Source organism: Anoplopoma fimbria, chromosome 19, assembly GCF_027596085.1.
Source record: "Anoplopoma fimbria isolate UVic2021 breed Golden Eagle Sablefish chromosome 19, Afim_UVic_2022, whole genome shotgun sequence".
Classification (NCBI taxonomy): domain Eukaryota; kingdom Metazoa; phylum Chordata; class Actinopteri; order Perciformes; family Anoplopomatidae; genus Anoplopoma; species Anoplopoma fimbria.
Window position 1 is genome coordinate 19,422,746 of NC_072467.1, and position 60,111 is coordinate 19,482,856.

At 43.3% G+C, this 60,111-nt stretch overlaps 3 protein-coding genes across 6 annotated transcripts in view; all 3 read right to left on the bottom strand.

Annotated features, from left to right (window-relative positions):
• Positions 1-1,824: 1,824 nt before the first annotated feature.
• Positions 1,825-24,219, bottom strand: LOC129107782 (filamin-C-like). Of its 2 annotated transcripts, XM_054619325.1 has the most exons (46): positions 23,844-24,219; positions 20,761-21,009; positions 19,062-19,159; positions 17,788-17,938; positions 17,578-17,696; positions 17,404-17,481; positions 17,148-17,310; positions 16,841-17,041; positions 15,814-15,951; positions 15,517-15,643; positions 15,291-15,427; positions 14,992-15,185; positions 14,763-14,876; positions 14,514-14,657; positions 14,235-14,358; positions 13,802-13,962; positions 13,596-13,686; positions 13,277-13,446; positions 13,043-13,160; positions 12,684-12,946; positions 11,954-12,551; positions 11,392-11,565; positions 10,405-10,567; positions 9,995-10,323; positions 9,777-9,900; positions 9,424-9,580; positions 9,153-9,342; positions 9,016-9,043; positions 8,669-8,906; positions 8,462-8,561; positions 8,213-8,353; positions 7,955-8,083; positions 7,660-7,833; positions 7,364-7,528; positions 7,008-7,211; positions 6,756-6,908; positions 6,519-6,641; positions 6,166-6,414; positions 5,735-6,004; positions 5,505-5,642; positions 5,226-5,341; positions 4,194-4,326; positions 3,894-4,070; positions 3,545-3,763; positions 2,981-3,208; positions 1,825-2,383 (listed from the first exon to the last, which is right to left on the bottom strand). In XM_054619325.1, exons 1-46 carry the CDS (start codon positions 24,217-24,219, stop codon positions 2,196-2,198), a joined length of 8,124 nt encoding a protein of 2,707 aa, XP_054475300.1. In that variant the 3' UTR covers positions 1,825-2,195. The 2 variants fall into 2 exon arrangements, with proteins under 2 accessions (XP_054475300.1, XP_054475301.1); XM_054619326.1 differs by lacking the exon at positions 6,166-6,414 and having other exon boundaries at positions 5,735-5,997; positions 6,515-6,641; positions 9,022-9,031.
• A 3,319-nt stretch (positions 24,220-27,538) lies between these two features.
• On the bottom strand, positions 27,539-48,342 carry LOC129108579 (coiled-coil domain-containing protein 136). 2 transcript variants are annotated; one of them, XM_054620443.1, is made up of 9 exons: positions 48,279-48,342; positions 40,750-41,070; positions 37,040-37,114; positions 35,602-35,904; positions 34,384-34,501; positions 32,813-33,089; positions 32,498-32,629; positions 30,668-30,780; positions 27,539-29,812 (listed from the first exon to the last, which is right to left on the bottom strand). In XM_054620443.1, exons 1-9 carry the CDS (start codon positions 48,328-48,330, stop codon positions 29,800-29,802), a joined length of 1,404 nt encoding a protein of 467 aa, XP_054476418.1. In that variant the 5' UTR covers positions 48,331-48,342; the 3' UTR covers positions 27,539-29,799. The 2 variants fall into 2 exon arrangements, with proteins under 2 accessions (XP_054476418.1, XP_054476419.1); XM_054620444.1 differs by lacking the exon at positions 48,279-48,342 and adding an exon at positions 47,865-47,948.
• Positions 48,343-54,958: 6,616 nt separating this feature from the next.
• LOC129108176 (transmembrane and coiled-coil domain protein 3-like) overlaps positions 54,959-60,111 on the bottom strand; it is a 12,404-nt gene continuing 7,251 nt past the window's right edge. For both annotated transcript variants that reach the window (XM_054619873.1, XM_054619874.1), the window contains exons 2-4: positions 57,848-58,818; positions 57,588-57,723; positions 54,959-57,336 (exon numbers count right to left, since the gene is read on the bottom strand). In XM_054619873.1, coding sequence (XP_054475848.1) covers positions 57,034-57,336; positions 57,588-57,723; positions 57,848-58,818 — 1,410 coding nt within the window. In that variant the 3' untranslated portion in view covers positions 54,959-57,033. The remainder of the gene's footprint in view (positions 57,337-57,587; positions 57,724-57,847; positions 58,819-60,111) is intronic.

The following is a 60,111-nucleotide window of genomic DNA, read 5'->3' on the forward strand; positions in this document are numbered from 1 at the left end:
TGTGTGTGTGTGTGTGTGCGAGAGAGACAGAGAGAGAGTGCAGATGAGGATGAGAAAGATGTAAGAGAGACAGAAGCGTCTCCGTGGCCCCCCCATTGATCCTCCTTAGCGCAGAATTAATAAGTCATCACCCATTTCACTAAGTCCAACATTTACGATTGCTTTGAAGGTTAAGCTATACACTGCATTGGCGTGTTCTAAATGAATCTGGAGCAGCAATTGACTCATATGCAGTGTGTGTGTGTGTGTGTGTGTGTGTGTTTGTGTGTGTGTGTGTGTGTGTGTGTGTTTGTGTGTGTGTGTGTGTGTGTGTGTGTGTGTGTGTGTGTGTGTGTGTGTGTGTGTTTTCAAATGTGCTTTTTAGCTTGTTTGGTTCTGTGTTTTTTGTGTGAGTCTGTGTGCCTGTCTGTCTCGCTTTCTTCCATCAGGATTCTTTTAATCCCATTCTCTTCCTCTAATCCATCTTCCTCCCACACTCTCTTTGCCCTCTTCCCCCCTCCCCTATCCTCCCCACTTCTCTATCTCCACCTCTCTCTCTCTCTCTCTCTGCTTACTCGATCGCTGCTGCCTGCAAAGCGAGGAACTGTATCTTCCACGCGGTTGTGATTCACTTGGCAGCCACTTGAGATAAACATGTTGTGGTGGACAGACGCCTGGGTCCCGGTCCGGAGGAGCAGGCTGACGTGGGTGGGCCCTGCCCAGGCCCTTAACGTCAGCACGGGCAGAAGCGCTAGCCACTTGGCCAGATGGTCCGGAGTCAAGCTCTCGCCACTGTTCATCAAATGCACACGCTCGCTCTGTCTTGCCTCACCATGGCCCCCAGCATCATGTCACAGTGGAACCAGAGAAAATTAGCACCTAATTATAGGCTCCTCTCTGTGAAGAATGGTACTGGTGCTGGTGGTGTGTGTGTGTCAGCTTGTGGAGGCTGGCTGGTTGACTCACTGTGGGACTGTGGGGCTTGTAGACCACGCAGAGGACACACAGAACACATGCAGAGGGCATGGAGGAGACACAGGTGATGACACACACTCACACACATATGCACGGGGTAAGGCACACACAAGCAAAGGGCTGAAACTCCCTTCGTTCTGGTTGATTTGTGCCACAGCAGGGCCTCGCTCCACCCCACGATGATGCCACAACAGAAACCGCTTGTGTTCCATCTATCTCTGATCCGACAGGATTAATTACACACACAATGGAAGCTGATGCCTCTGGTTTCCATGCTCCGCAGGCTCCCTTGTGTTAAGGATGAAGTAGTTAATCTTCACTGGGAACAATGGAGATTTTGCTCTGGTGCATTTGGTTGAGACTTAGATGAAGAGGAGAGCTTGACTATACTGCCATCTTGTGATTGCATCTGTTCAAGTACAGGATGTTAATGAGAGGACTGGATGCGTATCCTGGATTGCTTTATCAGTGCACAGCTGAGTAATGTTGAATTGATGTCAAAGGTATTATGTGATCCCCATGACAAATATCAAAAGCCTTGAAACCAACTATCAATTGAATACTGGCCAGATAATCAGTTGACAGACTCCGTGATTAAGCGCCAATGTCCTGATGGCTGCTCAGACGGAACAACCAACAGTGGTCAGAAAATAGCTGCACAATGAAACTGTGAAAATCGAAAGGCGAATAAAACGCCTTCTGCTGAAGTGGCAAAGGGTCTGCCAGCACTGGGAGAAATCAAACAAATTCAATCACTTTTGTCTGGAAAGTTAGCCATTAAATCTTTATTAGGTCTGCAAAGACTTACCAAAAATAGGTTAATATAACAAAAAAAATCTCATTCTTAAACCATACAAAACCATATTGCATCACACTTTAATACTGTTGATTACTCCAGCGTCTCTGAGCATTCATATGATGCCATTCTTTTACAACACAACCGAACAGAGAGAGAATTTTATGGAGCGAGTAAAATATCACTCAAAGACTCGTAAACCACACTGTTCGCCTTTAAATCGCTCTGAATGTGGATGCAAACTTGCAAATGTCATTTCTGGAGTTAATGCAAAACTTTGGCACAATAGATATTTTGTCATCAAGAAAAACTGTAAGCAAATGTCCTGGCAGGTTTTAGTGCATGTTGAGTATTGTAGTCCGCTGAAGAGTGAGGAACAGCGAGGAGAAGGTGGAGGAGAAGGTGGAGGAGAAGGTGGAGGGTCAGTGGAGGGGAAGGTTTGTTTTTAGGGCACGACCACCTTGTAAGGGCTGCCGGGGATGTTGTCGTCGCCCCATTTGACGATGACGGTGTAGTTGCCATTATCCTTGACGGTGTAGGTGACGTTGTAGATCTTTTGGCCCATGTGCTTGACATACACCTCCTCGCAAGGAGTTTGGGGTCCATGCACACCCACCATCAGCATGTTGGTACCTGAAAGGAGAAGGAAGAGGGGGATTTAATGTGCTGTTTAAAAGATGCATAAATGTATTGGCTTTAAATGGCACTAATCTATGTTGTATACAACCAATGTATGAAATGATGAAATATAATAAAAGAGGAGTTCTGCAGTTCTCATCAGCTCTACCTCAGCATTATAGTGTATTTTTTTTATTTGATTTCTTTGGTTTAAGGAGCCACAATTTTTATGTTTTGTTCACTCAATCATCAAACTCGTTTCCAGTAAAAAAAAAAGCAGCTCTCATAAAATGTCTGCTACCTGCCCAGCACCAAATTTAAAGCCAGATATTTCCCTCAGGACTTGGTGTAGGCCAAAGGGAACTATAAGGAGAGTGAGTATTAGATTTGGTCGGGTTGCCAGAGACCAGCTCGAATGAGTGAATGCTAAAAAACTAAATCTATGTCTGCTGCTGGCTGTTGTTTACTAACGCATTCACAATAACTCTAAAAGGTGCTTTTATATCAGTGTTGTGTTTCTTTTGTCAAAAAGTTTCCTCGAATCTTGTGTTTTTACTGTATGAGTAAAAGATCTGTCTGTTTATTTTATCTTTATCCAGGTGATCATCTCACCTGCTTTGCTGCAGTCAACTGTAAAATTGTTTTTCTGTCCGACCGCAGCCTTGGACAGTCCTGTTCCGCGACAAACCACCATGCTGGCATCCGATGTCAGTTTTGTTGAGGTGGTGGAAGAGGACGAGCTGGAGCTGTAGGCGCCGCCCACTTTGGAGGTCTTGGTAACTGTTTCGACCAAGACGGACGAGGTCTCATGGAGGCTGTGTCCCCCTGACAGCCGGGCTCCTGTTGGGAATGCAGAGTGAGAGGTTATCAAAAGACAGTAAAGCCTGAGCTCAAATATGAAAAATATCTAATACCACTTTCAAATAAGGTGAACTTGAAAGTATTTGTATGTCACATTAATTTTAAAAAAGGATACAAAGTATTGACAGCAGGAATAAATTGTTGTAGTGCCAGAGAGGCAGCTTTTATGTAAGATTTACACTGAGCAGTATGAAGGAAGATGACATAACATTTCCCTGACTTCCACACTTTTTTCAGAGGAACATTTGTTTCATAATCGAGACACTTGTCATGTGAGATCCACAGATCAGATGGGAGAGTGACTGTCAAGCAGACCTGTGATTTTAGCTTTGAACGGGCTGCCCACGATGTGCTTCGGTCCTCCGTATTTAATGGTGATGAGATAGTTGCCGGGTGCCATGGGTGTGTAGTTGATCTTGTATCCTTCAGGACACTCCCGACAGTCCATCTTGACCTTGGACGGCCCGTCGATGTTGACCGACAGAGTGGCAGAGCCTGCGTTACATGTGTTGACCACAAACTCTAAGGGTGCGCCTGGAAGAAAGAGGGCAAAGCAGAAAAAAGATGAAAAAAACTAAAATGATTTAAAATAAAAATCACAACAATCCAGGCGGAACAATCTTCAAATATGGTACATATGAGTAGTGGTGGTGGTGACGTCTACCTGTGGTTCCTCCCTGCAGTCCAGGCCCGTGTGCTGTCACCATGCCTGGGTCTCCAACCAGCCCCGGGTCGCCCACTCGCACGTTAAAGGGGCTTCCAGGGATGTGACATCCGTTAAACTTGACATCAATGGAATGAACTCCATTCTCCCGTGGAATGAAGCGGATTGCATTCTTGTCTGAACACGACACACAACACAAGTGGATTTATTACTCCTGAATGATGCTCATAGATTAAAAAACAGCTGAGGTCTCTGTTTTATGGAGTCTACTTAGTGATATAAAGTGAAGTTGGTGCGTACCGCTGTCAAGCTCCGTGACATAGCATTCCTCTGAAGAGCCAGCGGGCGTGTGGACTTTGGCGTCAACAACGCCACGAGCTCCATTACGCTGCACCATGAAGGATGCCTCTTGGTTTACCTTCAAGTCCTTCTCCTACAAAACGACAGGGAAGAATATGATCAGAATATGTGTGCGAGCCCATGTGTGTGTGTGCCCGCACCTCGAGGGACACAAAGTGTGTGACTCATCACGCCTGAACAAGAATAGATTGAGCGCATAGGTGTGAGAGGCAGAAAAGGTCAGAGTTGACAGCGAGGCGTTTAGTGTTTTTTGCCCTACGGGCGGACGAGCGGTCCTACCAGACATAAGAGGCAGTGTAACATTTTAAATGTCGGTCTGATATTGCACTTCACCTGGTTTCTAGCGGTAGAAAAAGCACTGGGGAAGTGGCATTTCAGCCAACAAAAAAAAAATACATGTTTTTTGCATTGTTGGCAATTGTGACGGAAGTGGTGAAAGCAAATAAAAGAAGCATCTGTAAAGTGTGGAGAGCAATATTGTGAGCTGTCACAGGTATCTTTAAAGGAGTCTTTATCTTCTGCTCAATGTTTTCTTGCTTTTGTCCTCTCAGACAGAAACACAATCACACAGACTCGCTGACTGCCCACACATAGCACAGCTTGTGTCGTACAACATTAGCAAGGGACAGTTAATCCGGCCCTTCATCACCGGCCAGCATCACAGTATTAGAGTCGTGGATACGGCTCCAACGCTGGCATTCAATTACACTTCAAGGGCAAAGTGCTATTAGACAAAAATATCTACAGCCACTCAAACATTATCTTACATGCAATCTGTTATTCAACCCTAATATTTTGTGTCTGTGCATGTTTTGTGGAACAAAAAATGAATGTGGCTTTTGTCAACACTGTGTGTGTGTGTGTGTGTGTGTGTGTGTGTGTGTGTGTGTGTGTGTGTGTGTGTGTGTGTGTGTGTGTGTGTGTGTGTGTGTGTGTGTGTGTGTGTGTGTGTGTGTGTGTGTGTGATCTTACCTGAAGGCTTGTGACAGTGAGCCTGCGGGCTTCATCTGACAGTGTAGCAATCGGAACGATGAATGGGCTGTCAGGGATGTGCTCGTTGTTGAACTTGATCGACACCTCGTAGTCACCTGGGGAAGCAGACAGGTTATTTACTTTCACCATCAAATGAACTGGAGGAAGTGTGGAAGAATTACTGAAAAGTTTAGCAATTCAGGGACAAAATACACACACTCTGAGAAAAACATTAAAAATTGAGGGAACTTCTGCACTTGTGGGCGACAAAAGTTTTACCTGGTTCTTTCACTATGTAGGAGACGCCGCAGGAACCGTCCTTCCTGTCCTCAAAGGAGATTTCAGCCTTGCTGGGGCCCTCTACAGCGATAGACAGACCGCCAGCACCTGCCTCTCTTGTCCAGATGCTAAATTCAGCTAGAGTAGGTGAAACAAAGGTTTAAACATTTAGAATCATGTCTTGGAATAGTATTTGGAGACACACATCCACTTCCACAGAGTGAACTTACAAGGTGCTGCAGCCACGCCTCTTTCCAGACCAGGTCCTCCTGCACGGACCTTGTGTGATCCTCCCTCCCCCATGGGCCCCACAGTAAACTGGAAGGGGCTGCCAGGGACGTGTTGGTCTCTGTACTTGACGTTGACGGTGTGGGGTCCCATCTCCTGGGGGATGAAGCGCACGCTGTAGGTGCTGCTCCCTCCGTCCACTATGTCAGCGTCCACTGTTTTCCCACTGGGGCTGGTCACCTGAGCCGTCATGGCCTGAGAGCCACTCTCAACTGGGGTGAGGCGGAGCAGCACAGAGGAGGTTTAGATACAACCAAGACTTTTGCAATTGATATATTACTTTTAAAAGAAACCACAACATATATCCTTAATTGGTAATGTTTAAGCCAAAGCATACACGTTTCAAAAATTGGTTTTAAATTTGGACTCTCACCTTCAGGTCTGGCAGTGATGCCTGCAAAGCTGCTGAGGCTCTCTCTGCCCAAAAAGTCTCCGAAAACATCTCTGAAGGGGCTTCCTCCTCCGCCCATCTGGGTGCTCTCCTCCACTCGTACCTCTCGCTTGGTCTCTCCACCACGGACTTTGCTGATCTCTGTGCGCTCGGTGCGGGTGTAGGTGTGGCTGCTGCGGCTGAACGTCCTGGTCAGCCTCTCCTGAGCTGAAACCATCTGGAACCAGTTTCCTACAGAAGGAAGGGAAACCAGTGAGAATACAAATGTAAGAGCATTTATTTTAAGACAGTTGGCCGCTGCCCTCTAACCATCTCTGACTGGCTCCTGAACTCACCGGGGATCTTGAGGTTAAGTCCACATGTGCTGCCGACTGAGGCGATGGAAGAGGCCTGTCTCTTTCTGGTAATACTCTCCTTCATCCTTCCTTCTCCAGTCACCTTCACTGTGAAAGGACTTCCTGGAGGGCACACAAACATATACACATATACAGTGAACAAAATATCAACAGATTCTATTTCATTTCAGATATTCAGATGTTTTTTGTTATTATTTTTAAGTAAAAAATTCTAACCTGGGATGTGTTTTTCAGCAAACTTGATGTTAACAGTGTAACTCCCAGGTTCTGTTGGACAGTAGGTGACTCTGCACGTCCCGTCCTCCACATCTTCACAGTTGATGTCAACTTTGCTCGGACCTTCGACTGACAATGCTAGACCTCCATAACCTAAAGGAAAACAGAAGTTGAATTAGTATGCGTTGCCTTTATATATTTTTTCCAACAGTGTTTGCCATGAAGGTGAAACAAACCGTCTCTAAATCTTACCTGCGTTCCTCGTATCCACAAAGAATTCAGCCATTTCTAATGTGTGTGCCTCCACCAGGCCTTTACCGAAAGCCTTCACTCTGCTGGCCTCGCCAATCTCTGACTGGCCAACCATGATTTTAAAAGGGCTGTTGGCCACGTGCACCCCATTCTTCCTCACGCTCACTTCATGCTCGCCGACCTCCTTGGGTGTGAAAGAGATACCTGCAAACATTATTTTTAAAAAAAAACAGGGTTAAAAATGAAGACAGAGAAGCAGAAAAATAAATTCTAAATGCATTCAATGAATCAGACAACGTCTTATCTGTGTTCCACTCTTCCTGTTATTTTCTGTATCTGGCATTTGAAAATCTCACCGAGGTGTCTGTTGGGCAGTTTCTTGAGCAGGCAGGGCTCCTCATTGCCTGATGGTGCTCTGATACTGGCAGTCAGAGAGCTCAGATCAGTCTCTGCGATCTTCAAGGACACGTCAGCCGCTGTGCCGACATTCAGCTGTGATGTCCTGGTTATGGCATCATCCCCTTGATATAAAAAATAAAGTGCTTTAGATATTTTTCAACCCCTCAAAACCTGATTTATAACGTAGACATCCACTATAAATATACAAAAACAGCATAAAAAAGACTATGAGAGAAATGATTTATTTCCTCACCAGTGATCTTCGCAGTAAAGGGGCTGCCAGAAATGTGCTTGTTGTCAAACTTGACGATGATGTTGTAGTCTCCAGGAGCTGTGGGCAGGTAGGACACAGTGCAGGTACCGTCTTTGTTGTCCTTACACGTGATCTCGGCCTTAGAGGGACCCTCAACTGCCAGAGACAGTCCACCTGAGAGGGAGCAAATAAAACACCAAGATTTTTACCTTCTTGCCCTTTAGCGAGGGTTAAATTTATGACCACAGATCCACTGTGAAATAGAGAATATCACTGGGGAAGTAAAGTTTATTACCTTCTCCTGCATTCTTGGTGACCACAGTGAAAGTGGCAGCCTTATTGACCATGCCGTAACTCAGACCTGGACCATAAGCAGTCACCACTCCACTGTTCACAGCATCCACAAAGAACTGCAGAGGGCTTCCTGAAGGAATATAATGATTGGCAAACAATGAGAACTGTGAAAGCTATCTAATTCATTTAAATAATAGAGAAAAAAATCCTTAAATAAAACAAGCTGCTTCCAATCGCTCTTATGTGGAGTGTTTCTGACCTGGAATGTGGTTGCCGTCATATTTGATGTCCATCTCATGCAGACCTCTCTCTGTCGGCTGGTATTTTATTGTGATGGTGCCATCCTTATTGTCAGTGATATGCGGGCGGCCAGTCTTGCCTGAAGGCATCCGTACCTCTCCTAGAAATGACAGCAGTTTGGCGAAATGTCAGTGACCTAAAAAAGATGTTATGTGGGTGTGTGTGTGTGGGCAGGATTTTCTTTCTGTTTGAGTGGTGTTTGTCACACCTGTGATTTCCCCTTGCTGTGGCGTGAAGGGGACGAGGAAGTTAACAGGACGGAAGAGAGGATCCACAGTATCGCGGGGAACAACTGGCTCATTTGAGGCCTGTCAATACAGAAAAAAGAAAAATAGTTTTCATACGTACAAAACATCAGAACAAGAGTGCATCTAGCACACTACTGTAGCAGCTGTTTAAATTCTCCCCCACTCACCACCACTTGGAAGGGGCTCTTGGGGATGTTCTGTCCTCCAAATCGGATAGTAATAACATATTTCCCAGGTTCAGGGGCGGTGTAGTAAATGTCAAAGGTCCCATCGCGATTTTCCACCACATCCATGTCCAGCTCCATCCCTTGTGGGGTCTGTACCTTACAGGTCACCTTGCCTTTCCCAGCAGATTTGGCATCCACTGTGATTACCGTATCCTCAGAGGTCTGCAGCTTTTGCAGACTTGCTGTTAAGGACAGACAGGGAATACGAATAAACAGTGAGAGCTGCTGCATAAATAAATGGATTTTCAAGAAATGTGTCACATAAATAAAAAGAAAGCCTCTGCTACTCACACACGCCGTGTCCTCCGATAGAAACTGGAAGAAAAAAACAGATTTTTAATATAAATATATAAATGCTACAACTATAATATATTATTTGTATTCATTGCACATATTTGTATTCAATCCATAGTGTTTTTCTTACCTGTGAGGCGACATTTGCTGGCGTCTCCTGTGGGCAGGGACTGGATGCGGTAAGGGGAGTAAGGGATCTCATCTCCTCCATATTTAATGGTGATGGTGTAAGGGCCTGTGGAGTCTGGTACATAGGAGACAGTGTAGGTGCCGTCTCTGTTATCCTGGATGGTTGCATTCTTTGGCTTGCCCTCTGGGTCCTGTCAATAGACAATGTTAAGTTATTTTAAATGGTGGCTTGTATTTAAAAAAATGATTGTGTTAAAGGGAGTTGAACCCACCAGAATCTGCACAGTGAGCAGTCCCTCTCCAGCATCACGAGCATCGATTGTGAACTCCACTGGCAGGCTAGCAGACACACCTTTTGTGTCCAGACCGGGGCCACTAGCGCGTACCTTACTGGCGTCATGCCCGGGCTGAGACATTACCTTGAATGGACTGTGGAAGAATCAGAGAATAGCAAGTGTAATTACAAAACCCAGACCTCCAAGAGACAGAAATTGGAACAGAAAACTTGCAGAGCTACACTTTTCTTTTTTAAATCCAGCCAGACAGAGCTGAACTTTAATTAACACATATCTGCACATATACTGCCTGGCTTTTTTTTCTTTTTTTTCCCCGACTCATTCTGTACCTGTGTGGGACTTCCTGATCTGCATATTTGACAGCCACAGTATAAGGGCCATCCTGGGCTGGCGTGTAGTGAACTGTGTGGGTGCCGTCGCCGTTGTTCTTCACACCGACTGGCTCCACAGAACCTGGAAATGAAACATTATGGAAATAATCATACACCGCCAACTTGCTGTTATTTGACAGCTTAGAGAAGGCGAGGGGCTTAGAGCATGTCCTCACCTGATGGGCCGTAGAGTTTGACATCCAGTGGAGCCTGTCCGGCCTTGGTACAATCGACTGTGAAAGCCTGAGGAACATGGGCTCTCACTCCACTGCCCAGGCCTGGACCTGAGCACTTGACCTTGCTGGGGTCCACAGGGTCCTTTACTGGAACACGGAACGGACTGCCGGGGATCGGGTGACCTCCGTAGTTGATGTTGACATCATAGTCTCCAGTAGTGTAGGGGATGTACTCCACACTGCAGCTGCCATCTTTATTGTCCTTGCATGATATCTTTGCCTCCGAGGCTCCCTCGATGGTCAGACCCAGGCCTCCCGTACCAGCCCCCCTGAGACAGAAGCATTTTATTTGATTGTTTGTTTGAGATAAAGGCCCACAAATGTGTCCTTTAAATGTGATCCAACTGTACCTGGTCTCCACAGTGAAGCAGTTGGGCTTGTTGGTGATTCCTCCCTCCAGACCTGGTCCAAAGGCACGGACCCGGGTGGGATCACATCCCTCAACCACAGACACTCTGAAGGGACTCTTGGGCACTGGCGCATCATCATACTGCACCTCAATCATATGCATTCCTACACACAAACAGATATGTTAGTTAAGTGTCTGATGTCTCTGCCTGAATGTTCTCCAAGCACGCAAATGTTTTCTGTTATTGCCGCTTGCTTTTAATTATGAGCCAGACAATTTCCCTTTTAGGGAGATAAACATCTGTTTATTTATAAAAGACGCCATCTAGAGCGCAGACGCTCTGGTGAGCGTACAAGGCATTACATCTGTTCCCTATTCAATATTCTGTTACAACATTTTTCTGACAGAGCTCTCTCAGTAGGACTATATGCCAGATTCCCAGCAGCACGGCTATGATATTAGAGCATGTCTGGTGGTGGAGAAGTGCTCTGTGATCTCTTCGCTTTGTGTTATAGGTCTCTATTAATATCTCCTGTCATTCCCTTGCCGTATAGCTGTGTGCAGGGAGCCTTCAGCACACATACCTGCCTTGTTAAGAGCTTCTGTTCCTGAGCACACTATTTATAAAACAGAGTCTGTCTGCTTCTCTGCCTTCTCTGCCCCTCACATCATTGCTCCACTGCATCATTCTGTATTTATACCCCTCTCTTTCTCTTTCTTTCTTTTCTCACTCTCCTGCTTTATTCCCAAATGGCGCCCAACAGAAACACCTGTTAGTGATTTATCCATCTGTCTGTATGCTCTCTCTCTCAGACAGCCTGCCTATGTTAAATCCTCTATCTATCTGCAGCAGGTTAGGTCTGTTAGTGTCTCAAATTTGAGGCAGATATTACTTCCATCTTTGTTGTTCGGTGCCTCTCAACCTTATGATCCTTTAATTGTGTGAATCAACACTGTTTAATGACATTAAATAAAGTTTTTCTCCTACCATCCTCAAAGGCTGTGTACTCCACTCTGTAGGTGCCGTCTCCCTTGTCAGTGATGTAGGTCTCTGTGGTGGTGCCGGAGGGGCTGATAATGTGAACCTTAACATGATTTCCTCCAACCTTGTTGAGAGTGCGAGCATCGACGATGAAGTGGGTTGTCACTTCTCTGAGGACTCCTAGAAAAGGAAAAGCCCTTCAGGTGATTTGTTACAGATGAGAAACAAGACCAAGTGGGCTCAGTCGTTTTAAGACTGAAGACATTGTTTATCTTCATACCAGATTTGTGAGCTGTTTCTGAAGTAGTTGAAATAGTAAATGCTGTAACTAACAAAATGTCCTCATAGCTTGTGTCTTGAGAACCACAGTCCAAAAGTAAAATTGGAATTATAATCATATTCAAACAGAAAAGTAACCTGCCAATGTTGTCAGTTTTTCTCGATAAATTACTTCAATTGCTTTTCAAACGAATAACAAATCAACTATTTGACTAATTATTTCAGCATTGGTACACACCCTTGGTGTATTGCAACCTTGTTATAAGTTTAGGTTCTTGTTTTTTGTTACCTCTGGGCTCCACTCCTGGCCCGTAGACATGCACCCCGCTGGTGTCCACAGAGGGCTCCACCTGCAGGACTTTTGGAAACTGGGGAATCATCTGGCCACCGTACTTGATCGTGATGGTGTGTGTGCCATGGAAGGGTGGGATGTATGTAACAGAGAAGGTTCCCTCTGACGTTTTCTGGATGTGGACTTCAGCCTTTGTTCCGGTCTCTGACACGATCTCGATGGTGAGCTCGGCGTCGCCCGCCCGGGTGCAGTCCACAGTGAAGGTCGCTGATTCGCCCGCCTTGGCCTTCTCGAGGCCCGGCCCGCTAGCCGTCACCTTGCTGGGGTCCAAGGCTGAGCGCACTGCAGCCTTGAAGGGAGAGCCGGGGATGTGCTGCTCAGCAAACAGGATGTTGATGGCGTACTCCCCGGACTCAGTGGGCAGGTAGAACACTGAGCATGTGCCGTCTCCGTTGTCCTGGCACTCAATCTTTGCCTCGCAGGGGCCCTCCACAGTCAGGCCCAGCCCACCTGCACCAGCTCCCTTTGTGTCAATGGTGAATGGAGCTGGTTTACCCACAATGCCTCCCTTCAGGCCTGGGCCAAAGGCTCGCACCTGTGATGCAACAGTCAGGTCAGTTTTGGGAGATGTGGTGTACAAAACATAAAATATTTGTATGTTCTGTTTCATGAGTCTCAAGTACAAAAAACTAGTGTTGAACTACATGCAGCTTTCATGAACTTTTACCTTTGAAGGATCAGCGGGCATCACTGCTTCAACCCCAAAGGGGCTTCCCATCACCGGGTTGCCATCATAGCTGACATCAACCTTGTACTGCCCCTCCTCTGGGGGAATATACTTCACACTGTGAGTGCCTTTGGCTTTGTCCGATTCCAGCTTGCATGGGATTGGTCGGCCGGAGGGTGAGGTCATCTTCACACCCACATTTCCCAGCCCACCAGCGCCCTTTGTGTTAACCGTGAACTCCTGATCCTTTCCAACCTCCACTTCTGCAAGAAGGATGAACATGAAACACTTAAACTGTTGCAATTACCTATTATTTCATGGTTAATGCAAGAGTATAGTATTTTGTGTTTGTAACTTACTGGTGTCTAATCCCTCCACTTTCACCTTTCCAATATCCAGAGGTGGCGCCACTGTGATGTGGAACGGGCTCTTAGGAATGGGATCTCCTCCATGAGTGACTGAAATCGTCATGGAACCCTGAAAAGACACAAGAGGCAGGATGAATATTGATTGATTTGATGCGTCATTGTGAATAATCTCTGCATCCTGTTCTAATGTTAATGTGCTTCAAGCAGAGGCCTTCTGTACTGTACCTGTTGAAGAGCGGTGTACTTGACAGTGTAGGAGTAATCGTGGTTATCGATGATCTCAAAGTCACGAACCGCCTCTCCTGGGCCTGATAGTGTGAAATGCACCTCAGGCTTGGCCTTGCCAGCTCCCTTTGTGTAGATGGTGAAGTGGGTTGGAGTGCCAACCTCCACTCCTGAAACACACATTATTTTTGTCAGTTCTAACAATCCATGTCAAATTCAATAATGTCTATGACATTAAAGTATTGTAATTCAAATATGTATAAATTTAGTGCGCTTAGTATTTAAATGAATTATGGTTCTTGTCATCGGTGGATCTCACCTGTCTTATTGAGTCCAGGGCCCTCGGCTCTCACCTTACCAGCATCATGGGAAGGATCCACTTTGACTTTGAAAGGACTGATGGGAATTTCCTGACAAAGCCAATCAAAAAATAATCATAATTAATTACATAAGACTAAATAAAATTCAAAAGAAATATTTTACAGAACTCACCAGTCCCTCTTGGACTGGAAACTGCATTCTTACCTGCTCAGCAAACAGCACCATGATGGTATACCGGCCTGCACCGGGGGGAGTGTACTTGACAGTGAAGGTGTCATTGTCATTCTTGATGATGTCAAAGTCGATGTCAGCCTCGGCCGGGCCAACCACCCCTGGGGCACACTTGATTCCAATGCTGATGTCCCCTAATGGTGCATAGCAATAAGAATAGTTCAAGAAGGTCATTCAAAAATAGATGATCTGAATAAATGGAAGCAGACGCTCCACTGCCTGGAGCTTTATCTTAAGTACATTTCAAATTCAACTTTGCCAGTTAAGCTGCACAGCTTTACTTGTATTGTTCTGTGCCTTTTTTTTTTTTAAATATCCACATGATGAAGCACTTACTATATTAAGAGTCATCACAATTTAGAAGTGTTTTTGAAACCACCCACACCATCTCCTTGAGCATGCTCACCTTGACCAGCTTCACCACAGTCCACTGTGAAGTATGTTGGCTCATTAGCCTTGAGCCCCGTCTTCTCCACTCCGGGCCCATAGACCTTGACTTTGTCTGGATGACAACCCTCTCCAACCAGCACCTAATGAAATCACAGTGTACTTGAGACAAAAGTACAACTGCCGCAGTCCTCTTACTTCATCCATATTTGATGGAGTATCATTATGTTAAATTGACTGAATTTTAAGTGCAGCATAGACCGTAGAGTGTGTGTGTGTACATCGTCATGTGTCTTACCCTGAAGGGGCTGTTGGGCACATTGACGTCCCCCCAGGTGACGATGATGGTGTGTTTGATGGACTTGACAGGGGTGTACACACACACAAATGTGCCGTCTCCCTTGTCAGTGATCTTGATGTCGATGGTGCAGCCTTCGGCGTCCTTAGTGGATACAAAAGCATGTCAGCTGTGTTCTCAACATGCAATATCAATGATGTGTTCCTGTAAATAAACAATGAAGGTTTCACAAACTGGAACTCTCTGTACCTGTGCGTAAATCTTCAGGTGACCCTTCCCAGCCATGCGGGCATCAATGGTGAATTCAGTAGCTTTGTTCACAATGACGCCAGTTGGCTTCAGGCCCGGACCATATGCTTTCACCTGCAACATTTCGTTGTTTTAATGCATTTTTGTTTAGAATATGATCATGTCACCATGGCAACCTGCCATTATATACTAGTATGTACTGGTTTATAGTAGAGTGAGGGGGATTAACCTTCTCAGGGAAGACGTCATTGGCAGCTGGGAGGATGTGGGCCATGAAGGGGCTGTCTTTGATGTCCTCGTCATCACAGATGACATGGACGGCATAGTCACCGGCCTCGGTGGGCCAGTAGCGCACATCACAGGAGCCATCACTCTTATCGTCACACTCAATTTTAGCCTGTGATGGGCCTTCGATGGAGAAGCCTAAACATCAAAGGAATGAAAACATTTAAATTTCACACTCAGAATACTTTTTTTTTTAATCCACTTTTCCTCTGTAAAAGCTCATTTCACTTGAACATGACTCACCTAGAGTTCCAACTTCAGTGCCAATGGCCTCAACCACGAAGTCAGCAGATTTTCCCACCATGCCGGTCTTCAGACCAGGACCCCAGGCCCTCACCTTCTGAAAACCTGCCTCCACGCCCACCTCCACTTCGAAGGGGCTGCGGCACACAGGATTACACAATATTACCAAGTGCCAATGTGAATGTGCATTGTTAATGAACAGCTAAAGGCAGCAACACAACCCTACCTGCGTGGAATGGGCTGGCCTCCCCAGGTCATGCTGACTGTGTATTTACCAGGCTTTAGGGGGTAATATTCACATTCGTACACACCGTTTCCTGCATCTCGCACTTTCACTTGCTCCTCTGCCCCAGCTGAGGATGAATAATAAAGTCAATATGGATTCTTATCAAAACGGAGAGACACATTTTATGCATTTTGTGTATCATGTGAATACCCTTTAAACAACAACCCAATGTGAATAATCCTAAAAATGTATGAGCAGTGAGGAGTGATGCATAGAAGAGAGAGCTGTCTGACTCACTTGGTCCTTTGACTGAAACGCTCAGCGATCCAGTGCCAGCTCCCTTGGTGAAAACTTTGAAGTCTGCAACCTCCTTTACTCTCACGCCTTTAGGCTGAAGGCCTCTGCCAGTAGCTCTGCAGGCATTTGGGTTTATTGCTGAAAGGAATAAAATCGAGTGTGAAAGATGTAAATATTTAAAAAAGCAAGCAACAGCTGAGAGTAGCCAGCAGTTGACAGCAATGTTAGTAGCAAAGACATTAACATATCCAATTCAAGAGGGATTCCTTAAAGCTTGACTGACAGGACCTGCAAATGAGAATGATGCTTTTTGCAGCACATGTAACACAAATTGCAAAATGTCAATAGGATATTGACACATTTGAGAGCATCCACGGAGCATCAGACAACATTTTAGTCAGTCAAAATGTTGTCTGCAGGCTTAAAATGTGATAAAAAAACAAACATGTAAAAGAGCACAAGCAAAGATATTCAACAGAGAAGAACAAAACAGACAGAAATGCAAAGTGGGTGCAATCTGTACACTATTTGTACAACATTGCATCTCGTCCCTCTCTGAACGTAACAAAACCATCAAGCTGCAGGATGCAAGAAGATGGAGCAGGCGACCAAGCACCACATTGAGCCGCGACATCCTAATTTCAAGAAAGCACAGAGGGGCATCTGCAGGGCGCGGCATAGGTAAAGAATCGGGGGGAATCTGGCTGAGCAATGGGCACAGGCTCCTCCCAGCAAGCCATACTAACTTGGGCGGCCAGGTTTTTGAGGGGGTAACCCCTTTCCACCCTTTGCTCCGGGAGGGGTGCGCACTGACTGAGGGACTATCTGCAGTGGAGCTCCAATGTGAGGAGCAACGGTCGGAGCTAGAAATGACAGATAGGAAGGGTTATGGTCTATACCGGGTGGCTGTTCCCAGGGAAAATAAAGATGACTGTAGATTGTGATGGATAGACCAGCCTGACACTAACAGCATCATAAGAAATCTGATTTGTCTGACAGTAATTTACAACACTGACAGATGGCTCACCCTCTGCAACGTTGACAGTGAAAGGGCTCCTGGGGATCTCCTGGCCTCCAAACAGCACGTGAATGGTGTGAGGCCCTTCTAGCATGGGTCGGTAGGTGCAACGGAAAACATTATCGCCCTTATTCTCCAGGATGAGCTCCACTGTGTCCTTTTTGCCCTGAGGATCGACGATGACCACACTGACGTCGCCATTACCAGCACCTGGTGTGACAGGAAAATGATCAGTTGTTGTAGTAAAAATACCGCCAGCCTCTTCCTCAGATCATATACCTGTTGTATGTACCATGGTTGATTTTTAGATACTAACCAGCTGTGTAGATGTCAAAGTAGGTGGGTTTGTTAGCCACATTTCCTGCAAGATCCAGACCTGGTCCCCTGGCATGGACTTTGCTGGGGTCGCCCATATCCTTGGCCACATTCACTGTGTAGGGGCTCTTGTCAATGTCCTGACCGGCAAACAGCACTTTCACCTAAAGAGAAAAATAGAGAGACAAAGTTAAGATCCTTTAAATAGAGTGGTTTGCTCATGTTGTGCCGAGTGATGTGTGGACTTAATGTTTTACCTTGTGAACACCTTCAACCTTAGGAACATAGGTGACTGTGTAGGTTTTGTTTTTGTCCTTGTTGGGTTTAACCTTAGCCTGCAGAATAAGACGTCCAAGTAAAAGAGGGTTAGATTAAATGAGATGCCACATTTTGCAAAACTCTGAAATTGAGCAGGATTAAGGATAACTTGCCTCCTCTTTGTGTCCCTCAGGATCCTCCACATAGACCAGGACCTCACCACTGCCAGCTTCCAGAGTTTCCACAGTGAACACAGCTGGATGCAGCACCTTGTTGCCATGAGGCTCAATACCTGTAAAGTAAATAGACAATGGACATTGTGATATATTCTGCATACTGTTCATATGGGCTGTTGTAAACCATGCAGCTGTTTGGCTACCCACCAGGCCCGTAGGCTTTGGCCTTGTTGGGGAAAAGCTGTTTGGGCTTGAGAGGAGCGCCAGGCTTCAGCTTCGACTTGGGGAACTGAGACAGGTAGGTCATCACTGAGTGCTCGTCCACATCTGGGTCCACAATCTCCTCAGGGGCAATCACCTAAAGCACAGACAGACAACCAGATTAACAAAGCTTATTAATGTTTGTAATAAAGTTCAGTTATTGTGCAACATCAAACACTTTAGTCTAATTTATCTTTCCATGTTTACACGTTTATTTTGATAGTATTGATATTTGGATGTGGATAACTTTTACAACTTTTCCTTATTAAGCATAGTGCAATTGAATTTAACAACTTATTCATCCCCCTACCTCTGAATCCTCCCTCCCTTACAGCACTTGTTTGCCTATCTATCACTCGGTGGCACAAAGCACGTTGGTTATATTTAACCCCAGGACAGCAGGGTTAAGGATTGTTGCCCTCAATAAGCCAACCAGGGGGATTTATCCTGAGCCAGACCTTCCCCACATCTCCTTAACACCACCACACTGTACTCCAGTCCCACAGGGCTGCAGAGCCATGGCATACACCCCCTGGCTATCTCACCAATGCTAAGCCTCATGGAAAAACAGCTAACCCCGTGCCCAAGACAAACAAGTAAACAACCTGCATAGAGCACATTACAATATAGAGACACAGAGCCTTACAAACAGGACTGGAAATATTGCACCCTGGCTCAGTTCACATTGTTATTCTGATGAGCGTGTGCATATTTACACCTCTGTTTCAGGGGCTGGCTCAGGAGGTGTTCAGAAATCTCACACCTCCACAAATTCACAAACCTACTAAATAAAACTCTTAAAAACTCACTTACTGGGAGCTACAATAAAGTAAATGGAAATATTAGAAGTGAGATGGGGTTATAAATATTTCATGACACCCTCCAGCATGATCGCCTTGGAAAAATCTCTGGGCTCCATCTCATACAGAGAACTGCCTTTTTCTTCAATTCGGTATGCCTCACTGGAGTGCGTACATGAGGCAAGGCATGTTTTCATTTGCATATGTGTCTTGGTGCTTGCTTTTAACTGCTTGGAAATGATTGGTGCATGTGGAATGTCTATCCACTGAGTATGAACCATGTTGCCATACAAAGACAGAGAAGACACCTGCTTATCTTGTTGTGTTGTCTTATGAGATCAACCCCAGCCGCCTGACACCCATCTGAGATAAAGTACACTAAAAAAGCACATTGTGAGTGACATCTATCATGCATCTTACCTGAGGCACACCCAGCCATTCATCAGCCTGTTGCATGGCTTCTCTGGCATTTTCCACGGGCTGGTTTGGATCCCATTCAGACCAATCAGGACACAAACCTGAAACATAAACCCACAATTAGACAATCCTGCACAGACAAATGCAGTCATGTGCTGCTGTTGCTATCATAAGGCCACTTGGGCTGCCACTGCTATCTGCCTAACACCTCCAACTACAACGTCGCATGACCTTACCCACGCTGCTCTGCTCCTGTGAACCCGCAATGTGCGACAATGAAGGTGTCTCGACCGTTCAATGGCTCTAGGAGCTCTGGCACTTTCACCGTGGTAAAAGCTACGCACTTCCGTCCTGCTAATGCCTAAATTGGATTAGTGTTGGTGATGGAGTGGCCACTCGCTCAGAAGGCCCATACAGGCACACCACAGATTACTATTATCCAATTAATATATACACACAGGCTCACAGTATTAACAGGGTTGAGTTTATGTGCATCTGCAAGGGAGGGGTGTGCAGATTAAAACTTTGCAGAGCTGTCACTTAGGAGGTACCCGGGTGGACTGTCCACTATGTTTTTATGGGAAATTAGTGCTCTTAAAAATGAATCACAGTAGAATCACAGCTACATGGTTCATAATGCCATATCCCTGTAATAAGGAGATTGATATGCTATAGATGTTGTATCTGAAAATATTATATATATAGATATAGTAGCAGAACCTGTGTCTGTCTGTCGGATAGAATATCGTTTTCTTTCCTTATTTTGTACATTTGTATCTGATTTAAAAGCAGAGCTTCTGCCTTTCAGCTCAGAGCGAGGTATTAGCTGATGAAACAACAGAACCTTGTATGGCCAGCGCTGCAGCACAGTGTTTGAAAGATGCGTCTCCACAGATCAATGGCTCATATAAACACAGTTAAACACAGTTGTTGGTACTCCTCCACCTTTCACTCTGTGAAGCTCAGCTAGGAGAGGACTCTCATGTTCAGTGCTGGAAGCTGCACACTGAACTGGCGGTGACTCAAACTGTGGCCTTGTGGTCCTTGGATCTGCGGCTTATAGGCACCTCCCTGTGACAGATAACTCTGCATTTTGATGCGGAGCCAAGCATCCCCCCCTTGACAGAAGAGGAGGAATGGTGCCCAAATTTGGGAGTGTTGTGTAGCAGCGGGGCTATAAACACTAAAGCCGGGCCTGGGCCTCAGGGCCCGAGACAGTGAGAGTGAAAGCTTCAGTCATTGTGTGACAGCTGGCAGGGACGTCCTCCCGGGCCATCAGCAACCCCTCTTCAACCCACTGACCTAACCTGCTCTTTAGAGACAGATTACACTGGATGAAATCTGAATCTGGATGTGTGTGTGTGTGTGTGTGTGTGTGTGTGTGTGTGTGTGTGTGTGTGTGTGTGTGTGTGTGTGTGTGTGTGTGTGTGTGTGTGTGTGTGTGTGTGTGTGTGTGTGTGTGTGTGCTACAGAATGTGTGAGATATGTACAGCCCTCATTTCTAAATGAGGAGCAAAGGAGACAAAATCTACGGAGAAGGTGATACTGTCGCACATACACTGACTGACAAATGCCTGACCCCCGACCTCCATAGCAACCAAAGAAAACTGCTGTATACAAGAAGCCTTTTAACAGCCACAGCACAAATTCTGACTCAGCACTTAGTCTGTGGACTCAGCTGATGCTACTACACACTTCTTACCGGGGGCACAGTTGTCAACCAGAGCTCCCAGGGCTTTGCCATCCCGCCAGTCACGGTTGAAGTTGTGGATGGGCAGCTGGGGCACCTTGTTCTGTATCCAGCCCAACAGGCGCTGTTTGGGGGTGAGCTTCTTACTCTCCTCTTCATCCTCGTCGTCCCACATGGGCATGGAGATAGAGTAGTGGAGGATGAGGGTCCAGATAAGACCCAGGATCAGCTTTAGATTCCCATCCACAATGGCTTTGCTATCTGTAATTGGACAGTAGAGATAAAAGGGTTGATGAGGATTTATAAATTTCAAAGAGTTTAGATAATGCACCATGTCCTACAGCATTTGATGGTTTTACTAGTTTACTGCATCTTTCAGCCTAATTTTCACTGTCCCTTGTGGGGAGATTTGTGCAATCTACATGTATATTGGTTTGCATTCTGTATATTGACATCAGTATTCAAGGCACCCCAAAGCTAAACTCAAAAGAAAGCAAGTCCAAAGATTTCTACATGAGTGTATTATATCAAAATAGTCTTTCCTTGCTGTTCTGCAGAGTTGACCAGAAATATAAACAATGATGATTGACTGCTGAGGAGACAAGAATCTAATGCTCGCTGCTGCTTCCCCCGAGCCCCTTTCTCTGAGACAGCTGTCTGGCCGAGGACCCCTGACAATCTGTCATCCAGTCACAATGGCACTCTGAAGACAGTGACAGCTGAGGACATGTGGAAGTGGATCCCACTCTGCATAAACACCGCTTGGATTTCAATTACGTCCCAAAACTTATAACGCTAGAGCGCGATAAATCAAATCGGTGGAGATTAGACTCATTGACAGCGAGCATGCAGCTCATTTCCTGAAGTTCTCTGAGGAAAAGTTTGCTGAATAAGCTATTTCAAATCCACCTCAATTTAAGAATTCAGCCATTTAAAGGAACCTCTGAGGAGCGCTTGACTTTAATGTTTCATCGACTAATCTCGTGTAATACACTCCACTTAATTCAGTAAGACTTTAATAATGCAGGGACTCTGTTGCCAGCTGTTTATCACAAGACTGTTTTATTTGGACTATTTATCTTTTCATAGATGAGTGCCTTCTATCAGAGGGGTATGGTTTGATGTGTCGCCGTTTGACTGGCACTGGCAGGTGGCACGACATGGCACAGTGTGGTTTTGATCCTGCCATGTCTGGATTTAAGGGCAACTGTGTGCTCAAAGAGACATCCATCAAAAGGTGTCTATTTACACACTGTGACACATGTGCTACTAAGCCTGTGGTGATTTTTTTTTAGTGTCTCTGGATGACTGTAATGAGACTGAGACATTATCTTAAGAGGGCTGCGTTGACCCACGAGAGCTGCTTAGAAGGGAGAGGGTTCTAGGAAGTAAAATGCCAAGAATTCTATTATCACGCCATGTTTATGTCAAAACAGACGGACCTGGTGTGTGTCTGTACAGCTGGGACAACAGTGCGTAGACAGAGTCCTAGACACACTGTCCTGGACACACACCATGCAGACTTTGAGGTGAAATCTGAGATAGTGACCTTTGCCCTCCTGTGATCACCAGGCGATTTGAGCTTGCAATAATAATAAACCCAGTTGGACACACTGTGGCCTTCACAGTCCGCCGGCCAAAGCTTCAGCCACGCCGGGAATTTCACTCATGTGTGTTGCAGGATCATTAGCCACCAAAACAGAAAAAATGCTCTGTCAAAGTTTTAATAACTTTTCTCCTGCATGACTTGTGGGGTCGTCTACAGGTGTATAATGAAGCCGTAACTCTTCATCTTAGAGTATGTGCTTTTCATATTAGTCGACTAGTTTTTCCTCGGGTTATTAAACATGTTTCAGAGGTGGCATTCTGTTCACTCTGGTGGAGTCAAGTCTTATTCTGGTGACATTGTGGGGATGTGACTCATATCCACAACAGTTTATTGTAACTTCAGCTTTCTGCACCACAGTTTGATCCCTCAATCCCTCCAGGGTTAATCCTCACCTCACCGGAGCTGCTGATGGCTCCGGACAGCAATGGGCTGTCAGCAAAGAACCCCAGTGAGTCGATCTGACCTCTGACCTGACACAGATGAGTGTGTGTGTGTGTGTGTGTGTGTGTGTGCCTGTTTTTGTACAGACGGGTGTGTGTGTGTGCGAGAGCTGTCCACATGTAGGTATAAATCTTTAATCTAATTCCCATTAGCACAGGCCCAGTAAATTTCCGGCCCATAGTTCACCACATTACAGCAGCAGGAATACGCCTAAGCATGCTATGGAGCCGCTAGTCTTTGGCCCTGAAACAAGAAATGACCTCAGTGGCACCCGGTCTGCTGTAACTTTCCAATAAGTTGTTGACCTCAGCTCCATGCAGCTTTCCAGAGGCTTGACCCCCCCGTCTCACTGCTGGTTGACAACATGCCATGAGGGCAGCTAAGGAATGTGAAACTTATGTGTCTGTGAAGATATGACAGACCTAAAAGTGCAAGACTGACTCTCAACGGCTCTCAATATGTCGATGGCGAGCTGGCGGCTAATTTCTAATGGTGCTAACAGTACAAACTATGACAGAGGTGCTAAAAGAGCGAATAGTATTAACCAGAGGGGTAAACGGAGGGTGGGTGCTATGGTCGGGGCAGCCATAACCGCCATGAACGAGCAGTACAGAGCAGCGGCCATTGGCTTACAGATGGGGCACGCTCTCATACATTAATATGTTCTAAAAGCTGGCCCGGTTTTGTCAACCAATCACAGCAAAGCTCGGATAACAGCAGAGAGAGAGAGAGAGAGAGAGACTTCATTCTCTGCTCAGGTACACTGTACCTAACTTTACATAGCAATTTTATTTATTTTTTTGCTGCTATATTGATGCTCTGAATGGTAAATACAGCTCCTTTAAAAATATAAAAATATATGAAATGGTTCATCTTTGAAATGCCAAGGCCCAGTCCATTATTAGGCACACTGTCAACTATCATGAAGGCATCATCCTTTTTATAACTTGTTCCTATCTAATAATAGGGTTGTAGGCTACTTTCTTTTTGTTTCTTTTATGTTTAGGCTACATTTTACCACTGTTTTGTTTCCAGAAGTCCTTACCTATGGAGACCAGTTTGATGTGCTCTCTCTCCAGGAACTCCAGAGCCACAGACACGTTCTCCAGCTTCATCTGACGGAAGTTGGGTCTGCTGTGGCTCTTTCTGTACATTTTCTTCTGGCTCAGAACTTCCAGGAGTGAAATCAGCTTCAGCCCATCGGTAAAATCCCTCTGCAGGTCGGTGACGGTCTTGTTGACGCACTTGAGGTGCTCGTTGCACCACCTGGTGAAGGTGTTCTGCTGGATCTTCTTCCAGGGCGCGTCCTCGGCCAGGTCCTTCTCCGTGGCTGGCATCTCGTCGTCCTCCTCGTCCCCAAAGTCGGTGGCCTGGTAGTACTGTGGAGGCTGCTGGTCGTCGCCGTAGTTATTGCTCATCATGTTGGCGTTTTCCGTGTCCAGTTTTTATACCTCGGTGACACCTGGGTGTTGAATTGTGCGCTCGGCGGCGCAGAAAACTTTAGCAGGTCGATGGTAAGCGCGCTCCCCGGGAGGAAAGTTCAAACTTGAGGCAGTTTTAAAAAGCAGAGATTTTTCAGATGCACTTGCGAAGAAAACCCACTTATGTCAGGACAGTGATGGATTAAAACATCCGATTTACAGTGCGCACTGGCAGCTGGTCCGCCTTTTTTTTTAATTGGCACCCTCTTGACAAATAGTCCTTCTTCTGTTATGGCCCCGAGAAGAATGTCGCCTTTTTTTTTTTTTTTTTGAAAATGAAGTTTGGTGGCAGGTGAGCTGGAGCAGCGATGTTAAAGTTTGACACTGAGCGTGTTTAACTTGACTGTTGAGCGAGCAAAGAGTTTGGTTTATAAAGGACCCCGGGCCGCGTCACCCAGCCACTGTGATCATAGTCTATTTGCTAATCCATACGGATAACGTGAGTCGGGGTCGCATTACGGGGAGGATGGGACAGTGATTGGTCAGAAGCCCCAGGCAGCGCAACAGTTGCGGCAGGCTCTTTATTTTTAGGCGCTCCTATTTGAGAGGCTGGGGGTGGGGGGGGGGGGGGGGGTTGGCACTTGACGATTGTTGCGAATGTGTGTCATGCTCAGGATCCAAATGGCTGAACAATCCAGCTAAGAAAAGAAAATGAGAACGTGGAGCGAGTCCCTCTGTCTCAATATGATGTGTTTTTTTTTTATTAGAGATAAGTGTCAGAAGTTTGATTTTGCACCACTGACTGAGGCCGTGGAGATGTAACTCCTCATTTAAAGATGAGGTCACCCTGCCAAAGACTGAAGGCACTACATTACGTGTGTTTGACTGCTATCTGCCACCCCTGAGTGAAATGCATTTCTGTATAGACAAGCAAAGGTCAATAGAAGCTCAGGGAAGGTCATGGAAAGATGCTTAATATTGGATTTTGATAAGCCTTTACGCACCATCAAGCAAAACCATAGTGATTAGATATAATATAGGAAATGTATTAAATTGTGTCAGCAATAAGAACTGAGAGTAATTGCCCGTCAACTCACTAAATTCAGAATTTATAGCCCCAATTTACACTTTCAAATGAAGCAACATACAAATCTTTTTTCCCTACTAAACAAGAAAGGACAAACTGACTTACTGCATTGACAGAAAGCAAATTAGTGTCATCTCCAACTTTGTCAACATGACAGCATTCATTGATTGAAGCTGAGTCTGTGAACAGAAATACACCGAGACAGTTGAGAGCGTGTGCACATCGTGAAATTGATCGTCTATAGAACAAAACAAGTCATTTCCAATAACTGTTGTGTTAGGTGCAGGTGCAGAGGCTGTCATGATGTTGTGACTCAGCAGTCGGGGAAATGACAGTGACACCAGGCACAGTCCATGACAAGGTAGTGGGAGGTAAGAATAACTGTGACACATGAAGCAGGCGTTCTTAGGACACTCAGTCTAGACACGGCCAGGTTGATCTCCCTTAAGATTAATGTAACAACATACCCTTAAGAGTATGTAACAGCATACTCTTAAGGGAGATGTAAAAACATACAATTAAGATTGTCTGTGCTTCTTCAACCATTTTAGACATTTTCTGCTCACTTGAATAATGAGCCAGAATATTCTCCAATAATATCAACAGTAGGGAGTTCAACTTTAATATTGTTTTTACTAAACCATGTTGTTTTCTCAAGGGAGATCTGGCAATAATTCAATAATACTATTTCCGTAAATCTCTCCGTAAAAATGTTTTGTTACAATATTGACGTATTGACATATCATGATTCAAAGTTCTCATGTTTAAACAGCGATGGAAGAAGTATTCACACATTTAAGGTAAGTAAAAGTGGTAATATGTTAAGGTAAAACATATTCCACTAAAAGTAAAAGTCCTGTGTTATGTCCTTTGAAATGTGGTGTAGGTACAAGCACAAAAAGAATACTACTAAAAAATGCACTTAAAGAATTAAAAGTAAAAGTATAACAAGTTTATTTACTTTGATTCAGTGTTATTTCATGGAATTAAATCATTATTATTGATGTATTAGTTGCGACATTTTATGTCATATCCACGCAAAGTAATTACATTCTTTTGTAATTTTATATACTAGGTTGTTTTATCGTCATATTTATTTAACTTTTGTATGTAAAACGGTGATTTTCAGTATTATGTTTATTATATTTTTCAGATAAGTCTAAAAAAAGTACAAAATTTGGCAGTGTAATGCAGCATAGAGTTATTGTTTATTAAATAACATGAAATGAAAATACTTCATCAAAATACAAGAAGCTCAAAATGTACTTGAATACAGTATTTGAATAAACACAGCTGTGTGTAAATGAACGCTAGAAAAGTTAAACGATTATTTTTTATTAATAAAAAGAAAAACACATTTGACTCAATGTGTTAAACACAAGTTTAACAATGTGATTTTGAATACTTTTGTATACTTGCCTATAATATTAATAATACAATACAATCCCATTCTTGATAGGAAGTATGTAGTATGTGTGAACTAAACCAAATATCAAATCACAGAGCTACTGTAGACCTGGACACCGTTCACTTGGCATCATGTCTCCAGAGACTGCCCATGGCTGCTCTCACAATCAGCATTCCACCTTTTTTAATTAGCTTTACCCTGTTAGTCTGTCAGGTGAATATATTAAATATTTAAAAAGAGATTTGGGACTAATTTGCTGGACTGATAGGCCGGAGGCCAATGCCCACTTGACTACGTCCCACTGGTTATCTGGATCTAACATGTCGACCGTTAACGCACTTTTCAATTTTTCCATTAGCCACAACTCTGACACAGAATGAGACAGAAAACTGTTGGGAATATGTGCAGACTACTGAAATTAATTTAACCTAAACCTCAAGTGACAGAAGGCTGCTCAGTGAGGGCTAAGCTAACTGTACCGACCATGACCAGGCCTGCACATCCACGCTACTTTTAGATAATTAGTCGCACTTGAACTTAGAGAACCATGAGTCGTGGCAACTGAGTAATGAGTGTAGTTTATGGGCCTCATCAACAACGTTGACACACCAGTTACCGCCATCTGTGAGGAATCTGTGAGCCTATGTCGCATCTCTAGAGTGACAGTTATTAATATCCATACAACCCGTGTAATGTAATCCCAGCAGAGTCAGTTCTCACTCAGGTCGACTGCTGGAGATTTCATGAATGAGACTCTGCGACAACTTAAACCCTGTGACTGACGGTGACGCCACCTTTCAAGAAAAGAAAGCTCTCATGTGGGGAAGGTATATTTATTTTCTCAAGTCATTTGCAGTACAAAATAGACCTCCAGGTAACAAAATAGCCACAACTATATTGAAAACAATCAAGAAGCAACAACAAGCTGAGAAACACTGAGAAATATAGAAGCTTTTGATACAATGATGACCTTGATATTCATGACAAATAATGACAAATAATAAAAATCAGACGATTCATATGTACCATTGCAGTCAATGGGAATCTAATTTCTATTGCAAACTCATCATTTTGTAAATAGACAGTGACAACATTAGCAGTCCAGCGGCACATCATTTCCTTAGTATATTTTCATATGCAGACATAACAGGTCAGGCATCAAGGTTCTGTTTAATGACAAATGTTTCAGAAAATTTCAGAAATTAACAAGTCATATTGCTCGTAGCAACTAAGGTCAAATGTAATCTAAATGCATGCAATGACTAAACAACCTTTGAACAGAGAGGTACTGAAAATGACTAGCAATGCTAGCAGTTATCCTGTTTTTTTTACGTCACCATAAATAAACATTACCATATAATTTGGCTATCAAATATACGATGCTCTTTCAAAATAGAATAAACTTTCTACAAAGCTAGTACAAATGGATTTCAGAAATATCTCTCCCATAGTACTATATGTCATAACTATTTACATGAAATACAAAGTAACATAATTAAAGTAAATTATATATTGTGCTTCTATATGTTTTCTGACATGCTTTTTTCAGTTCTAAAATTTTTTCACGAAAGATAATTTCACAAATGTAAACATTAATCCTTCCACATATACATTTATATTTTTTGTTATTGATGCTTAAACTTGTTCTGACATCTTCCTATTTACATATTTTGAAACCATATTCATTTCTAAAATGCCTTCACAACTACTAAACCCTGATCTTACGCTTCAGACGCATCATTGTGATTTCAACTGGTGTAAATCAGATCTGCAGTTTGTTACATAAAGCGCTGGCAGTCAACATTCTCACACTTTAGTACCTGGAACAAACTGCGAACACCTTAAATCTAAACAACAACAACAACACACTACTTTTACAGTTTGTTTGTTATACAATTGGCTCCAAAAGTTGCTGAGATATCTTTCCGAGCACCTACTGTAACAAAACTTCAGCAAACCACAATGTGTGTGTGTGTGTGTAACAATGTAGCTGTGGGTGTAAGATTTCAGAATTTCAAAGTGAGCTGTGGGCAGGTAAGATGAATCAGAAATACTGCACAGACTTTCTGGCATCGTAGTCAAACTGATAATTAGAGAGGAAGGTGGGAGTTGTTTCAGAGACAGACACAAGATTATTAATAGTAAGTCATGTGGAAGTGACAGGTGACAGAGCCTGCACACCGTGAAGAAGAGCTGGCTCCACCAACCAAGGGTTAAACATCCGCCCTTATAAACTTGGTTTAGATTGACAGGTGTTAGGTTAACCATACCTGTTGTCATATCCTGTAATAGCATATTGTTCCATCATGGTCAGTACTACAGTGGCAAGAGGTAATGGTATGATGATGTTAATTATTGGGAGTTTTTTACATATAATCCAGTTTTGCAGAATATAGAATTTATTGCATTCAGTATTTTGGGGGAAAGCAACTAGTCAATTTATTCACAAACATATGCAAACTGCTATTTTAGTTTACATTTAAAGGGCTTTTTTTCTTACATTTCAGTGCATTACATGTCCAGACTCCATGTCTGTCAATATTATCAGAGACAACTATGAACAATACTTAAACAGAGAAATAAATAAATAATGGTTTAAATAAATTGAAAACTCTTAGATGCACATTAATAATCAAAACCTAAGTACTTTTTTTTATCACATTGTTTGCTAAGAGAGAGAAAAATGATATTCACAGACACAGAGGAGGAGTGACACAGCACTAGCATACATTTAGTGGAGTGAGATCAGTCCTCGTGTGGGCTCTCCGCAGGTCAACTCTTCATCATCCTCAACCTCCAATGAGACCGAATGCAGTCGTTCTCGGTGCCTTTCTAGTACCTTTCTCATTAGCAATGACATTTTCCATACATTTTCTACTACACAGCTGTCAGCTCTATCACATTTAGAGAGTTACAGTTCAGTCTGTAAGTACGGCAGGAGAAGAACGAGGGCTAGTCTGAAGCAGACGTCTGTCCCTGTGCGGTTGTTGCCCATCCAATCAACATCGGACGAGAGCTCTCAACAAGCTCGTCATCATTAGTAGCACCGCTGTGGCTGCAGTGATGGTCAAAATGGAGTTCCAACCTACCTCACTCCCCTGAGGGAAGACAGGAGAAGAGTGGTGTTAAGAGCCGGTACAGGCTGTCCATCAGCCAGGGTCGGGCTTTTAAAGGAATAGTTTTACTTTTCAGGAAAATGATTTTATTCGCTTCCTTGCAGAGAGTTGGATGAGAAGAGTTTTACCACTCATGAATTCAATCTTATCGTCTAACTCTTAGCAAGAAAGCACATTTACCAAAATGCTGAACTATTTCTGTAAATGTCTTTATTTAGTTCGATTCAAGGAAATATTCTGCTCCAATTGGCCAAACTGCCCACCACGTCCACCTTCTGTAAATGTTTAATATCATTATCTACCTTCATACACTGAAGATTTATCAGGCAAATCTGGCATTTCTGCAGTTTAGACCATCCCATTAAATTCATCCATGTAAATGGATCTTAATTAATATTTTATACGAAAGTCAGTTTACCCAAATAACAAATATTTCTTACTAACATCTTGTAGTGTTGAGCCATGCAGATGCCATAACCAAGTTGTGACATATTTCTGCCTCCACCCAAATACGATGGAGATGAATTTTTAAAATATGGTGTCCTTATTTCTCTGGAGAATCCACAGAACACACTTTGTGGGGCTCCCATGAAAACTTTTGATAGTTTCTATGAATTATTCATAGAAAACGAAACCTATTGTATAGGGGTAAGACAGAATTCTCACAAACAGTACTCTGAAAAACCTGAGCAAATAAAACCACAACTATCTGCATAGCTCGAAACGTGATGCGAGAAACTTTGTTTTTGTGTAATTTGGGTGAACTGACTCTTTAATCAGTGTTTTAAGAACCATATGTAGCATTATGCATCAGATAGAGATAAGCTCCTCCCATACCTTGCCCTCTGGGACGCCAGCTCCGACAACCAGCACCAGACCACAGCCAATATTACAATCATTCCTATGAAGGGGATGGAGAGAACAGGGTGCTCAGACGCATGGATGAATCTCTGAGGAGGGAATAAAAACAAACACAAGGACAATGGGAATGAAGGGAATGAATGAATGGATGGATTAAAGTATCCATATAAAAAAAACATATAAAAAAAGGGTTGTGACAACAGCACAAATGGACCACAACTACACATCGCTAAAATAAAAGTGTGACATGGTCTATGGCTGTGAAATAAAGGGAAAGGTTGTGATGGAGTGAATTACATTTCCTGTAAAATAAACAACGCATAACTTTCAGGTGACATACACATCAACTCAACTTGAGTATGTGTGAGCAGTCCTGTGTGGCATTTACTGGCTGCGTGTGATGTTATGGTGACAAAGAAAGAAAGACATGATTGTTGTGACTTGCATATGGTGGTGTTCTTTGTCTCTCTATCCTCATAGTTTGTTTGGTTTTGATGTTTTTGTCAAAATTTGTTATCGTACAGGCTGAGAGGTCATGGACATTCAGAGAACAAGGACAGCATCAGAGACAGGAACGGGTAGACAGTTTGACACAAACGCAGAGACATCTCATCATGGCTGTTGTAGACAAAACACAGAGGTTTAGTCCTGTTTGTTTCTAACTACATAAAAGGACTTTGTTACCGTACAGGGCTTTGTATGGCTTCCAACCAATAGATTGTCTTTTTGTTTGTTTTGGTTTTTTAAAAGATTTTTGGAAGCGTATTTTCTTTCCTTACTGGTAGCCATTGGTATTCATTCCTTTTAGGACTGAGTGAAAATCAACCTGCAGAATATTGAGTCTGTCTTTGTGTGGAAATGGAGTTGAATCCACAGATTGTCCTCGGGGTTGGTGCATTCAAGCGTCACACTGGGCTGCATTCACAAACCGTGTTGTCTAAAAAGTCCAACCCAGAGGACAACGACATTAAAGGAAAATTTATTTGGTACCTAAGCTTCTTGCGTTAAGAAGGTTCAATTTAAGAGTTTGGGATTTTCCAGTGAGAACTTAAAAACACATTCAAACTATCCATGCTTTCAAACATTTATCATGCACTGTTAGTATCAATGTGACTTAAGTGATTGTTTCAATTAGCTATTTCATATTTGTTTCATTTCACTAGTTGACGTTCACACAGCACCTTATTGAAATGAACAGAAGGTATCCTTAAGGTAGAAAATAAACATCACAAAATCTAAATGTGCAAAGGTCCTTTCAATACATTTTCTCTATTGAACAGAGCAATAGGCATTATCTGCTTGAATGCCTGAATATTTTTTTAAGCAGATTTTGTGTTTTAGTCCAACAACAGTATAAAAGCATTGCTGACACGGAGAAGTTAGAACACAGAAACAGTGGGAGGGAAGGTTTCCCGACCCAAAGCACACAACAGATATGGGCTGACAGGTCAGGTCAGTTCATATCCAAACATATATATTGCTACAGTATGAGACACAGATAACTCAACAGACACAGGATACAGTAGGTGTGATGTGAGGCGTGTTATGTGTTAGTTGACTGTGTGGGTGCAAAGAAAAAGTGTCTTTAATCTTGTCGTAACGATAGCCAGGAATTGTCAAAACTACTTCTAGGACAAGTTCACATTCATTTTGAAATAAATAATTGAGAGACAACGTGCTCTACAGATGCTTTCAGAATCTAAAGTTAGGAATGCAAAGCAAACCACACAAACCTACATTGATCACATCAGTTTCCCTTTTTCTAAAAAGCTGTATATTGTTTTATTATTCATGTCTGTCCCTCACCTGAGCCCCCCCTGACAGCTTCTCCAGCTCTGCCTTGCAGCGCTGCAGCTCCTCCTCCAGCTCTGCTCTCTCCCTCTGACTGCTGTCATACAGTACCTGCAGCTCCTGCAGCTCCACCTTCAGACCGTTACACTGGAGGACACAAGAGGTCACAAGAGGTCTCATTTTCTTACAGCATTGAACGGACTGATAGCATTTATTGAAACAAGTTTTAGTGAATTCGATTGAAATCAATTGACCCAAAGCTACCCATGTGTTATTCATATTTCTAAACAACTCCCAATGCATTTCTGTAGACACTATTATGCGCCATACCTCTCTCTGAACCTGTGAGGCCTTCTCCTCTGCCTGTTTGAGCTGCTCCCTCAGGGAGAAAATCTCCCCGATGCCTCCGTTCCAGCCGGTTGGTGTTGTGGGCTTCCCATCGAATGAAATATTCTTCTGGATGGAGGCGTCCACCAGGCGACAGTTACCAGACTTAGCCATGGTCATGTAGCTCTCTGTCATGACCTCATCCGAGCCGGTCTCCATATCCTTCCTCTCTGTGCCCTCCTCTACATCTTCCTCTTTCAGTGACAGATAGACACTGGAGCTGGACGAAAGGAGTGATGGTGATGAATACAGCATTAACTTTCTGTTTCAGCTGAAAGCTCAGAAATGGGCTGATAATCTCCATGATCAAAGGCTGAATGTGGCTGCTCTGCTATTTGATGTGATAACCAGAGATTTGCTCATGGCATACACTTAGTCTGATAACTGATGAAGACACTCTTTTTCCCTTATTTTTGTTTCTGTTACAGACATGCCGCAAGATGTATCGAGCCATCCTTGTAATAGGACTGCAACTAATGATTATTTTAATTTTATCTAATCAAATTATCACCTTTTTGTTATCAGTTAATTGTTTAGTCTATAAAATGTCAGAAAACCATAAAAAGGCCATCACAGTATAATTGCTTGTTTTGTCTGACAAACCGTCCAAAACATTTTTTTTATATTCTAAAAGATACAAATCATGTAACAATGTTCGGCAGCTCAGATCTTTTTGGTTTTATTAATAGTTTTTGAGTTAGTCTTCCGTTTTGTACATATTGTATTCTCTGTCTCCTCTGACTCCCCTTCTCTCTTCTCTTCCTCTTTTTCTGTGTAACTTCTGTTTAGAAAAATGCTATAAATAAAGTTGGCTTTTGCGTTCGATGTATCACAAGATCTCCCTCAGCAGATGGAGTATGCACAGTTCCCCATCTGCTGAGGAAGAAAAAAACAGCTACTAAATAGATCCTGTGTGGAGATATGGCCTAAATCATTAATATCTTCCTATGTTTTTTTTATATTTGTTCTTGAAAAAGGTCCAAAGAAACGTCAGACTCATAATGTCGTATTTAGTATCGTCGGAATTGAATATATAATAATAATAAAAAATGCATTGAATGCTATTAGTTGTAATTTAAATCCAATGATAGGCCATTACACAACGGTAGAACTGATAAAAACGCAAAACTAAGATTTTGTACCAACATATCACAAATGTGCGTAAGTGTGCTCTTGAGTGTCTGTGTGTTCTTACCTAAGAACAAATTCAAGTTAACACTGGTGAGTGAGAACTGCCTAAGTGGGTTTTAACGGCTTAACGTTTTTCAAAGCCATGAATGAACTGTCAATCTCAAAATTCATTCTCTGACAATCTACTTATCAGTTAATACACTTATGTGTAATCCCTCTGATGATGTTAGAGTTTTTCTGCACTGATTTAACAGGTGGCCTTGTAGTCTTTTCTAAATGAGACATGACGTGAATGCCTGTGGTTAGTGTAGTATCCCAGAGGGTATCCCCTCCAGCTGATCCCGTTAGCACAGCTGATGACTGAGCAGTCGTCGACCTCTCACCATGTCCTCTGTCTCTGCAGCAGCTGCAGCCTTTCAGTGAGACGTCTGTTGTCCTCCTTCAGGGTCTGACACTCCTCCCTCAGCGTACGGCACTCCTCCTTCAGCAGGTCCACATCACCTGACAGAACAGGGAAGGTCAGAGATGAAGATAGAAAGAGGGAGCAGGTCAGTCGAGCTCATCTTTAATGTCCCTCGACTGAGGCTTTAACACGATTACAACATGTATGGAATATGTTTAAGGAATAGCTTGTGTCTGCGCTTTCTTGACAAGAATTAGACTAGAAGCCTGATATCACTCTCATGTCTACCTGTTAAATATGAAGCTACAACCAGCAGCTGGTTACAAAATCCACCTGCTTGCACCTTTAAACCTCACTTATTAAAATATCATATCCACTTAATCTGTACAAAAAAACTAAATTTAAAAATGTCAATTTGCTGTTTTATGACGGGTTACTTTATAAACTAATTTTTAGCTTGGACCGGTTGCCAGACTCCAGGAAGTTACTAGTCTTGGCCCAAAATGTCAAACTATTCCTTTAAAATTAATCTTAACTTTGAGTCGGATTGTACATGCATATGAAATACATTTTGGTAAATGTTTCATAAAAAGAGCCCAACATCTATATAATATGAGCTCCCCTCCCTCAGCTCCACCCGAGGCTCAGCTGCGGAGCCCAGCAATGATGTCATGTGTTAGAAGTGTGTGTCCCTCCCCCTCATGACTTCATGTCCCTGGTATCCTAAATGCACACACACATCTGACAACACACACACACACACACACACACACACCACGCCCCTTGCAGCACTCAGCAACCACATTTCTCATTTGTAATATTTATTAAACCCCACAAATGATTTATGTGCTTGACTGTGGGATGCTAACCTGATGTGAGCATGGAATAAGAACATCCATAACATCATGCTTTGTATTCATAATATCAGCAACCGAGACTGATGATGGGTTATTTGTGCAAATAGTAAGCTTGATAAATGCCATAGTGCACGCAGAGACAGTCCTCTCATTATGGCTGTTTACACAAGATGTGAAGATGAGGTGAACCACCAAGACTTCTTGTGTTTTACTTTGATGTAGGCCTCCTGTTAGTTAAACTACAGGTCATACATAACTTCATCCTTCCTCCCCTGCAACCATCTATACCCATCTTCTTTGTGTTCTTTTTTCGTTCTATTTTGACACTCCTCGTCCCTCACCCTCTCTCCTCTCAGCCTCCCTGCGCTGGCTCTTCATGCTGATCTCGGCCCTCAGCGTGGTGATCTCCAGCTCGTACTCCTGGGTCTCCTCGCTGAGGCGCTGCAGCTCGGCCCGCCGTCGACACAGCTCCTCCTGCAGCGAGGCGATGTCGTTCTCCCGCTCCGCCGCCGCCTCCTCTGCCTCCTGCTGGAGCAGGATCACCTCCTCCTGAGCGACTCGCAGCTCCTCCTGGGCCTCAGCAAGTTCGCTCTCCTTCTCCTCCTCCAGGCTGTCCATCTCCTCCTGCACAGAACGCAGCTGAGCTGTGGGGAGAGGAGGAGGACAGGTTGTTCTTTATGGGGGATGAGTGGGTGAGACTGCAGCATCAGTATGGGTGTATAAATGTGTGTGTGTGTGTGTGTGTGTGTGTGTATGAGCTTACCTGAAGTTGTGCATCAGTGGGCCTGCATGTGTTTGTGTGTGTGGGTGGTGTGTTCTTGCGTGTGTGTGTGTGTGTGTGTGTGTGTGTGTGTGTGTGTGTGTGTGTGTGTGTGTGTGTGTGTGTGTGTGTGTGTGTGTGTGTGTGTGTGTGTGTGTGCGTGTGTGTGTCTGTGTGGGTACTGTTTTAAAGAGCAGCTGATGTAACTGATGGTAACAGACCTTATTTTTCAGGGTCAAATTCGGATTATTAGCTTAGTATTTTCAGGAAAGGAAAATATTTTCTACCGCTCACAGAAACAACCAGAGCAATAATAAAAGCTTATTGCAATAAAACCAGAAATTACTCGAATAAACAGTTTAGACATAATACTTGCATGCAGATTTTCGGTCAGTTCACCAACTGACTGAAAAATAAGTAGTTGCTTTAAAAACTATGCTCAGCTCCTCCTTTTTCTATTTTAATTTGTCTCCTTTTGTGTAAGGATCGTGTGTCCTTACTATCTTTTTTTACTATCCTTGTTTTGTTTTTTTTGGTACTGTGTTGGTTCTGAAATGTGTTTTATTGATCACTCATGAATGAGCTCAAGTCTCAATAAGGATTTCTGAAGAATAATTATCTCTCTGTATGAATGATTTCTTAACGTAAAATGTAATTTCAAAAATGTTCACAAAAAATTCAATGCCCTTGAATCAATAAGCCAAATAACTGCAAGGATTTCACGTTTTCTAGTCAACCACATCCCAACATACTTATGTAGCACTTTCTGTCTGAGACCATATAGTGACAAACAAGATGGAGGTCCTGTTGATTAATGCTAACAAATTGTTCTTCACTGGCAGCTTACAGAGTAAAATCTGCATTGACCTAAACTATCGACAAACATGATAAATGTAATAGGCAATAGCTGATTTAAATTGTTGATTGATCCTTTTTGTTTCTGGGGAATAGCGATAGTTATTGTCTGGGCTTTTTCAAAGAACAGAACTTCACTTCGGAGCGTTTTAATATGTTGATACCTTGTAGATTCTGGATCTGTCGTGTGAAGGCTTCAGCTTGATGGGCACTTGCCAGACGCTCATCCTCCAACAGACCTGGTGGAGAAGGGCAGTGGAGGCGAGGCGAGGAGGGAGGAGAGGGGAGTGGTAGAGAGATAAGAGGAAATGTCAGTTTCAGCAGGCCAAGATGACAACTTGATAAGCTGTTCAACCTTGAGGCATGACTGAATGACACAAGCAGTGCTGTCTGACTGCCTGTGCAAAGAATTACAACATGAGCCGCACCATCAGTACGAGTATAACACTTATTAGTTTATTCATTTTATAAATATTCAGTATATAAAGGACAATATAACCTCACAAAGAGAAAGAAAATTGGACAAAGAAAGAAAAGTGATAACAAGAGACAAATAAAATGTTCAGCTTGGAATAATAATCATCATAATGATAATCGTGATCTCTACCTAAGCCTCATTGACGTCATTCTCTGACCATGTTCACTCAGGACCCCCACCACCCCAACAGCTGCCAGCAGCATGAGCAGCTGACTGTTCCCAGTGGGAGTTGACCAAAAGAGAGTTCTCGTTGTGGTCTAGGACACCCAGTCTGGAAGCTTCCCTCAGCATGCACGCAGTTGTCTGAGGAATGCCTCTACGGCTGCCAAACAAACATATGATCTCACCACGCCATGTCCTTTACTGTGACACACACTCATAAACACACACTCAAAAATACGCATACACACACACACACACACACACACACTGAGATCTGCAGCACCATACCCAAGGCCTTACTCATTGCTTGTGTCCCTGAACGCTAAGCTCATCATTTCTAAGCTATGAAGTGATGCTCCATTTAGCGGCCATGATGAGGAACTGTGTCAGTGACCGCATATAAACATTTACGCTTCTACATGTTCAACTAGATTGTGATGAACAGGAGACGTCTCTGGTGGAAAGTGAAGCTGTCCAGGTGGAGGACAGGGGTTTGCTTCTGTGGCTGTGTGTATAGATCACAAAATTTAAGGTTGACTACTGACAACATAACTGAAGTTAATTTGAAGCACCAAAAGTGTTTTACATCAAAAAATGGTACTTGTGGCATAACTATTGAAACCACTAACTCACCTAGCCCCATTTATTGACCAGGTATGTTCAGCTATAAGTACATAATACCAAGTTTAATGTTCTAAAACAATTATTTTGCAAGTTACACAAAGTTATCTTCATTTGATACATTGTTAAAAAAATAAAAGCCTTTGTGTTGTTTGCTTTACACTGCCACTGAAACAACGTATTCAATTATCAAGCACCTGCACCCAGAACACGATTAGAAAACACCTGTAATTTACAGCACAATACAGTAGTTATCCATCCATCCATTCCATCCATTTTCCGTAACCTGCTTATCCAGTTAAGGGTCACAGGGGTGCTGGAGCCGATCCCAGCTGTCAATGGGTGAAGGCAGGGTTCACCCTGGACAGGTCACCAGTCTGTCGCAGGGCAGACATATATAGACAGACAACCACTCACACTCACATTCACACCTACGGGCAATTTACAGTCTTCAATGCACCTAACCTGCATGTCTTTGGACTGTGGGAGGAAGCCGGAGAACCCGGAGAGAACCCACGCTGACACGGGGAGAACATGCAAACTCCACACAGAAGGTTGTCCAGCCCGGGAAATGAACCCGGGCCCCTCTTGCTGTGAGGCGACAGTGCTAACCACTACACCACCGTGGAGCCCTACAGTAGTTATGTTCATCTAATTTTAGTTTTCTGCAATTGCTTACACAGTGAATGTAAAAGCATCAAAATCTTAACTTTTTGTCACCATGCCTTAAACAAAGGCACCAAAAGCACAAACACATTTTCTTCTTTGCTCTTTTTACAAAGCACCGCACACTGTGTCATACATTAGACACACACGTTCAAGAGTGAAATCTCTTGCAATCATTGGAAAAAAACTTCTATTCAAAATACAAACACACACACTCGTGAAAACACTTATACAAATTGAACACCAATCAGTCTGAGCCTTAGCACTACAAATAGACCTTAGGTAAGGTCAAGTCTTTTGTGAGGACTTTCAAACATGGAGGCAGTGAGAGCAAAAGGACGAGGACGAGAGGATGATGAGGACGAGAACCAAGAAGGGGTCGAGGGATGACATTGTTTGTGATTTGGAAGAGGCGAAGGTTAGACCCCAAGAGGAGACAGGATCCAAAACCATCCAACCCTAACATTACCTTTTAAATTTACCACTGAAGTGTCATTTTACTTTTATTATTTTGATTAATGTACTGTAATTCTACTTTCTGTCTTGTTGCAGTGGCAAACAAAAAAGCTGTGTGTTCTTTTTCTGCCTTTATGTTTGTCTTCATTGTGAGCAAATGAGTAGATGTACTGTACTTGAACAGTCTTAAATCTTTATGATGATCAGAAGTCTTTATGTTCAATTTCAAAAAGGTATAAAAAGCAATAAAGGCAGCAGTGTTTAGTTTAAAATACATCAGTGTGTTGTAGCTGCTTTGAAAGCATGTTTGTCATTTTGTTGCAAAAATGCCATTTGGAAAAAAGACTTGGGTTTTGATTTAAGAGTTTCATTTTGACATAGAAGTGAGATGTTTATCTCCAAGTGTTGTCTTATTTGGCTTGTGAGTAAACAATCAAAAAGTCATAAAAGACTCTTGGTCTGCTTAGAGTAAATTGATTTTACTTTTGTTTAGTAAAGCAAAACTGGACCTGATCTGAACGACAAAACGCATTGGTCTTAAAGTTGATATAAAAAAAGTGTTGCTAGAGTTCTTCAGAATTTTCCCTTCTCCGTGTTCCTTGTCAGTAGGTTAAGTTGTGCTATACTATATATAGTAATATGGATCTGACTCTCTAACTTTTGCTTACTTTGTTTATTAGTCTAGATAACATTCCCCCCACCAATGCAGGATCAATGTTGATCAGATGCAGTGAACTGAGGCCCATTGAGTATGTAAATTAGATCATGAGCAATGTTCTGCATGGCTGCCTCTGCCATCAGCGTATGAATATGTGTGTGGAGGGGTGAATGATGACATGTAGTGTAAAGCAATCTGAGTAGTCTTTAGAATAGAAAGCTGCTATATAAATGCACGTTCATCCACCATGGTGAAACTGGCCCGTGCATATCATGATGTATTTTTTTAGTCAACCTGCCACTGACTGACTGACCCGCCATATTTATGCAACACACCAGTTTGCCTCGGCTCGCTTTCAATTTAGCTTTGGTTTATGCTGAGGACACACTGCACCGATTGCATTGAATTGCCACTACGCTTAAATTAAAGGTTAAGGGAGCTTCTAGTTGTGACTAATTGCTCAACATCTGCTATGCGGTTCGCTACAAAAGCTACAGGGTTTTCCAGGATATTCCAAAAGTATTTGAGAGGATTTCTTTCTTTTTTGGGGTGTTTTTGATAAGGTTTAGCTTCTTCAGCTCCTTGCCCTAAAAGCTGTGATTGTTTTTAAAGTTCCCATATCGCAAAAATCCATAGTGGAGGTGGTGAGTAAAATATTGTCATGACTTATAGTCATAAAGGAAAGAACATTTGCCCAAGATGACAGGATTTAGGGATTTGGTTCCATAGATTTTGGTTTCAGGTCAGATAACTGTTGAATTTAAGGGAGGATTAATGATTCATTGAATAATTAATAAATAGTATTCAGTCATATCCGAGGCTGTAATTCTCACCTTGCAGCTCATGGAAGCTCTCCTGGTGTTTGTTGGAGATCTCTCTGGCATCGTCCAGCTCCAGCAGCAGCTGCAGCACCTGGGCCCTCAGCTCCTCCAGCTCCTGCTCCTCCGTCAGCGGCTCCTGCTCGTTCTTCATCTTCTCCTCCCCTTCGCCTTCCTCCTCCTCCTTCACCTTCCTCTCTTCTCCCTCCTCCTCCCGAGCTCTCTCCTGGTCCATCTCCTCTTTCTCATTGTTCTCCTCCAGCACACCTCTCTCCTTCGCTGTGATGTCGTTGTCCATGGTGGGGCTGCACTCTGCTTTCAGATCGCACAGGTCATCTGATGAATAAAAATGACAGCGATTTTAGAAAGGGATGCCTGATAGGTGAAGAGAGGGAAAGAGAGGAGAGGATATTTACAGGCCTCTCTGTCATCAGCCTTTATTCAGTCATCCTTTAAACACAACACAGACTGCGCTTTCTTTTGAATCAACAGCACCATCTTGTGATTAAAGCGGCATTGAAGTTCTTTGAACACCAACATCTATTCCACTCATGTACTTGATTTAAACACTCTGATTTAAATAGGCACAATTACTGATAGCCCTCTTGTGACATAAGAGCTGAGACTTTCAAAGAAAGGAAACAAAAACTCCACTCACGTCGGGAAGAACGCATGAAAATAAATGCTGAAATATGTCTCTTGTGTTATAGCTTTGACACTATGCAGTTGTTAAGTACGACATCATTAATACACACCACATGTTGATGACATACATTACAATATTAAGTCACATATGTTTTACATTCATCTATCTATGTATTGAATAAAAATTTCTGACCAGTAGGTGGAGTGAGTTAGCTGACACATTGCAGAGAGAGAAGGGGGGAGGTGGGCCTGACTGTATGCTGAAGCAATCACTATGACTCACCACTCAGCAATGCACCTCCAAGTCCATAATAACACGAGCTACCACTAATAGTAAGAGAAGTGACAAACACACATCTCTCTCTGGTATTCTGCCGTTAGTCTTTTGCTTTTTAGTGTTTGTTTTCTTCGTCCTTGCAGACAGCCTGGACTGAGCTGTTGTTAATGTGGTTCTGTTTAGCCCAGTGAGACACAGTTAATGATGCAGAGCCGTACTAATAAACTTGATTTGACACTAACCGCTGTTGTTGGCTAGTGCTGTGTAGACGATTGCAGAGCAGGTTAGAAAACTAGCAGGAAGGGCACCATGACGGTAAATTCCCATTTGACTGGGAAGAAAAGTATTTTCCCATTAGTCACATGAGATTTGGTGCCAGGCAGGAAAAACCAGAGCTAAAAGGACATTATATCCACAACGTTTGTTTGTTCTCATTTGCAGTTAAAGGTTAAAAAATCACTTATGCATCAGTCACTGCCTCATCCCTGGAAATTGGGCTTATATCACAAACTGGCGTGCATTTCTCTCTTAATAACACGCCCTGCGGGGTCAAGTCCAATCTCAGAAAAAATTGACGTGGAGCATCACGCATTCATGTTTGAGTGATCTCCGAGTGCCTCAAAATTGCTGTTGGTGCTCAGAAAGCAGTGCGGGGATGGGAGAGGGGAATGGTGTTTGCCTCGAGACAAGAACGAGAGAGAGATGTGACGAGAAAAAGGTGCAGCAGGGGACATGGTAAAGTATTAACTAAAGATCTACCTAATTAAGAGTGATGCTCAGCGGTGTAATCTTGGCTCAGGGGATGCTTCCATCTCTTGAGATAATTATTTCCCTGCCTTGTTGTTCCTTTCACTAGATGTAACAATTTCCATCACAACCTAGCAGTTGCAGCATATTCTTATTATATCTGTGACATTAACAGCAGGCCCCTTTTTCTTCCTGTCTCATAATAACGTTAATTTAAACAATGCAGCCCCTGAGAGGTTGGTGAGAGGTTTCATGAGCACTGGGCTATTTTGTCATTAAACTTTGATGCTGGTGTAATGAGTTAGTCATAAAGAGGAGAGCTGGAGGAAGCCGTGTGGCAGGGAGAGAGCTGGAGCTGCTTGTATAGCCAGCGGCAACGAAAAGCCAACAGGAGACAAAAGGCCCCCCAGTGAATGTCACTCACATCCGATTCCTTCAGGATTCTAGCTTGGGGCGTGATAACTCTGAGAGCATTGACTGAAGCCATTTATGATTAGGTTTCATTGCTGTAGCAGTCAGACTGGGGCAAAAACTACAAACTACAGCTGAACAGAAACAGACTGTGATACAGATTACTGCAAGAATTACGTTTTGTACATATTTCTTTTACACCCTTTCTGTACTGCTGCTGGGCATTGATAAAATAATACTAATAATAACTGTATTTATATAGCAGAGTTTACAACTGTACAATATTTAACACGGTTAAACCAATCGATACGATATAAATTAACTAAGAATTTAACTAATAAATTAAATAAATTAAATAAATACATTAAATACATTAATAACATTAAATAAATTAAATAAATTAAATAAATTAAATAAATAAAATTAAATAGTAAAATTAAATAGTAAAACTAAATAGTAAAATTAAATAGAAAATTAAATAGTAAAATGATGCATTAAAACCAATAATAAAATAAAGCACTAAAGCGACATAAAAGCCAAATTTTTAGGATCTCCGTTAATATCATGTAGAAAACCCCTCTCAACTGTCTTCAACTTCCTTTGACCACATCTTTGCAAAGCAATATACCTCTACCAACATATTATTCTGTGTCCATCACCATCTGTATGAAAACCAAACCCAACTATCGGTCCAGTGTTCCCATAAGTCTGCCTGCCTGCTATTCCCAACAGGGTGTTAATCATTTGAGTCCTTCAAGCTTCATCACCTCACCTTGTGAGTGAATGTCAAATACATTGTGCAGCAGAATCAGCTGCAGAGTCACCTGTGTTCGCTCGACCGCATACTTGGCACGGCGCTGGTCTTTAGTCACGCAGCGCCTGCATTAGACATGGACGCTGCTCGCATACAGGAGCAGGGACGGGCAGCCAGGAGAGTCGTCTCAGGAGCAGCGATACAGATTCTGGGGAGAGGATGGCTTTATCTAGCCACAGCACATTCCTTTGTAATCACATTGCAGCAAACCTCAATGAATATGTCACTGAAAAACATTGTGCCACTTTAGAGAAGAGACAACAAGCGAGACTGACTGCTCTTTGTCAGCAACTCAGAATAGCTGTCTGGGATTAAATGTGAGCATTAATGTGGCAACACAAGCCCTTTGTTTTGCTCCTGATTTAATGTTCAGTGATGGAGTGAGGAGTGGAATGAAATTTGCACTTTGCAAAATTGAGGAGCAGAGTGAGGATTTTAGCAGAGAGAGGCGCGCTAGCAGAGGCGTGGGATAGAGCTGCTTTTACCTGGAACCAGTGGCAAGCTATTCTCCATAAAACACCACAGTTTGACTTCTGCAAATTAAATATGCAGCAAAAAAAAGCCAAATTCAATCTAAGAGTGTGATAGCGTAGATAGAAATGTACTGAAAAAATGTCTACAAAAGTCATTTTACCTTAACTTTTCTATGTAGCACATCTACACTCTCCGCCTCTGACTTCTAGTTAGATATCTGATTTCACTGTTTTGAGAGGAACATCTGGAGTCAAATCAGCTGTGAAAGGAAATGACGGCCCACTGAAACCGGAGCTGTGGTGAGACGGTTGCCTTGTGCTGAATCGAGCTTGAAAATGGGATTATGGAGACAGGTGGATCTGGAAGTTGTTTATGTGTGCAGAATGTTTATCATTTATCATAAAATGTATATGAATGTAGGCATATGCACTTGTACCTGTACCTGTGTGTAAATATATACACCACAGTGACATGCAGGCTCGAGTATCATTATGTTGAATGACTTCTTAGGCGTATATACACGTATATGATCACACAGGTCTGTATATATGCAATGGATCTCTGCAGCTGTGTAGGAGGCCATGCATAATGCAACCCTCTACCCCAGCTTTGAAGCCAGCCCAGCACTGATGTTGTAGCTTTTCCCCTAAAACTGGCACCCTTCCTCAGCAACAGAGACTGCACGAGAGCAAAAGAGGAAAGGAGGAGAAGACAATAAAAGATGTGCAAAGAAGGAGGAGTTATGAAGTCTCCAAGGGCCCAACAAGCTGCTCACTTCCTCATGAAATGACGTAGAAGGACCCAGGTAAAGCATACGAGTCCATCTCCATGGTGACCTCTGCACACCAACGAATCAAGGCTTCACTGCGTGGAAAGTCACCGTGGTGATAAAGCTGTTTTGTTACTTTTACTAAGCATATAAATCTTTCTGTCTGCTTTTTGCTTTTCCCCACAGAGCAGCTAAGTGATTTTATCAGGGGTCGCTCATTAAGCCCATAGAGTGAAGCATCATATGAGGTTTGCTGACTTCAAACGGCCTAAGACTCAAATGCTTGAGATGAATTCCGAGCTACAGGGTAGGATGTCTCAAGAGGTTAATGCAAGGTTATCTCTTTCTCTCTCTCTCAGTACTTGGAGCTTTAAAACTTAGGAACAACAGCAGCAGGAGGCGACAAGAAAGGAAAAAGGAATCACGGGCACCAAAGAGTCGGACCGACTTAATGAACCACTCTGTTATTTAAATGGAAAATCCATGTTTGCACTTTCAAAGTGAGATAAGAGAAAGTGGGTCAACAGAATAGAGATACATTGTAGAATGAGCTATAATTTGGCCTCATTAGACGAGCGTGCACAAACTATTTGTCAGTGTGTTCGTCCTGTCCGTGCTTGATTCAGAAAAAGACGATGGGAATAAAAACGGTTGTCTGGCTGTAAGGTGTTTGTGTGTGCATGTGCTTGCTGCGTAGCTCTTCCGTTCAGGGATATGAATGGCGGCAGAGAACAAAGCACGAAAACAAGTGATGTGGTAACTATCCATTTGATCACACAAATCAGCGCCTCCCACCTGAAAGCAATCTCCGTGGAAGGTTTTACATCACTTGAATCGCAGAGCGAAGAGCGAGTAGCTGCCAAATCTGAAATGGATAAAGACCCAGAGGGAGAGAGAGTGCTCCCTAATGATAGGTTGACAGTGCTGAGCATTTCTGCGAGGGAGAAGAAACGTTTTTAGAAATCCATAGAATAACCCACAGGAAGGGGCCGCATGAGTTCGTGAACCTTCTCTAGTCACCATGAAGTTTTAGGAATTTTTTCCATTATGCAACCAAGAAAGAATAAAATAACATGTGGCACTCTCAATTTTGTTAGAGGGCCCGCAGAGTGCCTTGAAAGCCTAGCTGCTTGAAAAAGCCCTGAAGTCTGATGGGGGGGTAAAGGGGGATGAGGTGGTGCAGAGGTTGGGGGGATGCTGGGATGCCTGAGGGTGGAAAAACATGCAATATTTGTTTTCATTTGACGGGCCATATTAAACACTGATGTGAGAATCTAACACTGTTGTTTTTTTCTCAGAGGCCTCTGCAGCTCCCAGATCTACAAAGTTTGTCTACAGCAGCAACTTTGCTGTTTATTAGTTCCGGAGAGCTGAGAGATATCCTGTTTGTGCAGCCTTTGGGGATAACACTGCTGATGTGAATTCCACAACATGAAGGCACAACACTGGAGAAAAAGCAGGAGAGGACAGGAGAGAAATGCTGTGTGGGCTGAGGCACGGCAGGTGCAAAAGGTTTCTGTGTCTATGCACGCGCATGCATGTGTGTGTGTGTGTGTGTGTGTGTGTGTGTGTGTGTGTGTGTGTGTGTGTGTGTGTGTGTGTGTGTGTGTGTGTGTGTTGGAGGATGTGTGGGCGCTGAAGAGAGCAGAGGATTGAGATTGAAAGAGGGGGATGAGATATTGAGTGGGAACGCAGAGGGAAGGATGGAGAGAGATATGGCTAAGGACTCGTGCAAGTGGGAGGAACAATATGGTGGCGTATGGTTGGAAGAGACACACGGACAGCTCGCAAATGTCAAATCGGCCTCTGATGGTGTTTTATTGATGTCTGTGTGAGTGCATCTGTGTTCCCTGTTGGTAGAAGTGGCAAGTGATTTTAGAGGCATTTTTTCTGTTCACAGCAGGACTGAAAAAGCATTGAAAATAAAATATTTTTAATAAAACTACTGTTCAGCGCAGATTCACCTTTTTCTAAGAACCAAGACTGGTTTAGCTAACTGATCTCAGCTAAGGTCAGAATGAAGGCAGTTTAATCCTTTTAGATCCACATGTGAAATCACAAAGATACAAATTAATCCTAATAAATCACATTTTGTTGCTGGCTGTATGTCTATTCTTTTTATGAGAATAAAAGGATTCATGCTACATTAAACCAGACACTCGCCATCACTACACGCTGAAGTTCCAGCTTTAATAGCACATCTCAGGCTGTGATGAAAGGAAAGAGGTCTCCAGAGTTAAGTTAACAGGAATAAGCTTGTTAGGGAGGAAGAATTCTCTCCTGAGACAGCATCCATGTAATGATGGTCAACATGCAGGCTTCAGCATAATAAATGTAATAAAAGAAGATTACCACTGAGAACAAAGTGGTTTAATAAGCCTACAGCAGGGGGGCTCCGCCAAATACTTGTTATTGAGAGTTCAACTTTAGGACAGTACAGGAAAGAGGAAGCCAGATTCGGGCAACCTGTCCCGGTGGTCAAAGGGTCGTTGACCTGTGGTTCTCTCTGAGCCCCTCCACACCAATAAACATCCTCCTTCCCAGCGTCCGACACAGAGCAGCTCAGTCTGCGCGCCCATTCAAAAACACGAGGAAAACACACTCTTCTCCCTTGTTGGGACACACTGACATGAGGGAAAAACATACCACACATTCCTCCCTGAAAGCAGTTACACAGTTCTGATTCTGCGAAAAATGCATTGTGCCAAATAATCATAAAGCCACATGCAGTGTCATGAAGTCAACAAACGAGCTCAACAGTGGCTGTTCAACACACAAACCGTTGATACGCAAAGTGAGTCTACGCACAAGAAATAACGTGAGAGCTGAAAGCAATCTGAACTTAAAGTTTAAAAATAAGCAGAACTAAAGTCATCACTACATGACTCCACATTGCATCAATTCTCAGTCATCCTCAGAATAACATGTGCAGCACAGCTCCCTAATGGCTGCATTATTTCCTGCCTCTTTAGTTACCAGTCATCTGTTATTACCTGGCAGCATGTCACCTCCATCAAATGTCCACAGATGCCACACAGCCGACAGCAAAGCCTCGTCAGTCAGTCAGCCAGTCAGCCAGTCAGTCAGTCAGTCTGTCAGCTCCACCACAGCTCCCCTAATAAAGAGGACAAACTCCCACCTTCCCTCGCTTCCTACCACCTGACCACCTCTCTCCATCTCCTCCGCCTCCTCAGTTCACCACCCCATCCATCCCTCACTTCAGGAGTAAACACTGTTCCTCAGCAGAGATAAGCATCGACCCCCCCTCCTCTGCTATACCCTTTTCTTTTTCACACACACACACACACACACACACACACACACACACACACACACACACACACACACACACACATCTGCACAGAATCGCGTGTAAACAGGACATCGACAAAAACAGCTGCACAGACCTGTAGAGTCCAAAGCCTCCTCGATGAGTGGAGGTAAACGCAGTCCATCCATAGCCCCCCTACAGCTGCAGCAGAGAGGGAGAGACAGAGAACGAGAGTGGGCGAGAGAGAGAGAGAGAGAGAGGGTCAGAGGCTCCACACGCCCACCTCAGCTGCAGGGAGAGAGAGAGAGAGAGAGAGAGAGAGAGTGAGCACAGCGTCAAGTACTCGCGCAAACACACGCAGGTTTTAATGCACATATATCCACGCACGCACGCACGCACACACACACACACACACACACACAACAGGCAGTACCTCGGGAGAATATGGAAGCCTGAGCTCCGTAGCGTGGGAGAGATGCCGAGAGGGAAGAGGGGAGGAGCAGAGTGGAGGGGAGAGATGCTGTTTTCCAGACGTCTCCCTGCGTAGACCTCTCTCTCTCTCTCTCTCCCTCTCTCTCTCTCTCCCTCTTTCTCTCTCTCTACCTGTCTGGTTTACACTTTCCTTTTTTAGCACTCCTGTTTCAACTTCTTCCCTCTTTTCAGCGCCTCTCTCCTCCTTTCTCTCCCCCCCCACTAAAACTAAAACATGCCTGTATCATCACACTTATAAGAATTAGGCCCATAATAAGATACTGATCAATCATTTTTTGGGATCTAGTTCCCGAATATGAAAATCTTTGGAGTTTCCCTTTTGATATCATAGACCTTATCAAGTGTTAAATAAATTGAGAGCTCCAGAGAAACAGAGTTGGCAAAACAGTAGATCTCCAGTGGATGGCAATGCTTTTAGCTGCCAAATGCTGAATCTATAAATATTTTATCATGCGTGTTCCAGGCTTGCCTACTTCCAAATAAACAAAGTCCAGGATTTGAATATATATGACAACAAACCAGCGATGGGGACTTGGACACTGCACACTTAAGTGTCCAAGTCCCAAAAAATGACTTGTGAGTATATCTGGCTTATAATATGTAATTAGTTGGAGACCCAGTGTTATTATAATTATACAGTCGTACTGTTACTGGAGGACAGTTTATGGTTGTTATTGCATGCCTAATAATGTTGCCAATATTTTCCTGTTACCTTTACATTAGTCTGTATCCATTTTTATAGTTTTATGGTGTTTCTTCTCATACTGCATTTCAATAGCCTTTTTAACGTGATTATATCTATATGAAACTGTATGCTAATAAATAAAGGATGCAGTACATGCATTGGATTCCTTAGATGTAGCTGTACAGTGTTCTTAGCAGACTGATGGCATGCAGCCCACTACAGAACGCTGATTACAACCATACATAACTTGAGGCTTGACATGGACTTGCAAAAAATTGACTTGTGAGCATTTCTGCAACAAACAACAAAGAGTTTTTTCCAAAAGGAGTGCAGAGGATCACAGCACCAAAACATATGAAACTCGTCCATCTATGCTTGCCACAGCGTTCACCATTCATTCCTGTTTTCCTGCACACACACACACACACACACTCTTCCTCAAACACACATGTATGTTTGGCCCCTAAGCCAAATTAATTTACCTATAATGAGATCCAGACAGGCTGTTGTAATGGAGGCTGACAGCTAGCACTGCAGATTACTGATCACTTCCCCTTCCATTGTTCATTTCCTCCCCCTATGCTGACTCTCTTTCTCTCTCTGTTTACTGCTATTGAATGGTGGCTCTTATACTATAAACAGCATCTCAAACACACTCGCCCAGCCTCCATTTCATCACATCCTTTCACACACACGTGTCTTTCTGACTCTCACCTCTTTTTCTTTCTCACCCGCTACCACATCTGGCAACTTCTGTGCAGTAGGCCTACGTAAGGAGCCAGAAATGTGAGGTGTGCCGTGAAACAGTCTGAAAATATGCCCGTGTAGTGATAAAGAGAGAGAGAGAGAGAGAGAGAGAGAGAGAGAGAGAGAGAGAGAGGAAAGGAGGGTCAAGCTTAACCATTTGCAGGCCCTGTAGGAGGATATTCCTATCACAGCACTGTCAGAGAGCAGGAAGTGAACACAGATGTACACACACAAACATGTTCTTACATTTAACCAGCCGACATCTGAAAGAGGAAATGTTTTTTTTTAAAAAACGGAAGTTAGGGTACCGGAAAAAGAAAGAAACAGATTATCTGAGTCTCCACATGTGGTTGTTTGTACCTGGGATAAACAGCAAGTCATTGCTTACAGGACAACAAGTAACTATAGATAAAAGGTGATGTCCTCTTATAAGCACTTCCTTCACTTCGGTGTGGCTCTGCACAGCTTTTCCTCAGGCTGCTATAATCCCTAGACAACAAGGCTGAGCATGGTGGCATCTTTCAACTTGATGTCGTCCAACAGTCTCCTTAACACACACACACACACACACACACACACACACACACAGGAAGGGAGAGCTGTGAAGAGAGTTGGCTGACAAGGTGTTGATAATGAGCCGACAATGTCTGGCTTCAATCCAGCAGTGTCACTCCAGTGTGGCGGGATCCTGGTTGCAGGGCAGAACGGGCACAGAATAACACCGATACCAGATTGAACCGTCGCCTAATACTAAAATATTTCATTCTGTTTGGTTCAAACTGCTGTTACGTTCAAGCTATTTGCCAAAGAACACTAAGATTGTTGTTGAATGCCTGGCTGTTGGAAGCTACACTTGACAATTATTCCATATTTTATTAAGGCAAACCCCACTCATTCTGTAGCATTCCTTTTTGCAACAGTATCTACAAGTGTCATTGGAACCAAGAGAGTATAAGAGACGCTCATAACACAGAGCTGTCCCACAGAGTGTGAGGTCATACGCAGGGAATCTCTTCACTCATACTGTGGTCTTTGTTTTGTCCAGATTCAACAAGTCATACGCCCACAGCTACAGGACAGACCTCAGGAATGTGTGCCTGTAATTGACATGAAACTCAAATGGACACACAGAGACGCAAATACACAAAGGGCCAACAGTTTCTTAACATATTTGCGATGCTGTGGTCTGTGTTTCAAATGGATTTGCACAAAAATGTGGACCATGAATATGATTATGTTTTGAAGTCATGTGTCTGATAGTTTTTGTTCCAGTGATGAAGTGAGGTCAGTTGGCCAACTATCAACAATTTTGCACATGCAGACATTCATAGTCTCCAGAGAATGAATCCTACTGACATTGGGGATCCACAGACATTCGGTCAAGCGCCGCCAACAGGTTGACATTTATATTTCTAAGTGAAATCATTGGATGTAATGTTGTGAAATGTGGGACAGATATTCATGGGGCCCATAAGATGAATACAATAAGTTAACCCCTCATCAGGTCAAATGTTCTATTTTCTTTGGTTCATAAGCATAGTCCTGCAAAACTAATGACATTCCCATCACCTCTGTTGTGCAGCATTGTTGCACCTCTTTGCATCCTCACAGAGCAGGTAGATGCAGACTATTGTTTTTAATAAAGGCTCATTCAATTTTAATGAGAATTAAAAGAAAAAACAGCAAAAAGAAGGCAAACAAACTTCAGAACACATATAGCACAATCAAGCTGGATTACCAACCAGGCAAAGCTGGCAACTGCCTCAGGGCTCCAAATAAACAATTTTTATGTATTTTGTCTTTTAGGAAATTGTGTTAAACTTGGGATAGGTAGTACTTGTTGTTTACTCGGTCTCCAGCTGAAATATAACATTGTCTGCAGTGGGTAATCGAGCCCTGAGTAGAGTACAGCTCTAACGAAAAGAGGCCTAAATGCAGACACATACACACCAGTGGCAGACATCACATATGACATTAATACCTTAAACAGAAAATAATTCCTAAACGTTGATGTATAGAGAAAAATTTAATTATTGATTCTCCAACAAACAAATGACCAACGCTCAAAGCAAAAGTACCATATGTTGTTAAATCTCTCAAATCAGCTCCAGCTATTTTAATGTTAACTGCTTGTCCAGCTGCTTGTACAACCATTGGGCTAACATAATTTGCTTGTGGATACACCCGAGGGAACAACAGGCTGTATAATTACTCTCTTGTGACAGTGTATCATTGTCACTGTCAGCTGGCCATGTAATGGAACCTCAGAGCCATAAAAGACCGTGATTCACCCCACAATCCTCTTTACACCACTAGGCTGCCAGCCTTTAACTTCAAGCATCACTGTGGCGCTCTGTGGTTGCCTAGCAACTAAAGGAAATTGGAGGTGCATTTGATTTAGAGCATTTTAAGAGGTGATTTATATGAGGACCTTGGTGATAAATGTTGCTATAAATCTGGAATCTTCCACCGGCGGTTTCTATTTATTCGTTACAGGAGTTTCTAATTCTGTTCACAGCTGCAGATCTTGTGCCTGCTGAGGGATGAGATTGTGGCTCCTTGGTGGGTGTAGGGTATATTTTTATGTTATAATGCAGGAACAGAGGAAGGGAACATGGCATGTTTCCATGACACCATAAACAGGAAATGGGAAGGGCCCAATGCTGCCAGAGGAGTCTAAATCAATGTGGAAGTGGCCAGAGAGGTCAGAACTTTCCCATAATATGGGTTCATGCACTCAGTGACACACAAACAACACTCACATATGTGTTCATAAACACACACACATGCAACAAACATTCCCAAAACGTTAAACCATCCATGCTTTAAGCTATTCTATCCACACATTTCCCACTCTCTCTCTTTGGGATAAAAATGTGTCCCTCTCACGCCCCCTCAGAAGAAGAGAGCGGGAGCGAAACTGCGGCGGTTCCTTTTGGTGGCCTCCTCCATGCAGGTCCCATCACCCTACGGTCGCCATGCCAACCTATGTGAGGAGGAGGCTTAGCTGCGGAGCCCAAAGAGATTTGATGAGGTCCTGGGATAATTAGCAGCTCATTATGGAGCCCAGTGAATGGGCCAACGAGCTCCCGGAGCCACATGAGAGAGCTCAATGGAAAACATACAGGATCGGGGCACACATCAAAGGGAAGCGCTCACTTTTGAGATCACATAATGCAGAGGAGAGAGGAGAGAGATCGGGAAAAAAATAATGCTCTCCGTTCACACCTACAAATATAGCTCATAATCCCCGCTTTTAAGCCTGTGTGTGTGTGTGTGTGTGTGTGTGTGTGTGTGTGTGTGTGTGTGTGTGTGTGTGTGTGTGTGTGTGTGTGTGTGTGTGTGTGTGTGTGTGTGTGTGTGTGGGTGGGTGGGTGGGTGGCTGTGTGTGTTAGTCAGGATATCTGCGTCACAGCTATTGGAGTATTTCTTTTCCCCCAGAGGCCCTTAGTTGCTCCATAAATGCACAAAACACAACCCGTTCTCACACACACACTCCTCACACACAGATATATGCACACAGCTCAAAAATCTGATCCTAAACTCTAAGCTCTCATAAAGAACAGGAACACTGTGTGAGTGACAGAGATCCCCAGTTAGGAGATCTGTCTGTCATCCACATCCCTGTTCCTGTATCTCAGCGTGTGTCTGAGCCTCTATTTGGCATGCAGGCAGGTACTAGTCAGGCAGAGTGCACCGTGCACACCGCTGTGCCAGGTGACCCATGTTGCAGTGCTGCTGAGCTTAAAAGTGCATGGGCTTCATTTTCTCTGGATATGTGTGTTTGTGTGTTCCCTGTCAGTGATATGCAGCAGTACTGTCAGGGCTGCTGTACTATTGGGTATGTGTGACATGTTATCTGTTATTTGAAGATGATATTTCACATGCACGTCATTATTTATTACTGTATCTGTGTGATATTGTTGGAGTGTGATATTGTTGGAGCTGTGCTGCTGCGTGTTGTGCCAGCTTGGCTGAGGGATCACTAAAGCGACTGTAATTTATTTTAAAACCTCTCTCTCTAACCATCAGCATCCTGGGTTCCAAAATCCACCCTGATGGGAGACACTTCAGTCACAGTTACAGTCTACATAAAGAGTTTCTGTCCACAGCACGGAGTACAATATAACCTAGATTTATTGTTAATGAATATATACAGAAGAATGCTGCAATCAAGCTGTGCACCTTTGTAGAAATGTGTTGAAAAACTGTAGCGTCAATGTGAATTCGTAACAACAGCAGAGGGCGCTACTCTTCCACATTGCTTGTGATATTCCTGCCTCATGACACTGTTGTCTCTTGTCCTCTATGATGTTGTAGTCTTATTGTTTGTGTGAAGGCGGAGCATTGATTTAAAAAAAAAAAGTAAATGTATTAATTTACATATGAAAGCTGCATAAAACCTGGTTGGTACCATGAAGGTAAGATGCTGCAGCCTTCCAGTATGTTTTCCTGGTCTCTAATGTGACAGCAGTGCAGCGCTTACACCCTCTGGTGGTGGTGAAGGAGAGTGGGCTTAGCAGAAAAAAGGACAGCAAATATTTTTGGTATTCATGTTGAGTGTAACTTATTAGAAACTGAATGCGTATTAAGTTTTTATTAGGTTGATTTTTCTAGTGCAAATGTCTGAAAGGAAAATAAAGAAATCTACTGGGAATGTAAATAAGTTACACTAAATAAGTTACACTGAGTTAATAAATGTCCATCTGTTTCCTTTTTCACTAATAGAATATGCGTGAAGTAATCCAGGATTTCCGGCTGTTGTCGGCACTCTACTGATACTTCTAGATACTAAAATGTGTACGAAAAAAGAAATCACATAATAAATACAACAACAAGTCACCAAACAACTCCATTACATAAGTCACAAGTTGATTAAAAATTCTTGTTTAATTTAACAGAAAGTGTCAGACAAAGGCACGTAATGCACGAAAAAAACAACTGATTGATCACGTAGTGCACAAGAGATGAAAAGAGAATGTAAACCAGATCTGTAGGTAAAACTTCCTCAAATATGTCAAAACATGAACAAACAAAAAACACATATGATACAGTCAGTAGACAACAAACGTGTTATTATGGCAGACAAACATTAAAAAGTGGTCCGTAGCTTCATGTGAGATCATCATAGGCAATATTTGTAAGACATACATGAAACAACACAACAATCACTCAAAAATTGGCTCGTTGATCATCACTTAAGAGCCTGTAACGTGTTCCTCCGTCATCAGACATGAGTACTGAAGGCTCTTTGTTGCATTTTTCCTTAGAAAAAGGCCTTGTATCACAGTATAAACCCATCGCCTCACAATCACATTATTAGTAAAACACAAAAACCAGACACTTAAGACATAAAGAGAGCCTCTGGACTCTGTTGTGTGTTGTTTGAGTGTATGTGCACGTGTGCGTCTGCACTGGGGAGATGGCGTGGTTCACCGTGCGTTGATATTGTCATGCTACTAGCTCGGTAATGCAGTGGGATTGATTTTTGGCCCTTGAAAGAGGAGACAGCTGGTCTTATCAGAGCCCAGCAGCGGCTTCAGTGGTTATGGATTTCTCATGCCGACATTAATGACACTTCCCCACCCGACCCCAAACTACAGCAGCACCCGGTCACTGTAATACACCGACGTAAAACGTTCACTCCTAAAAGACACATCTTTAAAACAGAGTTCTTAGAAATCAAACATATTGCACTTTAAACATTAGGAATAGTAAAGAGAAAAAAAGAGAGACTTTAAGAGATTACTGACCAAACAGGACAGACAAGGCAATAAGGAATAAAAAAAAAAACCAAGTTGTCAATTGCCTCTGTGCTTCAGCCTGTTGATTCTTCATTTAAGAGAATAGTTCAACATTTTGGAAAATATGCCTTTTGATTTTCTTTCAGAGTTAGATTTGATGATTGATACCACCCTCATGTCTGTATGCTAAATATGAAAGCTATATGAAGCTACAACCAGTAGCTAGTTAACTTAGCTTAGCATAAAGACTAAAACTGCAGGAAATAGCTCGCCTGTCTCTGTGCAAAGGTAATAAATATATCTTTAGTACCTCTGAACCTCTAAAAACAAACCAAAGAACAGAGTTTAAAAACCACACATTGCGGTTTATGTGCCGGACTGTGTCTTGAGCTTCCTGGAGTCAGAAAAAATAATTTGGCACATAACTCACATCGTGTCATTTTATACACTTTGGCTGGTGTGAAGATTAAAAACACAACATGTTTAGATGAGGTGTTAAATAGTGAGATGCAGAGGTACTGGTAGGTGGACTTGGACACCTTTGGACAGAGCCATGCCAGCTGGCATTCCGTTTTTAGCATTCATGCTAAGCTAAGCTAACTGTATGCTGGCAGTAGCTTCACATTCATTGAACAGATATGTGTGGCATTGATCTTCTCATCTAACTTTTGGCAAGAAAGCAAATAAGCTTATTTCCCAAAATGTTCAACTATACCTCCAAGGGTGTCATTAGCATTTCATAAGTGTGGCAAACACGATACCAAGCTTGAGGTTTTGTGTGTGTGTGTGTGTGTGTGTGTGTGTGTGTGTGTGTGTGTGTGTTTTTTCAACAGTTTTAAAGATGTTAAAATTGACCTGAAACTAAAGGAGTTAGAATAATTAAGAGTGAGTCTCATGTGCACTCCTCTCCACCCTTCTTGATCCTTGAATTGACCATTAATGTCTTGTGAAGATTCATGGCAAATGCTTGGAGAAGTAACAAAATGTGCCGTTATATAAATATTATTTTAAAGGTTAAATGGAAATTGTTAGCAACAGACATTCAAGTTCTAGACAATAAAAATGTCATTTCAGTCTGTCTTTAAAAAACAGTGACCTCTGTAAATGCGTGGCGATCGTGTCTTCTGACGATTGTACAACCAATCCTCTTAGACAGTCCTATCCTGACAACAGACAGCGTCCATGTTTCTGCAGTATTAGTATCAGTGTGCACTCTTCACTCATCAGGCAGGCACCAGCAGCCTGTCTATGGCATACTGTAGACGGTCCCAGTTCTTCCAGAAAATGGTCAAAAAACAAACTCCCAGGAAGGTAGCAACCACGTGGTGCCGGCTCCTCATCAGTGGAGCGGCAAACTTGGCCGCAGTGGAGACGCACACCAGTATGACGGTGATGATGGCCAGCATGATGTTGATGCACTTTCCCAGCAGGACTCGGGCGTCACGGCTCTCGAGCTGGACCGTCTGCTGCTGCTGCTGCTGGAGCTCCAGCTTGGATACCCGCGTCTGACACGACTCCAGAGCCTCCTATGAGATACAGAGAGAGACTTTGAGGGACTTCCCAAATGGCTAAAGGACATTTCACTAATTGAAGATTAACTATGGGCAAGGACAGAGAACATGAATGTCAAATGACTAAACAGACTTTTTTAAGAGTGTTATCTGAAGAAGGGAACCATTACACAAAGACAACTTATACATTCACCTATGGTAATGCCCAGTGACAATAGCCTTATTAACAGATGTATGGCTTCAGCAATAGATTCACTATTATATACCTGAATGTCCCTGGCCCTTTCATGAGCCTGGTAAGCTACCCTCTCCTCGATGCTGGACAGTTCTTGCTTCAGATCAGTCATCTCATGTTGGTGAAGCTCCGTCAGGTCGCTTAGTTGGTCTTCTAAACGTTCGTACCTGGTGGACGACACAAAAATATTGGTTTAAAATTATCATTTAAAAGCAATTTTGAATGTACTACATATGAAATGAAATGGTGGTACTGTATCATTGTAGGGAAATGAAATGTTAAGTAACGTACCTGTATCTCTCTTCCTGCAGTGTTTGGCTGATGATGCCAAACTCTCTCTTGAACTGAGCCTTTACCTCCTCCATGTCTTCCTCCAGCTGGTTCTGGGCATCTTTGATCTCCCTCACCTCCTCCAGGCTCAGAGCCAGTCTGCTATGGCTGTCTCCCCCGGCCTCCTGGTCCTGCACCTGCCCCGCTGACACACCGACCCCCGCCGGGTTCCCGTTACTTTCTGCTGAGATGGAGGCGCTCCCCGAGGAGCACTCGTCATCACTGGGATACTTGGGCTTGCCCACCATAGAGGTGCTGCTACTCAGCCCCTTCCCTGCGCTGTCAGTGGGCAGCTGTGAGGAAGCGTCCAGCGTGGTCTTGAGGTGGGCGATGTTGTCAGCACTGCCAAACCTGTTCCTGATGAGGTTGGCGAACTCTCTGGGTTTGCTGAAGAAGAAAGGAGGGGAGAGCGACACACCCGGGCCGATGGTCTTGATCTTGTCCATGGTCGGGTGTCGCCCACTGCCGGTCATGTCTTTCAGCAGCTCTCTGGGAGACTCCCTGGGTAAGGTGCTGTGTTTGACAGTAAGTGGGCGAGGGGCTGGGCTATGGTGGATTTCACTGTCTTTCATCTTTCGATGGTACTGCTCCAACTTCTTCTGCATCTGGGCAATGTGTTGAGCCGACTTCTGGTTCTTCTTCTCGAACACCTGCTTGATGCGCCCAACTTGCAGCTTGTCAGCACTGTTCACCAGCTTCAGGTACTCGGCCACGTTCTCGTCACGGGCCGTCTGCTCTATCTTCAGCTGCTCTGTGACTTTCAGTATCTTCTGCTGGAGGTTGTCCAGGCAAGAGCGACTGCGCGGGACCTCAGCGCCCAGAGCAGAACCAGGACCTCCGTCGCTCAGATCCAGGTCGAGATTGTTCTCTGAAGAACCCCGACGCATCGACCCAGAGATGCTTAAGGAAGAACTGCCCTCAGAACTCCGGTCCTACAAGGAGGAGACACAACAATCAGATACAGATACTGTATTAGATATGGAGCATTTTCAGGGATAATCTTGCACTACGGATATTTTGCAAAAAGTAGCAAAATATGCCATCTGGAAAAGGTAAAAAACAACTCTTCTTCTTCTTCCTCCTTTGGCTGTAAAGGGGTGGCCCAGTGGCTCATCCATTTACTTCTAACTAATAACCCGGACCTCGGTCAATCCGGTGTGAAAATCCAATTTTATGATCCACATATTTGCTTTGAAATAGGTTTTATTCTGGATGCCCTTCCTTACGCAACCCCCCATTCACACATTTCTGAGCTTCCTCTTTATATACAGTAATCCTACACAGAGAGTCCTTACCTCTGCTATATTCAGCTTTCCTGCTATTGCCACAGTGGGACCATCTGGTCGTGTATGTAATGCTCTTATTTGACACATCTGTTATGTTTTAGGAGGCACGATGTAATCCTGTTTATTTACAGTATAGCACACAGATGACACAGATTACAATATAAACGGATAACAGCTATTAATGTGTGTGAAAGAAGTGGAGCGTGCACATTTAATGTAGGTCAGAAAATAATGTCACAAGAGGCCACAAGGCTCAGGAAATCCCTTTTCCAGACATTGTCCCCTAGTTTTACAGCAAATCAACATTTTCCTGATAAAGGCTCAACAATACAGTCTGTTTCTGACTGATGTGTCAATAGCTCACTGTCGAGCATAGTCTGCCGTAGGCTTGAGGAAGTGCAACAGAATAAGTATGGCAAGATTAACTATGGCAGGAAACCTACTGACCTTACATAAAAGAGGAAACTGAGGAGAGCTGTGACAGAATTAAATTAGGTTTCGGAGCAGCATTTTTACACTTCAAGTGTAATAGCACTGCAATGTACCGGTGGCCAAACAAGCCACCAAAACATGTGAGGTTGATGACAGTTGAACACTGCTGAAATGACAGGAGGTGTAAGCTGCTCATGCATATGCAGTGTTGTACAACAGTGCTTGTTGTACAACAGTGCTTGTTGTACACTTTGCATGGGCTGTACAAAGCTGAACTAATCCTTAAAGAATGTAACGCAGCTAGTTTTAAGTAAACAAACAGCTAACACAGGCAGATTTAGAGCTGAATCCTGCTTAGCATTTCCACATCACCACGCAATGGTTACATATTGCAAGCTAAGTCCCTTTACAATTGACCATTGCATCTAGAGTTCAGCGCACACTGACACTCCTCAACACAAGACTGTCAGGTGGAACTCAAGATGAGGTTTACCAAGGATAGGGTGA

Coding starts and splice junctions, on each gene's coding strand:
- LOC129108579 (XM_054620443.1), bottom strand. CDS start 48,330: ATGGATGGACTGCGTTTACCTCCACTCATCGAGGAGGCTTTGGACTCT. Junction 34,502..35,601: donor GGAGGCTGAGAGGAGAGAGG/GTGAGGGACGAG, acceptor CTGTTCTGTCAG/GTGATGTGGACCTGCTGAAG. Junction 33,090..34,383: donor CTGCAGAGACAGAGGACATG/GTGAGAGGTCGA, acceptor CCTTTCGTCCAG/CTCCAGTGTCTATCTGTCAC.
- LOC129107782 (XM_054619325.1), bottom strand. CDS start 24,219: ATGATGAGCAATAACTACGGCGACGACCAGCAGCCTCCACAGTACTAC. Junction 15,644..15,813: donor CGTTTCAGTCAAAGGACCAA/GTGAGTCAGACA, acceptor ATTCATCCTCAG/CTGGGGCAGAGGAGCAAGTG. Junction 12,947..13,042: donor AGTGGAGGGATTAGACACCA/GTAAGTTACAAA, acceptor TCCTTCTTGCAG/AAGTGGAGGTTGGAAAGGAT.